Consider the following 72,089-nt stretch of genomic DNA (forward strand, 5'->3'; position numbering starts at 1 on the left):
CCATATTACAAACACACTGACGACAAATTTGCTTATTCCTCATTTAACTATAACAATATGTCTATGAATTCCCCCAAGTAAGTTCTTGAGAAAATTTTGTTGTTTTTCGTGGAGTGATAAGTAGGAGTTTTAGTGAAGGGGAATAAGATAATACTATATTGTTTTAGCAGTTTGTTGTATTATGGTGAGAGTCAGCTCCAGCTCACAACATCCCCATATTTAACACATTAACCTCAACAAATATAACCTGCGTTGATCACCACTTACCTATTGGTCTTATATTCTCTCACCAACGACAACAGCGGCAACTAAACTGACACTTGTAATTCATGACACTGATTCATAAACCATCTAAAAGCAGGTGTTGGAGCTTCATGGGACTAAATGAACCTTCTCATAACTGTAGAAGACTTCGATTGTGTGTCTCTCTCTCTTGTAATTTCATGAGCTTTAGAGATACGAATCATGTATTTCGTAAATTCATTTTTGTTTTTCCAATGAAAGTATTCTATGTACATATGAAACTTTTCCTTTTCTGTTCATGAAGACAATTATCCCATATGAATGAGTTGATGGTAAGGAACACACATCAGGTCATGAACCTCTGAAGCAACACTTCTAAGCTCTGTCGTCATCAGTGTCAATCAATTGTGAAAAAAAATGATATATTTTTTTTAAACTGATAAAAAAAAAGACAAAACTATATAATATTATCCTTATATTTTTGTGATTCACTTCAATGTTGTACTAATATTGTAGCAACTAGCTTAGTACAGGATACATGGAAATACATGAAAACTCAACATTTACACAGAAAATGGTAGTATTGCTAAGCTGTCTTGCACGAGCGACCTTTTACAGTCTTCCTCTAGCCGTCGGTGCCGCCACCAGACAACTCTCACTCACTATACTCTCAACGTCCGTGATTTTCACTCTCTCTCTGTATAATACTTTGCTTCCAGTACTTTATAATACTTTGCTTCCAGTACTTTACACACTTCCATCTCCTCTCTCTCTCTATCTATTTATCTCTCTTTCTCCGCCGTCGTCATCACGTGATCACTTATCGTTCTACTTTGTGCCTTGTTGTCCTGACCTCTCGTCGTACTGCACACGGTGACCGGCCCCTCAACAACTGCTCCTCACCAAGTCGTTGTCGTTCCTGACTTGCTTCTATCACCAAGATGGACAGACTGGTGATGCTGGAGACTCTTCTGCTGCTGAGCTGTCTCTGGGGTGAGTAGACTACTTCCTCCTCTATAGCATTCAGGGCGTCTGGTCTCATAGTAGGAACTAGGAATGTGGTCTAATAGCAGGAACCAGGAATGTGGTCTAATAGCAGGAACCAGGAATGTGGTCTAATAGCAGGAACCAGGAATATGGTCTAATAGTAGGAACGTATAATGGTTGTGTTTATCATATCAGAAAAATACTGTAGAAATACTTTTTCTTCTCTTTTTGAACAACAAATGACACGGAAGAGATCATAAGACAAATGTTACTGACAGATTTATTCACCCAAGGCGTCCCTCTCCTCAGAAGTTAAAGATATTTATAAGAGTGTGTTCTCAACTGTCTTAAATAGTCATACTGTTTTTGTAAGAATTTAACTTATATGGTAACTCCCTCGATCAAGCAGGTGTAGTGAGGAAATACCTGTTATGTTTATAGAGGTGTAGGGATCATTATCTTTCCTGGATAACACGTGTAGTGAAAACATTACCTGCCACGTTTATAGTTAGAGAACTTTAGACTGTCTGTTACTTATGTCGAATTCTGACTCGGGAAACAGTTAGTTTTTTCTTTCTGTGCTAAAGATTACCATCGTGCTTATAGATATTATAGTATCTTTAAGGACAGTAATTTTAGAAGACCTTACCTAACCTGACCTAACCTGACCAAGACTAACCTAATCTAACCTAACCTAACCTGACCAAGCCTAACCTGACCTAATCTACCATAAAGCCTTCCATTACCCTCTTGCCTGAAACATTAGAGAAATACTGTACATAAACCTAACTCTTCCCTGTGTTCACCTTCCACCATTCTATCACATCCATTTAAATATCATATCTTGTTGTTTCTGAGACAAAGGTAAAGATTTTTATGTACCTTCAAGAATTGATAAATAAGACAATCTTTTGGTATTAACTCTTGCCCGAGGAAAAATAATTGAACATGGTTTACCGTATGTGCCCTCATGTTATGAGGACTGTGATGATTATAACTGTGAACATTTTCGAGTAATGAAGTGACCGGGGTATAGTTCTGTCGTTAGCAAAGTAATAGAGACAAACAGGGCACTTGCCTTACCATCAAAACCATTATATCATATTTGGTCAGGAGACAGAAATTACCATTGCAATAATTACAATTATATTTGCCGTCAAGACATAATCCTGACTGTGTGTGTTCTAAAACAACCCATGTTGTATCGCCTATTACATTACTGTATAATCAACTCTAATGTATAAATTAAAAATGTCCATACAAATAAATAAATAAATAAAAAGTGATAATCGTGGTAACATTCTGATATGCTCTTACTAACATTATGTTAGGTGTACTATTCCAGATGATACTAAATGTTATAAATCCTTGAGATAAATGAACAGCACTGTATATATCAGGTGCCACTAAGAGAGCTCAGGCTCTCAAATGACTCCACCATGTCAGTAGTCTTATCAATATCCACTCTGTATCTGTGTTTTCCTGGCTAAAGAAACTGTTTCAATATCAACAACAGGGGAAGGTGGGCAAACGTCTTGAATTCGCAAAGCAGTAAGCGGCCGAGAGACTTAAGCCACGCAGGGAGCTCCCTTATCCGGCTTCTATGTCCAAGTTCGTGGCTTTCAGCTCCCCCGAATCCCTAAAAACAAACCCATGTTAGACCAGCGGCCTCTCTGATGTCTCCAATTTCACGGAGATGGTTTGTAATTGTACCCCAGCGAGAAGCCAGCCTGGGGAGACACTGGGGACTTGAACCCGGAATGTCCTCGGCGGCAGCATACAAAATATAGTAGACCGGTAAAAGAGATCACTGGGTCGAGGTCTACAAACACCATTTTTAATAAGGTTTCTCTTGTTTTTATTTTATTTTTTGCAGTGGCTGAAAGGAGGAGAGGGGGGGGGGGGGACGCTAACACCTTTTTGAAAGAGATGACCTTGAGTGTGTTCCAGCTATTGACATTGAAACAGTTTATTTAGCCAGAAAAATACAGATACAGAGTCGATAATAGTAGCAATATTGACACTGATGGGCTAATTGAGAGCCTAACGCTACACTCACACACTTCGGTTTTAATCAGTTAAAATTCACACGTCCTTGAGCGTAAGGGTTTCTCGGGAGACAAGTTAGTTATACGGTGCCTCAGAGGACACACCCGGGAGTACTGCTTCACGCCTAAGGTCTCTACCCAGCCTCCACTCTCGCCTTACTATCAAGGCACTGTATTACAGCGGAGAGAGAGAGAGTCACCAATTTAACCCCGTTCATCTGGCCCCCTAAACAACTTGGAAGGAATACTCTACTCTACTGCAAATAGAAGCACCGCTTGTGAAAAATACATAGACTATAGGAATGAATAAGAGGAAATACACGACAAGTTATACAAACATACACCACTTGTATAAATGTATTCACACTCAACAACTCTAATATTCAACAGGTTAACACGACACAGAAGCCCTCGTCAGGCAGAATATAAACACAAACAGTAGCAGTCTCTTTAATCCCCTGATGCATTATTTAGTGAGACAAACACACGGCATAATACTGAGAACTGAACCAATGTAGACACGCGGGTAGGCCATCTCTGGCTGGGGTCTGGGCGAGGGATGTTGAAGCTTATTCTTGGTGATGTGAGAACGTCTGTCTTTTCCTAACTGGTTCACTCAACATTCCATAAATAAACATCACTTATAAGATAAATTCAAGTGGATATTTCGTAGCTGAGTGAACGTTACTAATATATATTTTTTAAAGTAACATAGAAAGAAATACAATAGACCGCCCTAAATTCGATACAATTCATTTATGCTCAGACAAAAGGAACTATATTACTAACCTAACCTAACCTTAAATTGGCACAGCAGTAAGCGGCCGAGAGACTTAAGCCACGCAGGGAGCTCCCTTATCCGGCTTCTTTGTCCAAGTTCGTGGCTTTGAGCTCCCCCGAATCCCTAAAAACAAACCCATGTTAGACCAGCGGCCTCTCTGATGTCTCCAATTTCACGGAGATGGTTTGTAATTGTACCCCAGCAAGAAGCCAGCCTGGGGAGACACTGGGGACTTGTCACGCGGTGGAGATCATCTCTGGCTGTTCTCTGGGTGAGGAATGTTAAACCTGGTGATGTGAGAACGTCTGCCCCTAACTGGTTCACTCAACATCACGTTACCAAGACAAAAGGAACTATATTACTAAGATAACATAACACAACAACCAGACCTAACTTAACCTAACCTCAGCTAACAACCTGTAATAGATGATATACAGTAAATAATAGACATAAGAGCTACTTTACTCAGGCTGAAACACTTGTTGTGACGATAATGAACACTTGGGGTGACGCACACGACCACCACCAGTAAATGATGAGGGTAATAAACCAGAGAACTGTGCTGCATTGACCGAGTAATGGCTTGCCTTCCCTCCCTCCTTCTCCTACCTCCTTCCCTATCCTCCTTTCTCATTCACTCCCTCCTTTCCTTCTTCCCTCACTCCCTCCTGCCTCCTGCACCACCTTCGTCCATATCAATGTGTCTCCCTCCCTCACTCCTTTCCTCCCTCCCCCACCACCTTGGCATGTAAACACAACTTGGGAATAGATACTTTACATGAACACAGTAATGTAAACATAGACAGAGAATGTTCACACGCACTGTCGGGGTGAATGAGATCAATATTTACACAAGCGTTCTGTAGACCAAGTAAAAATGTTGTTCTGTTTTCATTTTTTACATAATATTACTCTACGCTTACTGACCTGACCTGACCTGACCTGACCTGACCTGACCTGACCTAACCTAACCTAACCTAACCTAACTTATAAATCAACAATAACTTGAGTGACGGAAAATTACATTATAATTATCCACTCCTTCGTCAGGCTGCTGTTCGTCTGTGCATGTGTACGAGTTCCAGCCAAATGGAGAGCCCACTAACAGTCACCTGATGTACAATGAAGAACTCTCACTGATGCCTCTGGACGCCCTCTCCTTCTGCGTCAGGTTAAGGTTTTACTACCTGTGGGAGGTGTCGGGATTCTTACAAGTCTCCGACAACTCGACAGGTCAACTGGTCCACACTGTACAGGCAGGCGAGTGAACGTGTCTTGTCCGAGTCTGTGTCGAGGTGTATTTAAGAGTGGTAGTTGCTGAAGATGTTAATATTTGTGTGTGACAGTTGTGTAAAAAAGTAAAGGTGTGTGTGTGTGTGTGTGTGTGTGTGTGTGAAAGTACAGGTATATGTGTGAAGGTTGTGTCACCAGACATAAAGGTCCCAATTTTGCGCTAAAAATGTAATACAAAAACACTTTGTTTATTGAATTCCCGTGTATGTGAATCATTTCCCTCATCACTTGTGACTGATATTGTGATGATACTGTCAATGATCTGTCCTGCACCCATGTAACCCTCACCCCGTCCCTCATGTCACCCCGTCCCTCATGTCTCCCCGTCCCTCATGTCTCCCCGTCCCTCATGTCTCCCCGTCCCTCATGTCTCCCCGTCCCTCATGTCCCACCCTCCATCATGCCCCCCCCCTCATGTTCCCACGCCGTCTTTTCTATCACTAAGAGAGTCTGATGCAGAATCTTTCTACACCTTCCTCAGAGATCAACCTAAATTACATCCGTGTCACTCTCTCCAAGTTCCGTCGCTATTATTTCTTCAAGCAAAAGCTACAAGCACTGACGTGGCACCACCTGTGTGTCACCTACGGCCAGGGGGTCACCATAACATATCTGGATGGCGTGGAGCAGGATTCTCACCATGCCGATCTTGGGGGTCCAATCACAGGAACACAAGTTAAGATTGGTGCCTGGGATGCTGGCAATAGCTACAGTGGCCAAATCTCTCAGGTGGGCACTGATACACTGATTGACTAAAATATCTTTGTAGCTTAAGTATAAGACTGCTCGTGTCACCTTCAATAGAACCAGTTCATACATATTTTTTTTTTCAGGCTAATATATGGGGCCACGTGCTGACAACCCAGGAGGTGGCTGCCCTAGCTGACTGCACCAAGGAAGCCGAAGGGGACATAGTATCCTGGCGAGGTCCCTGGACATCCGTAGGAGACATCGTACTTTCACATGGATCCTTAGACGACCTCTGTACGGAAGCTTCAGGCATGGACTATTTTGTCCTCAGTGACTTCACTGCCTCTGCGGCCTACCAGGTGTGTGAAGGTATTGGTGGCTCTGTGCCAACCCCAGAGTCTGCTGCAGAATACCACACTATCATGGAGGCTGTTATTGGTTACCAGATAGCAGACGACCTATCATGTGACACCTTCTGGGTGGGAATATCTGATAAAGAAAAAGAAGGAGTCTGGACGGACATTAAGAGTAAGTCACTATTTCACCCGTCTTGGGCTGTGACTGAACCTGACGGTGACAAGCTAGAAAACTGCGCCGTGGCTGTAGGTCCCCAACAGTTTGCTGATACCCGGTGTGACGAACTCAACTGTGCAGTGTGTGCTGTGCCTCGACGACCAGTCTGGAGGATTTTTGGCGCCTGTGAGATATACCAACGAAATATTCATTTAGTTGCCCTACAGGACCAGTCTGGCAAGGTCTTTTTTCGAGGTTACTCGGATTATCAGATAACACAGAACGAAGTCAAGACTGAGTGGGTTTGGAAAAACTGGCGCAGCAACCAGACAATTGCCACTTTGTCCAAAGCTATAAATGGCGTTCCAGTTGGCCGTCAGAACTGGACCCTCAAGAAGCCGATGTGTGGACAAGCTGAAGGTGAGACCCGTCGTCTGCTGCTGACACACTGTACTACAGGCTACTTCTCCTGCGACGACGCCTCTTGCATCCCTCTCCATCAACGTTGTGATCTCAAGTTTGACTGTCGTGACAGAAGTGACGAGAGTGGATGTCACATGGTGAAGTTTCCCCCAGTATATCGGCAAGACCTGCCCCCAGAAATCAACAACAACAACAACTCACAACCTCTCCCTATTACCCTGTACTTGACCATAGAGAGCGCCGCCGTGCACACCTCCTCCATGCACATGCACGTCAACCTCAATGTGAGCATGACGTGGCAAGAAGCAAGACTCAGTTTTCTCAACCTTAATGAAGACTACACACTAAACAGGTGACCAGACTTAGTCTTTTATCTGCGTCTCTTTAGAGGTACAGTATCTTCAGTACAGTAAAACCTCTAGTTAACGGACATCAGTCTAACGGGTTATGGTCCGTTATATGGAGGTTTCACATCTTATGGATCTCGATATAACGGACTACACTCTCTCGTTACTCATGAACTCTTGTTAGATATTTGACGTTTTTTTATTTGCCGAAAATATATAAATTTATTGAATAATAAAATGAACATTTTAACTTTTTTATGAAATTGCAGAATTTAGTTGTATTATATATTAATAAAACGATTAATTAACACCGTGGTAACGCTATGCTACGTTACGTTGCGTTATGATGGTGACAGTGATAATCAATTCAAGTTGTGTGTAGTTAATTTGTCAAGAGAATTTTTTAACGAATAAAAACTTTATTAAAAACATCGAAAGTTAAAGTTTATTGAGCAGTATTGATGTTAATGATTTACAGTTAATATGCTAGCACTGCCTCTTGTTGTTAAGACTATTGCGTATGTAAACTATTCATATCTTAGACCAGATAATGTAACTCTCTTCCAGGCAGAAAGTGATACGTGATACTGAGAGAAAGATGAAAATATTCTTAGTCTTAATAAATATTGTCTATGGTAGGACTTACCCCTTAGGTGTAGAAGCGCATGTTATATATAGAACAAACAACTATACTCCAACAAGGTATTATTATTTACCATTTTGTTACCTTACTAAGATTTTTTATATGCTATAGTGTGCCTGTCATCTGTGTCATATGTGCCTGTCATCTGTGTCATATGTGCCTGTCATCTGTGTCATATGTGTCTGTCCTCTCAGTGTCATATGTGTCTTCTCATAGTACCACACGCGTCTTCTCAGTGTTATATGTGTCTTTCCACAGAGTGCCATATGAGACAATGCAGAAGGTGTGGGTGCCAGTGATCGACTTTACCAACACCAAGGGAAACCACTTCACCCACACCGACCAACAGACTACCATGGTCGTCAGCATGCAGGGCAAACCCAGCCTGGGAGACGACACCCAACCTGAGGAGTGTGAGGCATACATACTTATCTGATACACTTATGACCCCTGACATACTTATTTATCTGACACACTCATGACCCCTGGCACACTCATAACTTACTCCCCTGTCTGACACACCCATGACCCCTGACACACTCATAACTTACTCCCCTGTCTGACACACTCATGACCCCTGGCACACTCATAACTTACTCCCCTGTCTGACACACTCATGACCCCTGACACACTCATAACTTACTCCCCTGTCTGACACACCCATGACCCCTGACACACTCATAACTTACTCCCCTGTCTGACACACCCATGACCCCTGACACACTCATAACTTACTCCCCTGTCTGACACCCATGACCCCTGACACACTCATAACTTACTCCCCTGTCTGACACACCCATGACCCCTGGCACACTCATAACTTACTCCCCTGTCTGACGCACTCATGACCCCTGACACACTCATAACATACTTCATTGTCCAACACACACTCCTCAACCGCTCACACACGCCATACTTTTGATTGTTATATCATTGCCTGTCTCCAAGTTCTTACGACTCACACTAGAGCAGTGAAGTATTCTTGCTTATGAAATAGTCTTATTGTGTGGCATTCCTGACTTTTGGCGCATCACACATACACACTCGTACACATACAAAAACGTACACGTACACACACACACACGTACACGCACACAATGTCCTCTGTGAACTAAACTCCTGCAGGATGTGATGATAATCCTTGTCTCTGACTCCCCGCAGTGGAGGTGTACTCAGGCCTGGAGAACCCCATCAGTGTGAGGAGGAAGTACAGCGTCACCTTCCAGTGTCAGTTTGATCTCAAGATGTACCCCTTTGATGAGCAGGTGAGGACCTTACTGCCCCCCTTGATGAGCAGGTGAGGGCCTTGATGAGCAGGTGAGGGTCTTACTGTCCCCTTGATGACCAGGTAAGGACCTTGGTGATCAGGTGAGGGTCTTACTGCCCCCTTGATGAGCAGGTGGGGGTCTTACTGTCCCCTATGATGAGCAGGTGAGGGTCTTACTGTCTCCGTCGACCAACAGGTGAGGTATAGTGTGCACCTGAGTATGGTGGGCAACTCAGTAGTTTCCGTGTTGTCTTTGTATTTCAGCTAATAATTTGTGTATACCATTTTAAACTATTTTTTAGAGAAACTAAAACAGTTTACTTCATCCTCTGATCTACTCTTTATATCCACTCCTCTGCCCCACACTCCTTACATGTTTCACCTGCCCCCCCTTTTCCCTCTTCACTCCTTCTTTAACACCTCACTCCTCAGTACCCTCTCCCCTATAGTTACTTTATCTCCCCCATACAGTACTGCCACTTGGAGCTGACGATGCTCTCCGCGTCCTCCCGCCTCCTGGTGTTCAACGAAGCTGCCTCTACAGCCATCTTCCAGGGCAACCCACTACTTGTCGAGTACTTTGTTGGGAATGTTGACATTGTCTTTCAAAACGACAAGGATTTTGCTGTCATGCTTATTAAGTGTGAGTACCTTAAGCCTGGTTTTATTTTTTCGATGACCAATTGATAAAAATTATGTAATCCTTGTGAGGCTCTAAGGTTAAGATTAAAAAATAATCAAATCACCAGTGATCTTAACTAGATTATTCTTGTTGTTATTTACAGTAAAGCTGCTGCGACGGTCAGGCTTCATCATCATGAACGTGTACATTCCGTCATTGTGTCTGCTGGTTATCAGTTACCTCACTCTCTACTTCACGCCAACCAACTTCCAGGTCCGCATTCTGGCCTCCCTCACCTCCCTCCTCGTCGTGGCTACTCTCTACACACAGGTAAGCTCCAGCCAGCTTCCGGAATAGACATTTATTACATGACTAAAGAATATTCTCTCTTGCAAGCCCTCATCTGTTGCAGAGGATGATGACTATTTTTATAGATCAACCAAATATTGAAACTCTTCATTTGTTTATCATTTCTAGGTTGTGTGGTCAGAGATTGTGACAGATGGAATGTTAATGTTATCTTTTTGTCTTTAGACGGAAATATATAGTACCGGATTATTACGTCATACAACACAGTTTTTCCTCTCCCTGTAGGCCTCTTCCTCGCTGCCCAAGACTTCCTACTTCAAGATGGTAGATGTTTGGCTGCTGTCAAGCATTTTTTTCATCTTCATTATCATCATCATTCACACTATTATTGATCGAACAAGAGAATGGGATGCCAGAGTAGGATGCAAGAGGATGAATACATCTCCCACACTGTCTGGCAACATGCCCATGTCCAACTATACCTCCATGACCAGCATGAGAGTTAATAGTCCTGATAATGGGGCGACGGAGCTAGACGAGACAAGAAGAAACTCCGTGGGGACGTCCAGAAGAAACTCTGCTGGAGTCAGCCAGTATGACGCACAGTCAGTCACCTTCGACCTCGCAAGGTTGCGGCCTCTCCACGAGATCGTCATCCTGGCATCTCGAGTCTTCGTCTTGGTGTTGCTCGTTGTCTTCCATATAATTTACTGGACTGTTGTGTTGGCTTAGTTAGAGCAATGTTCAGGAAGCTCTTACCTGTTCAATCACTTCCCCAATGTCTTCCTTGTGTGATGAACAGAAACTGCTGGTTCAGTAATATTGTAGCTAAGTAAAGTTGGGGGCAGTGTGCATACGGATTTTACAAGATACTAAATTTCAGGCCTTCGACACCCAAGGAGGCATTGTAGCCGGCACTGCACTGTACCACCTTCACTTATGTAACTGTAAAGTTAAGAACTCATTCATTGTTCGGTCGAGTGAGGGTGCTTCGAGCGTAGACAGAAACGAGTTTCATATCCACTCGGTCACCGCACACCATAATAGTGTACCTTTGGTACAGAAGAAGACATTTTGGCCGGCACTGCACTAGATCGGGTTCACTTCCCCAACTACAAAGCTGGGTAACTATTAACAGTTGGGTGGACTTTGGGTGCTCTATTCACTTCACCTTATAAGAGTGTAGCATATTACTCTGCACCAGAGATTCACTCACATACAAGACCAAGACTCTCGTTCCAGTACTGACGAGGCATAATTCTTGATTTACTATTGACAGTTTTAATATCGTTCCATTGCCAGTAACACTTGCATCTTGTAAGCAATAACTCACCAGGTGATGTAGAACTGACTCACGTAGCGTCCCTCTCTGTGATCTAAGGAACAACTTCACACCATAAGCATTTATTTTAGTCATGCCCGTAGGTTTTGTCTTCATATAGCATAAAAAAATAACCATGAAATAAACAACAAATCAAACAGATAGATTACGTATCCCACATTATTCCAGCAGCTGATGACGTCACACGAGGCATTATTGGTGTAGTAGTTGCCAAGTTGAACGTCTATCAACCTTTATTCATTTATCTTTTATTAACTCCTGAGTGAGTTAATAAGCGATGCTAAATTTCACGCTTTATGGTAATAATATATATTAATTCCCTCCAGCAACCCCCCACCACTACCTTATCCCTTTCAGCAATCCCCACCCCACCCAACCCCTTCAGTCACCCCACCCAACCCCTTCAGTCACCCCACCCAACCCCTTCAGTCACCCCACCCCAACCCCTTCAGTCACCCCCCCAACCCCTTCAGTCACCCCACCCCAACCCTTCAGTCACCCCACCCCAACCCCTTCAGTCACCCCACTCCAACCCCTACATAATAAAGACGTATCCTACTCTGTATGATATTAGAATTGTCTTGTTAAGTACTATGGCCTAGGTAGTTGTCCAAGAATACCTCATAATTATGATGTAGCAGTTAAACTTCTGGTGGCAAAAGTGTTAAATTCTGCTGTAGTGTTAGGTAATAGTTGTTAAAAAAAGTAAATGCTTTTCTGTTACGTTATTATCATTCACAATCCACAAAAAGCCACATTAAATATTCAGCATTTATGGATAGAATAATGTATGAATCTACTGCTTCGGGTTCACGAGTCTGACAACGATAAAAAAGAATGTTATGAGAGATACTGTATCTCTCTCTGTGTTTGTCTTAGGTATATTGTGATAAGAGGATACAGTATATATATTCTGGCTTCATACTGTGGTAATATGATAACGAACGTGGACATACATTAGTCCTGCACTAGCCTATCCAGTTTTTATTACAATAAATCCAGTATCACAACAATAAATTTGGTCTTCATTTACCTCTGGGTCAGAATTTTTATATAAAAAATAGCAATTATTTCGTAATTATTCGATAAACTTTAGGTTACTTTGGGCAAAACTGTCGTCATTCATCTTGTACAGGAACTCCTCCTCGCCTTGTGACTAACAAAACAAGTAAGTGACAATCAGCAAATAATGACTCCCTGTACCTATACAAGAGTTGACCATCATTAAAATTAGTTTTCTTTTACAGATTAACATTACAAAGCACCAGTATTTAATGGTAAACTACTGTATTAAGGGAGAGAGTTCACGACGACGCTACCACAACACACACTACCTACCACAACACACACTACCTACCACAACACACACCACAACACACACCACCTACCACAACACACACCACCTACCACAACACACACTTCCTACCACAACACACACTACCTACCACAACACACACTACCTACCACAACACACACTTCCACCACAACACACACTACACCACCACACACACACTACCACAACACACACCACCTACCACAACACACACCACCTACCACAACACACACCACCTACCACAACACACACCACCTACCACAACACACACCACCTACCACAGCACACACCAACACACCACAACCACACACCCACCACAACACACACCACCTACCACAACACACACCACCTACCACAACACACACCACCTACCACAACACACACCACCTACCACAACACACACCACCTACCACAGCATACCGATTATCCAGCTCATATTCATGTACCGGAACATACGTATTAAAGAGCATACTCACACCACCACACATACACAAGCACACACGACCCTGCCATCATATTTACACACTCTTTTGGCTGGAAAACACACACACACACACACACACACACACGCGCGTTTGCTTTGCAGACATACACACCGAGACATTCACTGGCTGTGGCCGCAGCTCAGTAGCAGTGATGGCGTGAGTGAGTCAGTCACTGGTCCTCCCTGACAGACAACGGAGGGCGGATGAGCAGTGTGGAGTGACGGCTCCCTGTACAGGCGGTCTTGACACACATCCTCAGATACAGACGCCGGTGTGCTGTCTGGTGGAGTGGAAGATGTCTTAGCGGACTGTGGCTCGATAATTTAGCCCACAATAATCACCGATATATTTTGTTTCTGAAACCAAAGATATCCAGCAAAAATATATTAACTCGGAAATTTATTAATATCTTGCATCAGAAACTTGTTATTATTACTTATATGTAATGTGACATTGAGTGTGTGTCACCAGAGCTTCATCTACTTCTGGACAATAACGAGGAGAAGTATTACTGCTGCTTCTGTAGAGGTAAATATATGGTTCACTTTTACTCAAGCATTAGTTACAGTGCTCAAGTTTATGTACATTATCTTTAACTACTTTTCGTAATCCTAATTTTTTCTCAGTTAATATCATTAGACTTATATTACATTCGATCCCGCCAGTGTTATTAAATGTTCCAAGAGTGTGTTACTTACGGCACAATTAGTTATAACCACACACTCGCACTACCACCCACAATAATCCTTGACCCCATGTGTACGGTGTCGCCTCTGTGCTGAATAAAATCGTCTGGCGTTAGAAAATAAAACCTTAAAGTGGCGTCCCCGGAGTGAAGAGGTTAAACCCAATTATTAGTTGTATATTCAAATAATTTTTTCCTCATCTGAAGATATTCCAAAACTTTAATAGTGAAAGAAACTTATTAAAAAACAAAGTAAGATAAGATGTCTGGTGATAGTATTCCACATATTGTACAAGGCGAGTGTCGACAACAAATAACTGAGGTGTAGATGTAAGCGTCATATAAAACTTACTGAAGCGTAGTTCTTATGGTCGTAGGAGGTACAGTACCGATGAGGCATCGTGTGGATTTAGTGTAATTTACATCAACCTTTATTCGGCATACAGAACAGTACAAGGAAGCAGTATGGCAGACACTGCAATTGATCGCTTTCACTTTCCACAACTGTAACGTTAGTTGTTTATTTACAGCTAAATGGACAATTTATACGCCGTAGGAATGATCACTTAATTCTATAATATTTAAGAGTAATGTTTGACAGTAATTACGCGGAGACATGGTAACTTACGATAAAATTCAACAATGGCGAAACATGTAGTGAAGATTAGTAAATAATTACAACTTTAAGAATGTTTTAAGTACACTTTAAATAATGTGTAGACGAGTTAACATTACCAGACTGTGTGGCAGGTCCTGGGGTCACCGTGTTGACAGTTTATAAGACTAAATGACTCAACTTGGAGGCAGCGGGGACACTAATTACCCCCCTCTCTCTTCATCCCCCTTCCCTCCCCCTCATTAACCTTTACCTTCTCACACACCAGAATAATCTTAAGAGCATCACTGGGCCCGTTAATGATCTTTATTTATTAATCGGCAACTCCAAAACCTAGAGATACCATGTTATCTTTTCACCCCAACACATCTCGTTTAAGAAGGTCTCGTAGGTCTCGTCATAGACACCACGAGACCTGGGGATATTATCATCACCTTCACCACGAGACTTAGGGATATTTTCAACACGAGACCTGGGGATATAATCAACACCTTCAACACCTTCGAAAAGATTGGATACACACTGGGCAGGCCAGGATGTTATTTTTGACCACAGAACCTTGAATATATGTTGTCGAGTCATTAAATCAATCTATGGCGTCGAGTGATGTCAGAGTGATGTCATAGAAGCAGAAGAAGATTTGGACATATTGTACACGTGTATAATTTTCCCTTGTAGTAATTAGTACAGATCTCAGGTAAGGTCTATGGTTAAACTCCCGGTTGGCCAGAACGGTGTGTGGCAACTGAGAGACACACCCTATTCATGGTCTCGTAACCTTTTAATGGTTTAGTTACATCATATAGGTAATGGCCTCTCCTGTAGTTCATAAATGGTCGTTAAATTTTTAGTGAGCGGAAAGCTAAGGGAATTATCCTCAGTTCACTTCATCATGGCTGAAGATATGATAGATATGTACTTAGCGAAGTGAGTTTGTAGAGTACAAGCTCTTCATTCCTTGTAAAATCCGATGATGACGTGGAAGGTTAGGCTGAGGTGAATGGAAAAGAGACATGGTTACTGAAGAGGAGAGAGGAGGAGTTAATGGTGAGAACCGAGATGAGAAATTGTAGTGGATACTCGGATATGCCACTGAGGGACAAGCTGAGAAATAAGCAGCAGTGACGCATATGGGAAGAAATATGAGAGAAGTACAACGAGACAAGGAAACGAGCATGAGAAATGTGTTAAGCCCTGCAGGGGACTTTAGGCCTTCCGTGACACTTTCTTGGACTGTGAATCAAAATATGACAAATATATCTCTTGCTGAAAGGTCGGCGGCATATGACCTAAGCTGTTGCGGTGCCTGGGACGTTATTACTACGATCAATTAATCAGTCTTGCTAAAAGGATACATTTGCTTGCCTTCTTCCATCACGTTACTGAGGATATATTCCTTCACATGTTTAAAATGACAGTGACCTTTTTCCCATAACAAGTACTGAAGACAACAGGTTCGTACATGTCATATCAGCTGTGTCTATCTTCACTCCCACTAGCCTTAAAAATATCCTCTTAAGATCAGGCACTGGTCGCATATTGGACGGCGCGTCTTGTGTAATAAAGACAGTAATCGTGGCTGTGTAACTGCTTATCAGCCTTTACCACACGTCGGGGAGATGTGCATAGTAATCATGTCTTCAAGTCGAAGGATTTCTCGCGGCAGAGGTTTGTGTCGTGGAATATATAACGCTGTATTAACAAACCTATGCTCCCATATCTGTTTTTACTAAGTACATATACCTAACCTAACCCAATGCAGCCGCAGCACCTGTAATGTAGTGTACAATCACGCACAAAAGTCCTTTCACCTGTCCTGTTCTTCCACATACCCTGACATTGAGGCTCGTAACCCGAGGTATAGTAGACACTGATGCACTATTCTGTCCATAAATGCTTCGGATTCACAAGTTCTGAATCTCGGGGTTCGTGGATCAGGAGGAGAGGCGACAAGACTTTAGTGGGTGACTGTACCTCCACAACTTATCTCGGGAGAATGTGTCGGACATAACAATAATAGCACAAACACTGGGAAAGGCTAACATTGGTAGTATTGACATTGACACAGTTTATTTAGCCAGAAAAACACATATACAGAGTGGATAATAATAACAATATTAACACGGCTGAGCCAGTTGAGAGTCTGAGGTATCTTGAATTTGGTTCAGAATATAACAATCATCACGAGAAAATACCAGACAGCAAGAAAATGACAATGGTCATAGTAAAACGACATTGAGTTGTGGTCACTTGACAAGAGACATCGGAACTCGACATTTACGGTGGAAAGTAACGCTGGTGTGTCACTTAACCATGGTAAATAACGGTAATGGTGTCATACTACCAATGTCAGAGAGACCATTACAAGATAAACTGATATTTACTACTTTTGTCAAGGATGACTCGTGTGTGGTGGTGAGAGCGTGGTGAGCGCGTGGTGTGTGGTGGTGAGAGTGTGTGATGGTGAGTGTGTGATGGTGAGTGTGTGGTGGTGAGAGTGTGTGGTGGTGAGTGTGTCGTGGTGAGAGGTTCGCCTTCGCCACGCTCACCTGTACCACAGCCTCCGTCCAGCTCCTAACTGGTCACCAAGCCTTTGGGACACATTTTCACCTCGTCCCCTAAGGTTAAATGTTTACTCTATAACATTAAGGCACCAGTACAGTTCTGGGAGGTCAAAGGTCATACTTTATTGAGCTGTTGACTTCATGACCACTGATACCTAACCTACTATTTCGTTTGGTAACTAATTCATTAGAGAATAATTTTGTCACTTAGTTTGTTAATTATTTAACATGAAATCTCATTATGAAATTATGGGCGTTGGCCTGATCATGTGTGTGTGTGTGTGTGTGTGTGTGTTTATCTGTGGGGAAACTCACTCAAGTAAGTTCAAGGTGACGTCAATGTACGATAATGGTGAAGTCAATGTAATAATAATAATAATAATAATAATAATAATAATAATAATAATAATAATAATAATAATAATAATAATAATAATAATAATAATAATAATAATAATAATAATAATAATAATAATAATAATAATAATAATAATAATAACAATAATAATAATAATAATAATAAAAATAATGATAATAACAACAACAACAACAATAATAATAACAATAACAATAGTCAGTAGAGAGTGTCAGCCACGCCCATATTGACAGTAGCTAGTATACAGTATATTTTACTATACATGTCTTGACAAAAGTGTAACTTAAGGTATATGAACGGACGAAGGAGAACTAGTCTATGATAACGATGAAGTAAGTAACTAGTGTAGGGGGGAGGGAGATGACATTAAAAGAACGGAAGGAGAGGAAGTGTGAGGTATTGTTTGTGGAGCTTGAACAGTGGTGACGGCAGGCGGCGCTGGGTGACCTTGTGAACTAAAGTACCTCAGTCAAATCAAATTCTATACAACTATCAGCTTTTGTATTGTTAATATACTGTAGCTATGAAGATATTATAGATGTATAATTAGAATAGTTTTAAAGATTTATAAATGGTTGTGGAGGTGCTTAGTTATAGAGATGATAGATATTATTTATGAAGTTAACGAGTAAGGTTTACCAGGGTGAGGCTGACACGGACCCTGAGGATTACACCAGCGAGCCACTTAAGAAATCTGAAAGTTGTGTGTTCCCTGAGGCAACGGGAGGGGGGAGGATGTGGAGGGGAAGGAAGTGAGGGGAAGAAGGAGCGGAGTGAGGGATAGAGCAAACAGGGATGTAGGGCAAGGGATGTAAGGCGAGATAGGATGAGGTACAGGGAAGAAGTAAGAGGTGCAGGGAGACTACTGTAGAGGGGGAAGGGCAAGGAGCAAAGGTGGGGGGAGGTGGGGGGGAGAGGAGGGGCGGGAGGTGAGGAAAAGAATGGAGGGTTGTGGAGGTCAAGCCTGGAGGCGACACTTTAATTTTAGTCTTTGCTGGAAAGACATTGTTGCTTAGATGAACACACACACACACACACACAGAGTATCGCCGGCTTCCACAAACATATATTTGCCCGGTGTGGATGTTGTCCTCTTTCACTACAGCAACGGGCCACCTTAATGTAGGCTATTTTCAAGAATCTATCTCCGCCTTGACACTCTACAACCTGTGTGTGTGTGTCATATCAAGAATGCATAGTGCATATAACTCATACCTGGACAAAACAAAACACACATTCACTCAAGTATATACCTACATCACTTTACTTTCAGGCTGTTTACTAAGTAGAAACACTGCTTACATAATATACACATACACAGGCTGTAACCATCATTAGTTCTGAGACTTTCAACCGGTTTCCTTCTACAGATGGCAGAGCGCTCTATAATTGTCAACAGAAACTGAGCACAACCACGGCAGCGACCCCTTCACCCCCAGGTCACGATCCCTCCCTTCACCGTTCTTCACGACCCTATAACCTCTTCTTCCCACTCTCTTGTGAACGTTTACCTAGTGTAGCCCTCACGAGTAATTCTTAAAGGTAGTCCTCAGTGATATTCATAAGTGGTCATCATATGTATATATCGAGAATAACTTTAAAAGATTTCTCGAGGATGATTCTTGGGAACTATCGAGTGTGCTGTGGTGTTTAGTTCATTTAACGTGCAGGTAGTGTGTATGTTGGCGAGAGTCCTGTTGTTCACCAGTCTCCACACTGTCTCGTTGTTCCAGTTCCTCCCCCTACAGTAACCTCCCTGGGGTCTTCTGTCTTTAAGTCCCTCTGTCTCTTCCGCCTTTACTCCCCCCAACATCTTCCTAATGTTTGTCATCTTCTCTGACTGTTTCATAGTTATATAATAATACCGAGGTAGGGTGCGGAGGCTGAGTGAATACAACTGTCACCTCCTGTCTTAAGGGTCGCTGGTTCGCTACCACACTCCACCCAGCAGTGATAATTATCTAATTTTACGGTTGGGGAAGTGAAGGTGGTTGAGGCAGTGCTCGTCTCTACGTGAACCAGGGGCTCATCTTGTATTGTGGTGCATCCAAACTGCCCCTAATGGCACCCACTTTCACTGAAATTTTCGGGTCCGATAATAGTTTGTGTTGACATAATTGTTCACCAGAGTTCCGATACAACAGCGGCTGCCAGACCCAACCTCCTCTTGTGTTGTTGTCTCCTCATCATTGAGTTATAGTTATTGGTGAGTTAATGGGGAGTCTTTACCTCATGCTTCCCTCATACTCAAACTGTTGTTTTATTTTGCTGATCACTGGTTTCTACCCACAAGGTAATGTTATCCGCAAACTCAAGACTGGATATTTTGCAACGACTCCTCGCCGCTTTAACATCCCAGCCATCCATTACTCTGGCCACCGTTAGTTCCAGGAGGATGTGATCCACTGTGAAGCCTCTTAGATACACCCGCCTCGGTCTTACACCACAACCCTTCCGTTCTCCTGATTCTATCTCCCAGGATGATTCCCCCAAATCTCTTACATCTCTGATTCAACAAAAGCTTTGTAACTCCAACAATCGAGTTGGTTTCTTCTCTGTGTAGCGATATAATGACTGTCTTCTGCCAGTCTTCGGGGATATTTTCTGTAATCCAAATTCCATTGTATAACTGTTGCAGCAGCCAGACCCAACAACTACCTGTACCTGTGGTGTATGTCATCACCTGGTATAATTATTATTACCTGTAGCCTGTCCAGGTTTAGTGTTAAATTATAGGTTACCAAATAATAAACAATTAAAACCTATAAGATGACTCTTGAGGATCGGTGTTCAAGGGTTCGGTCATCAGGGAAGAATAAGAGTGAAAGTGGGAGAGAAGAGGAGGTCATGTTGGGTGTGGACACCAGTGAAGCAGACAGGGCGGGACTTATTGCTCAGTGATCCTCTAGACTTTTTCTCCCTTAACCCTAGAAACATTGTAAATTTGCCCCTATACACTTAAAGACCTGGTGTTAGGGCCTAAACCACTTATTATCTAACCTAACCTAACCCAACCCACCCTAACACTCCCAGACCCACCCTCATCTGACAACGTTACCCAACACAAGGCCCCCCAGGATGGCCGCGGTGATGAGGGTGCTAGTGAGTGCTATTAAATATTGATGACTTACGTGTTAGAGGAGGGGAAGGGCGTCGCCGCGGGGAAGAACTTCCTGTAAGAGCCGCAGGAGGAGGTGCGTGGTGGCCTGTGAGTGACGCACACACTGACATTCATACCAATGGGAGAGTTGTGTGTTATTGTTCACGATTGTCGGTATTTGTTATAAACATTACGAATTATATTGAATAATGTATACTCGTGTGAGTATGGGTGTGTACATATATGTGTACCATCCTCTCACACATCATTACAAAACACAAGAGTTCGTGAGAAAATCACTAAATCTTCACCAGGAAATCCATTTCCTTCCGAACAAAATGACAGAAGACATTTCCTCACAGGTGACGACATGACTGGTGCCTCGCGTGACCACAAGAATCACTACACAACAGCGTCTCCAAGATGATCATCACACAACGCCCTGTGACCGATGTTTAAAGAGACTTAGACTACATCATTTTCTCCTGCAATAAGACTGAGTTGCACTGTAATTTCGACATAACTTTGGTGACCATCTTTTTGGTGTAGCTTAAGTGAGGAAGTCATAAGCAGCGTCTCTACTTATTGTAATACTTTGACTCCCTCCCTCACGAACACACTCCAGCACCCAGTTGTGATAGGGTGTACCTCACTTTACAACTGGGGAAGTGAGGGCGGTAGAGTGCAGTTCCGGCCACACTGTTTCTTTTTAATACACAATTGTTTAAGTATTAACTGTTCTGTATCCACTCTGTTCCTAACCCGTCAACATACGAATATATACTTAAATTTTTCTTATCAATGGTGTACTGAGTAAGTCTTACATTAAGATACGTAACTTTCTCATTAATAATGTCACTTAAGAGGCCAGGTACAGTTACGTCTACCTCAAAGTTAATAAAAGTAACAAAATGAAACTTTTCTCATTACTTAGTTAATGATAAAAGTAGCAGCAAGTTATAGGGAGACCATCGTCCCGAGGCTAAGTACTAAAGCAGAGTAGGACAGGAAGTTAGTGAGCGCTTCGGTGGCCAACTCGGTACACTTGAGAAACTCCTATACTCTACATGCTAATTAAAGCACCTTACCTTGACTGTTTTCTCAAGGTAATTTTAAAGCGTCGTCGGTAAGAACAAACTGCCAAAGAATACACTAAATTGACCTATTCATTGTAGGTTTATTTTATTTATTTTATCGATAAATTACTGAGTTATAATCTCAGTCAATATTGTATTATGAAAAATTCATTCCATATCGCTAAAACGTGAATGTTGATGGAAAGAAAGAAATAGTGAAAGAACGAGCGAAAAGAAGGAAGGAGAGGGTGATAACAGAGGATAACCTAGAAATAAGAATGAGAAGGTTAAGAAGAATGTGAGAATGAAGACAACAGAGTGAGAGACAGGGCAGTAGGCCAGGCACTCAGGTGAAGAATGTAGGTAATGTTAAGATGCTGATAATAGTGTTTTTATTGAGCATGAAGCCAAACTGAGATGTACAATATATATTTTCAACTCAAGATATATTACGAAGAACTTAACCTAACCTAACCCTCTTCCCTCCCTCTCACCTAACCTCTCTTTCCTTCCCTCTCTTCCCTCCCTCTCACCACAAAAGACAAGTGGAAGGCTGTGATGTGTAAGTCTGTGTTATCCAGTACCAGAGGCTGTCTGTACCAGTGACGACGGGGGAACAATTGCTTCTTGTCTACCAGAGCCTATGCACAGCCTATACGCAGCCTATGCAGTATAATATTACACCAAACTTCAGCTAAATGTACAGTACTTCACCGTCTCTTTGATCACCACGCACAGGTCGGATACACTCAATAAGTGCCAGTAGTTGTGTAATGGACCAAGATCCTTTAAAATATAAACAAATGGAGCGAAAACAACAAACCTCTCGATCCTATCCGCCAAAACTGTCGCTTTACACACAATAGCCTGGAGCTGCAAGTATTTTAGTAGGTCATAAGGTACAGTCACCCACTAAAGTCCTGTCGCCTCTCCTTCTGCTCCACGAACCTTGAGGTTCAGACTCGTGAATCCGAAGCGTTTATGGACATAATTATGCATCAGTGTCTATACGGGTTCACCAGTCTGAATCTCGGGTTCGTTGTTCAGAAGAAGACGCGACAGGACTTTTGTGGGTGACTGAACATGGCCGAATGTATCTCCAGACTAAACATTCCAGGATAAAAATAGTTCATAAAATCACAGATGTTTATACACCAGAGAAAATAGATCGCGGCCACACAAACAATGAGCCAAGTAGTGGTAGTGGTGGTGGTTCACTGTTGCCCTAGAAAGATGAAAAGTCTCTCCCCAGCACGGGCCCGCGGCTCCTCCGTAGGCAAGGAAACAAGGAGGGAAAGATGGAAAGAAGGAAGAGGGAGGAGTGAACGAGCAGGAGGGAAACTGTGGGGGAAGGTTGATAAGGGTGGGTGGAGGGTGGAAGGTGGGTGGAGGGTGGTTGGGAGGAGGACGAATGAGCCCTTGACTCTCTACTCACAGAAATATTCAGGGCGAGCGATAATTGTTTCTCCCGATGCACCAAATGTTTACTTGTTATAGACGTCAGTAATGGTCTCTTGATTTACGTTTAATGTAGAGTATTATACTTAATGCTGGCGGTAGACTGCCTCGGTATAGCTGGGTGAAGCTAACTGGCAGGTTTTGTCTGGCAGGATATACTCGCATGTTTTCTGTGTATGTGTAAATGTTTGTAATTATGTTTTTATGTATACACCAGACCTTTTTGTGTGTGTGTGTGTGTGTGTGTGTGTGCTCTGTAACGCCAAATGTATAGAAGTTGACTCGGCTGTGAATCAATACCACAAATTTACAACTGAAGAAGGAAAGACAATCTAGTGTAATGTCGCCCGCATTGTTTCCTTGTGTACCGGAGACAATGATTACTCGACAGTGTGCTATATCCACACCTCACTTAACTGGACCACCTCATACCCTCAAAGTATATGATAAAGATTGATAAAATTATATTAGGCCTTAGAGAAAAGTACTAACTATACCATAAACACGAAATAGTTAAATCAAGGCTGTCAAAAATCTCTATCGCGGAAGTTATGTATATATGGGAAGTAGTGGTGGCGGTGTGAATGAGTTATATGCAATAATTGAAGGTATGAGTCAGCGGTGTTGTCCTCATGGGTGGATCGATACGTGAAAGTAAAAATAGACGACTGTGGAATATAACATTATCCTACATTTTACATAGATAATATATAACTTTCACCCCAGCTGCTATATTATGCACATGTTGTAATATAACTTTATCAATTCACTGTTTCTTTACTAAAAACACGGAATAATCCTTCTCTCTCATTTATAGTTGGTTCAGGTTCCTGCTTCCTAATGAGTAATATCATCATTATTTACGGTAAGTTTTATGAATCTATCAACTAAGCGTAAAATTGAATTAAAAGTTTGGTCGTTGTTTCTGTGTGGTGATCACGTATGGTGCTGTCTCCTGTACACTCAACTGCTAAACTCCGTTCGCCTCTCCTCCTGATCCACGAACCCTAAGAGATTCAGATTCGTGAACCCGAAGACAAATACATTAATCTATCACTAAAGGTATCGGATTCATGAGTCTGTATCTCGGGGCTCGTGGTTCAGGTTGCTTCCTGCACTATGGGTAATATGAGTCAGCCCGAGCATGCTCTGTGGTTACGATAATTCTCTACTACTTTCCCCCGTGATAACATCTGTTGTTGTCTATATTGTGTGTCACTTTCTACTCAGATCAGTCATGGTCGAAAAACACGCGTAAGAGAAGGATAAGAAGAGGGCGAAAGAAGAGGAAAATAAAGGAGGAGGAGGGAGAAAGAGAGAAGAGGCTAGATTAGGAAGGAGAGGGAGAATTAAAAAAATATACAGTATATTTATAACCCCCAAACCAACAAGTATTAATACTAGACCCAAACACATTAGGCACGTTACCCCTTGAGAGGAGTAATTAGTCTAACTCTTATTACTTTCACTAACAATCTAATTAAGTTAAATCACATTATATCTTTCACCATAAATAGTCGTAACTACCAAAAAACTAATATTAAAAATTGAACTTTTATGTTATATCAATTATCAATTTTTATTATTATGCTAAACACAAATCAGTTTAGTGTTGTGACTTGTTTTACGTAACATAAGATACTGTTGCTTCTTGACACATATATAACGATACTTGTCTCTATATCGGACACTACCACCTACATCATTCATAAGTGAGGTAAGAGGCATGTCGTGGTGAGAGAAGACGTCACGCATTAAGAAAACTTACTACGCAACCTTGCAAGTCATTCACCTGGACAGTGTCGAGGGTCCACACCTGAATGACTCCTACGATTGTTTCCCCGTAACTAGATATACGTAACACAGGTACCTTATCTTAACCTCGCCTTACTGGCATACGATTTAGCCTCGTAAGCCAATGTTTCCATAATATTAACCCAGTAAATAGTGAAATACATTAACAATTTCCTTATAACACTTACTGAAGGAGAATGGTCTACTATGCTGCTGCCTATCATGGCCGTCACTGTCAGAAGTCGCGGTGTCCTCCCCCACCAGCCACAACACGGGAGCCATTCTTTACACACACCACCTTCAGACATGAGCACCTCCCCTGGGGTATACACACTAGTCACCCAAACCTCGGCCACGACTCCTCAGCGGCACAGACAGGGCTCAGGACGGAGGACTCAGACACCACACCGGCCAGCACAAACACCAGAACGAAAATACTCAAACTAGTTGAACTTGAGATTAGGTCAGAGACATTCTCAAAGTCGTGTGAAGCATCGAACCTTACTCAGAAAAGTATTTTTAACTATTGACATACTGAAACATTACAAAATAAAACAAAATACAAGATTTCACTGATTATGAATTATACAACGAAACCAGAAAGATACAGAATATCTTTATACATGTCAAGTAATGTAAGATTGTCTATATATTAACGAGACAAGGATTACCCCCTGCCCAGGACGCCTCCACCCTGCCTAGTACCCCTCCCTCCACCCTGCCCTACCTCATATCTAACATAATGCCTCTTACTTACAACATGATGCTTCTACCACAACAGAACATGTCCCCCAACCGATAACTCATCTTACTCATTCCTTCTCTAATTATATACATGTCACCTTTTCCCATCGTTTACACTCCGCGGTCACAGTAAAGGGTTGCGAAAATTGTTGCTTCTCAATTCTCGTCTTTTTGGTGTAATTATCTTGAGCAGAGTGAGGTTGTGTGTTGGCTCTGTTTTTCATAAGATATTACAAAGATAATTATTATATATACCTGTACTCCACTCACTCTCAGGCGATCTTGGTGCTTAATGGTGAAATTTTGGCGGAAGATTAAATTTGCTGTTGAATCGAGAAATACAAGTACGGTACTGTATATAAATCACCTTATGGGTGTGACAATAGTACTGTGAGGGAGATATATTGTTGTGACAGTGAGAGAGAAGTAACAACGTGTCAAGAGGATGTGTTGTAACCATTTAGAGAAAGGTAACAGGAGAACAACAGTTTGCGTGTTACCTGAGTGAGTTATTAAGGTTTTGTGTTAAGGTGGTACGGGCAGAAAACAAAGCCCATTTCTTGTCCTGACTCAACACTACTGAGCGGTAGGATGAAATAACAGTAACACGCGACGGACACGACAGTTTAACCCATAATCATCTTTTTATCCCATCTGTCATCTTCGTCATGGTCATCATTATCAAACTGATCTTCGTCATTTTCGTTGTATTCGACGTCTCGGAGGCAGTTCACCCACCCATGTAAATATTTGCCGATGGCATGAAATTATTCAGACATTGAGGTGTATACAAAGATTCAATGATATATTAACAGTAAAGAACCGTACCACATGCTCTAACATAATGAGAGCATCTCTGTTTGTAACTAGGTGTGAGTAAGAGTCTAGAATCTAGATGTTTGTTAATAATCAAACAGGTTTTCGGACCATTGTGAAACGATGAACCTTGATAATACTCGTAGATTAATTAGATTGTTATGAAGATTTAATTCTTACCCATATGGTTCATCCGTAATAAGAATTACAAAGGTGTATTGATACTTCAGCTGGAATACTGCAGTCCAGAACCAGCACTCACAAAAAAAAATTACAAGTGGCAACGAGGATATTGAATGTTTTAAGATTATTTCATTTGTTTAGGCTGTAAAGTGATTGACAGAGTCGTTTTCTGTAAAATTATTTTAGAAGAAAACGTAATTTTTTAATATTTTTAGATTGGTAACTATGATAGATCACTATGGCCTACTGTTCTTTCGTTTCTTCTTTCTTCCTTGTTCTACAGATGGGTCTAGTGCATGCAGAGCAAAAAAAAAAATCTCCTTTCCTTCCATTTATTTCATTTGACTTTTTATATAGGCTTTTTATGGTACAGTGGCATAAAACATATCACACGAAGAATTGAATTATACATCTAAAATATACATCAGCGACTTAAAATAAAAATAAAACATATATAGGGCATTGAGGAGTAATACATAGTAGAATTAACTCAACAACTCACACATATCTACAAATAACACAATATCCTAAGGGTGGATTGATTTGTGCTGTACCGGTATAACTATAAATAAGCTTGTTGTTGTGATCGCTTATAGTCCATATACAGGATAAATTTTGAGAGTAATTCAATGATTCTCTAAGATAAAGAAACGCATTTTCCTACTCCTAGACCTGTTGAGTGAGTACCAGGTTCCTCCGTCAGGTTTGGGCACACGGTCCACCCAGTCTGACCAGTAGTAGACACTGGTTATCACTCGTTCCAGTAATCTCTCTCATTGTAATTGTCTGTGCAGTATTTAATGTAGAGTTTACTTACCAGATGTTATTTTAGTGTTAAATTGTGTTAATTATAGCATTATATTATATTTGTATACATAACAATGAAAGGAACTTCTTATATGAGGTGTACTGAATAACTTTAATTGATATGAGAACTAGACCAACCAGTCTTGGCGGACGAACAACGGGCGAGTATTACTTTAACCAGGACACTGATGCTTCTCCTTGTCTCACTGATGTCTCGTCTTGTCTCACTGATGTCTCGTCTTGTCTCACTGATGTCTCATCTTGTCTCGCTGTTGTCTCGTCTTGTCTCGCTGTTGTCTCGTCTTGTCTCGCTGTTGTGCCTCATGTCTCGTTGTTGTCCATGATCATGAGACTATAATTTATTGTGTGACTATATAGTTATCTTATCTTCACCCATACAATACGTACCGAATATCAGCTTATAATAAACGAAATGTACTTATAGGAACGAGACAAACTCACAAATTAATACCAATTATAGAACAAACTATCAAACGTAATACTATTATAATAAACAGCTTTAAAATGGTTATATAATAATATTAACATAATAATGACGGAATGATATGATCTTAGCTTGACTACAAAACAAACCTAATGTAATATTGTTTAATATTTAACACGTCCTAATTATATTGTTTAATATTGAACACGTCCTGCGCCACAGCTTTGTATAGTAGTAAGACGCAGTAATTCTTTAATGCCGTGGTCGGTTTAAGGAATCTAAACAACAAAGATCTGAACAACGGATTTCAAGGATGTGAACAACAGATTCCTGCAGTAGATCTAAACAACTTCTTTCTGTCTTCTAAAAACTGACTTTAGTTTGCTATTATTAATCTTGGGCTTCCGCTCTGTTGCCCAATGGTGGAAAGGTCACTTGATCCCACACAAAAAAAATGGTCAGGATGGATTGGTGTAGTGACGTCATTCATTACAAAAAGTTAATTCATCCCTCATCTATAGTGAACAGTGGTAAAAGGACCGCCACTTTCTCTATACTGAAATTTGAGAAAGTGTACATCCGGTTCACGTGAATAAGTCATCAGAACAAACAAATATTTTATTCAAAGTGTTCGATGTGAATGAATAAATGTATTAAATTAAGGTGAAATTTCTTAGTAAATGAACGAATGAATTGCAGTGACACGACAGTTTCCTCGTGTGTAAGTAAATGACTAACAGGACAAAAACGGTCTACTCTCTGGCGACGCTTGACAAACACTGTAGGTTTCCACTAAGAACATGTCTTATACACTCGTGCATTATTAATTTTAGTAATTATGTCTCGTATTTTAATTAATGTTTCGTGGTCACATAAATAATAACTGGTTCAGATACGTTGCTGGTACCTTACACTCTAGTGGTCAGCCAGAGTAAAATGTTTGTTGGTAATATTTTTGCTTCTGCGCTCCAGTGTGTTTGGTAGACCATACTAATGTTTATTTTTTAGTGGTTGCACATGATAGCTACTGGGCGTGCACAAGGTGTCTACTGGGCGTGCACATAGTGGCTACTGGGCACATTTTATTTACCCTTATAATCTGGTTTGTCATTCTCACTAATTTCTTTCTCCACATTTCATTCTCACTTCCTAACGACTCTCTCTCTCCACACAGAACATCTACTTGTTTACATCTTAATTTGTTGTTTTATCTCTCGTTGCAGAGTCCAAGACCTTGATCCAACACTCAAGACGACTTCCAGACTCCCACAGTTACCAACAGAGAGGCTGCCTCACCCTCCCAGCACCTGGCACGCGTCTCACACTACCAACCCATTATGTCTTCACGGAATTGTTTCCCAAAGTTACTGGCATAATTTTGAGTCATCCTGATACTCAAAATATATTCAGTCTTAGTTCCTTGCGGTATAATAATAAAAGGACGTCCTATGCCTGCCAGTGATGTTGTTACTGCTGTTTGCGCTACTTCAACTAGAATTGCACATCGTAGAAGCACAATTTAGTCATTGACGATAATGACATGAACTGATGAAACTCATTAAAATAATACAAACGTAACACGAGCGTCAAAATGTCGCACGTGACGGTGGTGGAGGTGCACGAGTCTCACCTTAAGACCTATGACGAGGAGGCACACCTGAGACGTGGCCCCGAGGCTGTCGCTCAACACAGAGTGAGCCAGAGACAAGAGAGACTGGGAACACTTCACCAAGATCATCACATCAGATGTCCGATACCACAGACAAACCACAAACATGAAGCAGTATATGTTAACCTTACAGAATTACAGCAGCAAGGTAAGGGCAACACAGTGGAGGCAAGAGGTCACCCAACTCCTGTTGAAGAATGTGAAATTCCAGAGATTCATATGTCAAGAAGACTCGTCAGGAAGTCAAGCATCATTGACCAGAACGTTGGTGTATCTGGAGCGGTATTTATGGTATCTGATCCAACCTGCCAACAACAAGATTCCTCGGACGATGAATCAGACTCTTCACTCACGTCATCAGTCTCGTCATTATCAGAATCAGACTCTGGGTTGAGCAGCACCATTGAGGTGGGTGTAAGACCTGTGCCACACCACGCCACGACCATCACTATCATAGAGGAGCAGAAACTGAACAACCGAGTTCTGTTACACATTACTGCCGCAGCTGAAGAGAACGGAACCACTATTACACGAGGGACAACAACCCATGAGGATCCCAAAACATTTTCTCTGCTGAATAACACGCCAGGAGAAAATGATAACTCATCTAATAAAGCAGTGACCCTTAAGTGGAGAGTCATTCCTCCACCATCTCTCTTACCCAAACAAGCCACTCTAGAACTGGAGGGCGACAGAGGTTCTACACCAACATCCTTTTCCAGCGCCTACACAGTGACGGAGAACGAGAATGAAAGCACCGGCGAAGATTCAGATGCGTCTCGACATAATTGGTCGAGTCAAGAATCGGACGAAGAAGTACAAGGAATTCTAAGAGCTATTAATCATCACGACCCTGAAAGCACCACATCAGGTGCAAGCGAACCGGACTCATTATCCTGGGTAGGGGAGAGTGAGTGCTTGCCTGATGGTGAAGACAGTACCGCAACTCACGCCAGCTGCACCATCGACCACCAGATTCTTCAACCCATTAGAGAAAATGCGAGAAACATTATATCGTTGGAGACGGGAGGCGCCTCGCGGAGGTGTGAGCTCCGCGAGTTGCTGTGCCGGCTGCGTCACGCCTCAGATAGCAGCAGTAACGGGGAGGAGAGTATTGTCTATAGTTATATCCCTTGTCGCGATCAGAGGGAAAAGGAGGACGAAGAATTGTGGGTAGCCAACGAAGCTGCAGATCCAGGAGGTGTTCAAAGCTTCCTTGGTGTTGCGCCTCCTCTCTTGCCTCCCTCGTGGGGCTGGGGCAGCTCTCTCAGTCACGAGTCTGGCAAGCCGGAGCTTTGCCAGCTTACAATGCGAGGGCCAGTCTGGGCTGAGCAGCTGCGGGCGCCGCACGGCTGTGTGACCAGTCCCTCGTGTGTTTCGTCGCTAATGTGTACCCTGGCGCCCTCTCTCGCTGCCCCCTCCCCGGTGGGCACTAACACCTCTCCTCGTAAACACTACACCAACAGACAGAGAGTGGCTGAATCACAGATCATTAGAATTGTAGATGAAGAACCAAAGTACAAACAGCATTGGAACAAACTAAGCGAAGGTGACACACAAATCTACAATGAAAGCACAAACCTCCAAACGTCAACAACGACCAATATGCCCACCAAGAGATTCTCCTTCCTCATCCGGAGTAACAGCATGAAGCAGGAATCCGTCATAGACACGGACATGGTAACCCCGGCCCATCAGCCAGTGACTCCCAGTGACCAGGCCATCCTCGACAAGATTGCCACCCTCAACATGGAGGCTCCAGAGATAGTGATAAGGCCTCGGCCACGATGCTCACTCTTCGACCCTCCCTGTGTTCGGTGCGGCGAGCCTGTCTACCTCCAGGAGCGGACAGAACCCACCCTTAGACTCGTCTACCATAGTTCCTGCTTCAAATGCCACAAGTGTGGGGTTAGACTCGCTCTCAAGACCTTCTTCAGGAGTCCTATAGACTCTCAGGACACCCGAGTATTCTGTAGGAGTCACGTGCCAGCCCTGGACCCTGGTCGGCTAGACATTGTTAGAACTGACATGTTGTCGTCATTAGGCAAATGTTCACCTGACAGTGTCGGTGTTCACCCTGACGCCACCAGAGTAAGTTCTCCCATTTGTTAAACTTTCTATTCTCTTTAAGTCTTGTAGAAATTATAACACTTTCTATAGTACTTACTTGTATGCCTTATTTTGTGTAATACCCAGAGTTATCTTTTTTAGGGAAAATATAATTAACAGTTATGAAAAACCTGACAAGAGGAGTTTTAAGGTGATAGGTCGCGTGCTGAACCAAACACTTGCTGACTCATGGCGCTCATCCGACCGTTAAATCCATCAAAACAATGATATGAGTCAGACGTGCATTTCCCGGTCACCCCACTGACCTTCCGAGGCAACCTTCTAGCCTTAACATAACTAACATAAGTTACAAGTCGGTCACCACGCCAAGTCCTCCTCAAAATCTTCACTTTCTTCACCATTTCTCTACTTCCTTCCTTCTCTCCTCATTTGTCTAAAACTGAATAAACCTTAAGAGACAGATAAATATTTCACATTAATATGTCGGAGTGAGGAAATTAATTGTGGATTTAAAAGAAAATAATATAACAAAACACGACCCAAAACATTGAATTCCTGAGTGACTTTGTTATTCGTTTTGCTTGATCATGACTTGTAGAGCTGATGACGATCTTCCTTTACCTTAGACTTAATCCCTAACCTTTGTGTCTCTCTACGCTTGTTAAGTAATCCATATATATGTTTTACATAGCTTGCCTTTCTACATAAGATTGTCGAGACTGGTTGAAGTATTTGGCAACTGTCACCTCGTTCGCATGGTGTTCGCCACTCCTAGCTGCTAATTCTACCAAGCGATTCGGACACAGAGAACAGGAATAGCGTCCTCAAGGTCGTCACATCCTGCTGTGTGTTTCAGACTTCCTACACTACTTCAGAGGAAGAAATTTTGTTTATTTATGTAACATTTAATCATCTAAACGTACACGACTACAAGTACAAGATACATTAAGTTATCTACAAGTACGACATTCACTTAATTATCTACAAGTACTGTAAACAATAAAAAAAAAATTCCTACAAGTAATGTGTCGTCATATCCGTGTCCTCCCTACGGGCGAAGGCGTTAGCAAATTAAGGCCCAAACGAATTCACTTGAAACCAGGAAGGGACATTACTTCCCCTAAGACCTAGCTTGGACGTCTTAAATGATAGGCATGATCCGATCGCAGGGATTTATGGCATTAGAAGTCATATCGCAACACCTCATTATGGTATAAAGATTCGGAAGCATGTGTAGGATACTTAAACCCTCGGTTGCTGGAACCTTAAAACACATTGACAGGAATTTGTTGATCACGTAGGAATTATGTGATTAATAATAAACTCCAGACTATACTTGGGATTCTAAACGAACTAGTAGGTTAATAGTATGATGTAATTAAAGTGTCAGGACAACTCGTCAAGTTGTGATTCTTATTTACATATATGACGCATCACCATTTAGGGACGTGACGCAGTGAGAGAACGTTGTCGAGCAGGTACTTGTTCCACCCGAGGCTGTGCACTGGACCGTGATTAAGAAAGGAAAATGCACATACACACATACATACACACATACACACACACGCACTTAGTGACCCTCGTTAACATGCATGACTGTTCACATATAAACATTTTCCTGGTTGAGTGACGTCTATGTTCGTTGTCTCGAGAATAAAATCTTTCCTCTATTCAAAGATGTGATTTAAGTTACATATTTCAATTTATTCTTTTGAAATCTGTCATTTAAAAGTTATATAATGATTATGAGGACTATTTACGCTACCTACAATAGCTTTAATGTTTGTAAATCTTTCCCTAGATGTGTTTGTTGTAAAGTATAATACGTGGACACCTGAATTGACTCAAAGAACATGTTTGTTTTTTGTTTATGATATGAAGAGCTGCTGCACTGGTGTTGTCTAAGGTGAATTACATCAAATAAATTAGTTGTCGATTTGTTAATTTTAATCGGAATGTACATAAGGAAGTTATTGGAGATCTAAGAGAAACCATTATGTTTCAAAAAGTCTATAAATGTCTTCAAGATTACAAGTTTCACGAGCCAACACGGGTCCATAAACTTTCCGCAGTTCATCATTAACGTTTAAATAATATAACTACTATAATACAAATCATAAGGGATATATTCGTGTACTTATATAATATAACAAAGAGACTCATTTGACCCTAGAAGTCCATAACGTGAGGCCAGGATAGTGAGTCATTAGTTGTGTGACCTGGACTGGAGCAAGGATATGTAGCCTGTCAGGTCACGCAGCTCACCTCTCCACTGAAACCTTCAACCAGTCAACATGAACTCCGTATACTTCCCAGTTGGGTGTTGTAATGCTTCCGTGCTTCATCTTGCACAGGATGTAAAGAGTGCACAATGAACTAGTCCCCGAGTTGGTTGGAATAAATCTGAAATCTGATTCCTCAACCAGTAGATTTTTACACACACACACACACACACACACACACACACACACACACACACACACACACACACACACACACACACACCATCATAGTCCAGGTTATTATTACAGTGCTGGTCGACCATATGTTGGCTTTTCACTGTTACACTCTATCAAGCTGTGAAGTTATTTAAAAAGTTCCTCGAGAAGTTACTTAAAAAGGCTGTTTTTTTAACTTAATTACAAGATCGATTTAAAATTTACAAGTTTAATCAAATACAAAGCTGTAATGTTGCAGATTTTTTCCTCCAATAAAAAACTATTGATAATATTTATATTTTTCTTGTGAATCATGAATTTTTTAATTAGTTCAGAAATTTAAAAAAAATCTACACATTACTCTTTTTAGTATACATGAATGATCTTCCGGACATTAAAAAAATCTGAAATTGCCCAAACCCGTATTTTTCGTTTACACGAGAACAAAGACTAATATTCATCGTCTGATTTATTATATACAGTTAAATACAACGTCAAAAGGTAGCGAGTTATATTAGTAGTCATTTGATCACTATTTACTGACGCATTGAAGTTCCTGATTAACAAGCCATTTTTTTTCATCTCTTCCCCATCAACTTAATTTTGTATCTAACCTTCTGTAGTGTCCACTAAGCCTCTTGTAGTCATACCCTAAGCAGTAGACTGATACATTATTCTGTCCATAAATGCTTCGGATTCACGAGTCTGAATCGCTCAGGGGTTCGTGTTTCAGGAGAGGTGAACGGACTGTACTGTACCTCGGTTACACCTATGTTAAATCGCTTCTCATCCAACATAAAGATCCTCTACCGCGCCCGTGTGTGTGTGTGTGTGTCCCTCCCTCAGCTGACGGAGGCACCTCACCACCTGCCACCAAGTCCTCCGCTATTCCCGTCCTCAACCACGACTATCACGAGGCGTGACGACCAGTGCCGTTATCAGCAACTTACAACAAGACAGCTGACTGAACTCTCTGCTTGTTCTTACTTACTTTTGTTTCTACCAACTTGAATTTTGAAGAACATTTACCTATTTATTGCTTATAATTAATAGCTTTATGAAGTCTGTACTTGTTATAATAATATCCCTAAGATCCTTGTATTTACACCATGTACTCACAATTGCCTGCACTCAGATCAATGAGATAGGCTATTTGAGTACAGTTAACCTAAATTAAATGTAATAAAAACCATCCGTACTCTCCCAAACCTGCACTGAGTCTTCCCTGGTCAACACCGTTAGTTATCACCGCTCGTGAGCCCTCAACGCTGCCTGCACCTTGCCTGTTACTTCCCTCCTGCAATACTTCACTTCCATCATTATTGACACACATTGTTACACTTTGCACGTATTTTACACATAAGGAAGCCATAAGTCATGAATCTGAGAGACATACGTTCATGCAGACAGGGAGGGAAGGAGGAAGGGAGAGAGAGGGGTAGGTAGGGAGAGATGGAAGGAGATAGACAGACGGGGGGGGGAAGGGAGAAAAAGCGGTAACGAAAGAGGGACGGAGGGAGGGAGAGAGGGGTAGGTAGGGAGGGAGAGTGAGAGAGGTAGAGAGACATGACCTACATAAGCTGAGGATGAGTGTAGCTTGACTGTGTTATGAGACCATCTGGTGCCTTTCTCCCCAGCGGGTTGTGGAGCCGGTGTGGCGAGCTGAACCTGTCACTGAAGACGACAAGTATATACAGTTGAATTCCCGGTATTATAGTGAAGACGAGACGTGTGATAGTGTATAGTGAAGGTAAGGGTGTATAGTGATGGTAAGGGGTGTATAGTGATGGTAAGGGGTGTTATAGTGATGGTAAGAGGTGTATAGTGAAGGTAGGGGGTGGTATAGTAAAGGTAAGGGGTGCATAGTGAAGGTAAGGGGTGTATAGTGATGGTAAGGGGTGGTATGGTGATGGTAAGGGGTGTTATAGTGATGGTAAGGGGTGGTATGGTGATGATAAGGGGTGTATAGTGATGGTAAGGGGTGGTATGGTGATGGTAAGGGGTGTATGATGTATGGTGATGGTATGGTGATGGTATGGTATGGTGATGATAAGGGTGTATAGTGATGGTAAGGGGTGGTATGGTGATGGTAAGGTGTATAGTGATGGTAGGGGTGGTATGGGTGATAAGGGGTGTATAGTGATGGTAAGGTGGTATGGTGATGGTAAGGGTGTATAGTGATGGTAAGGGGTGGTATGGTGATGGTAAGGGGTGTTATAGTGATGGTAAGGGGTGGTATGGTGATGGTAAGGGGTGGTATGGTGATGGTAAGGGGTGTATAGTGATGGTAAGGGGTGGTATGGTGATGGTAAGGGGTGTATAGTGATGGTAAGGGGTGTTCTGTACAGTGAAACACATACACACACACCGTACGTGCACGCAGAAGCACCACATTATAAGGTTTGTGATACTTGCCTTATAGCCCGCCACCCAACCAACTAGTCAGCTAGACTGTCAGACACCAGGCTATCAGCCAGTTTGTCAGCCAGTGAGACAGTTAGCCAGTATATCAGCGACATAGTCATCAACTAGAAAGTCCGTCAGGCAGTTTGTCACCACCTATAGCCATCAGCCATAAGTGTCTTAGTATGTCTGTTGTGTTGACCTTGTATGTGTTAGTCACGATGATTGCGAAACTATGTGAGCAGAAGGTGTTAATGTGCACTGAGAGAGGGTGGGGAGAGGGTGATGGGGAGTATATTTAACTCCCCATCCTTCAGCACCTCGGCAGGAAGGAGCAGCCGAGGTGGTGATGGTGTATGAGTCAATCAGCAACTTCCAGCACCCGGGGCAGGACCAGGCTGCTTGAATCTAGGCTTTGAGGTCAAGGCAGCAACGCTTCCTGTGCTCTGCCACTCTCAGTACATTCATTGTCCGGAACCCTTATATACGCCGGTATTAAATATATATCATATAACCATATACCGTACCTTACAAATGTTATTGACATAATATTCAAACTTAACCTTGATATCATATAAGGACGCCCCAGTCATTCGTTCATCCGTCTGAGCAGGATTCGTTCCATCCTTCTAACATTATATACACTGTACCTTGAGCCTGAATATATAGATATCACTGCACATTTTTTTTTTTACAGAACAATTTAAAAAACAATAAAGACTCCACACCACTGTCTCTGCAAGATGAACTCGATATTGTTAAATGTGACACAATTGGCCTCCGTTACTTCTGATGTCTACCTCCGCCTGTACCTGCTTTGCCTAGTGTACAGTATTCCAGATTTATTGGTCAGTTCACTCCCAAAATATTTGTAAACGTCCCATAATTGAAGGAATATTTTCTTAGTGTCAAAAAATTAATTACTGGACTAAGCATTTCTTACCATCTATACTAATACTTGAAGTATTTACCATCTGCACTATATCTGTGAATGATGAATTTTATGTAAATTATCCAAAAGAAGTACCGACAGGTAAGACTTAAATAATAGATGTCATATCTTCCTTTATTAACACTGGTTTATTTTTCAGACATGACGCTGGGAGACACATCAGTGTATGAAGCAGATGAACAATTAAAGTGTTGGAGAGTTTGTCTGTCGGTCTCGTGATTCATATATAAATTTAGATATATATGAATATAGTTAACTTCAGAGATTTGGCCTCCATTAGTATACACTATATGCATGTATTACTAATATATTAATTGTATAAGTATCTTACTTTGTTTATGGAAGGACAATAATCTGACTCAATTATATAGTTTAGCATTATGTATGAGATTTTTATTACGAAATTATAAGTATTTATTCTAATCAAATTAGCATCAATTGGAATTTCTTGCCAATATATATATATATATATATATATATATATATATATATATATATATATATATATATATATATATATATATATATATATATATATATATATATATATATATATACTATTCGACGTAGAGTTTGTCATAAGCTATGTGTAAACAATTATTTTTAATTAACAATTGAGAAAATAATGCATTTAAAAATCTAATCATACCGTAGAATGGATAAAACTGTTACACTTTAGTCATGGTAAACTAGCACTATTTGTCGATTTACCAAAGGTTGTGATTTGACTTCCTGTAATGATTGTCTGAAAAACTGATGAACTTGTTATACAGTATCAACTTCAAATTAAACAACTAACCTTCCTCTCTGTATTGAAAGTTCACATAAGTTGTTCTCCGTACGTCTTCGTATTCTGTTCACAGCCTATCTTCACTACGTTCAGTTAAAGACAAAATAGAACCTAACTTTCTCCGTTGGATGTGAAACATCCATTTAACGAGCTATATAGAGATGAAATTCCATTATAACAAGGGTCCGTTTGATGTGAAACCATCTAATGAAGTCTATAAAGATGAAAGTCCATTATATCGAGGGTTTGTGAGATATGAAACCCCATCACACGATTATATGGAGAGAACTTCAGACAATTCTGTTATATGTAGGCTTAACATCAGCTTTGAGATCAAACATTCTATGTTCCTGTTATAAGAAATATCAGAAGTTTTTAGAAATAAACTATATAAAGGATATTAACCATGTTGCAAGATTATGAATGCTAATAAATGTTGATTAGATGAAAAGTGGTTTGATTTAATAATTTAACATTTTACATTATTCAAGATTTTCTGTGAAAGAAAATCATAAAGGCATCTTTTCTTTATTTTAGGTGTTGCTTATTTTGAACAATATTTATGATCTTGAGCACAATGGCAGTCCTTAGCGAGCTGCCAAGTGTTATATGAAACTCTTCTCATCCTTTATTATAAATAGGAAAAATTCACCACTCTTACTGCGCAAAACCACCACCTACTGTACACTTACCTGCCTGAGAGGCAAGCACCTGTGTTCATCAGACTATCAAATAAACTTTTACTAATACTCCTGTGGAAATAAACACCTAACAGCTTTGTCGGGATCCTTGCTCAAGTAGCCTTACTGTTTGCCATTGTTGTATACCTGCACTGTCTCGGCACACAGGATCTGTAATGTATACTCCCATAGCCTATACCTGCACCTTATGCCTACATTGTCTATATTCATGCTGAACTGTATAACCATGGGTGTCCGCTGGATTTTTTCCAGGGGGTACAAGATAGTATGACAAGACCTGATATTTCAGTTTATTCAAAAAGTGTGATCAAGTATAATCGAGTTACTTTCGCGTAATATATGATCAGCAATATCATTTATCATTGTTATCACCAAATTAATAAGCACTAAAATTATTACAGGGATGACCTTAAACATTAAAATCTAACGATAATTATTTTATATTAGTAATCATAATAATCTAGGGATGGTGACTGCCAATGCTAGCTGTCACGATGGCGATTTTCTCAGAACAGCAACGTAATTTCGATGATTAAGAAATACTACAGGCTGCGCTTATCAGCTCCAAAACGATCAATCACGTCTTCGATGATGGCTTTCTTTCTAACACCTTCTGGCGATACACACCGAGCATGTACAATCCAGACCGAATCTCGAAAATGTTCTCTTTACAATCACTAGTTTTCACAATTCTGAGCCACTTTTCTCCTAGGTCGCTTCCCTCACAAATGCCCTATATCAATATTTAATTAAAGTGATACTCTTTTGGTCTCTTTAATACTACGATAACACCTATAAATTCATTCAAAGTCATTTAATTCCGGCCTTTAATCTCATTCAAAATCATTTAATCCCAGTTTTGATCTCACAAAAAAAATTTAAGTCCCTCATTTAAATTCCTTCACTGAACTGTTTATTTATATCCGTTTTCTTTTTTATAATCAAAGAAAATGAATTTTTTATGGGATAAATTCTTTAATTTTTTATTATGCTTGTAGGATAGAGCAATTGTTTTACTTTGATGTGCTTTATTTTACCCTCTTCGCCACTGATCGGCCTGTATGAAATCTTTACTAAATTATTATTGTTATAATTATTATTGGTAATAGTGGACCAGATGGCTAACACCAGAAGGAACTGTGCAATTGCGTTACTTTTTTTCCCCCACAGGTGTTCTTTGGATGATAGTAAATAACATAAACTATACAGCAACTCTCTATTCTATTTATTTATTTAAGAAGAATTTAAAAGTAAAAGTCACCTGGGTGGGATAGTCATGAAGGATAAGGGAAATAGCTGGGTAAAACACGGCAAAAAAAAAAATTGGTCATACGACACTGAAATTATGCCCGTGCTTTGTACGCGACGAAATTAATTGTCTTAAAATATTCAGTCGAATAGCCTGCCGTGTCTGCACGTTTAGCCAGCCGCTCTTTTCTTTGTGTTTCCGTGCAACACCCCGAAGCTGCTCCGACATGTTCATAAAAAAAAATAAAATACACCATGTCGCCTTAAGAAAATTGCTTTCAGTCGTACCAGATATCAAATTACTGGAAGGTCTTTCTGATTAATATGCCGCGGCTAGGAATTTACATAAGGTTTGATATTAGCCAAAAGTATTAAGAAATTACTGCCTAGAATAACACTTGATATATTCTTAAAACATCGTATTTGTTTAAACTGCAAGGTGGATATCACAAGCCTGACAGCCCAGTGAAATTTGGGGTACGACCTAACGAGGTAAAGAGAACTGCTCCAACAACCGGCCGGCAACTATTTACTTATATCAGCTCTTATAACGTCGTAATTAATTATACTAAGTACTATTATTTAATTATATCCAATTAATAACTATTTCACTTGGTCACTGCATAAACAAGTCCGGAGAAAAAATTACACGTACAGTATATAAAGGAGACGGAAGGTGCCGGGTGTGGAGTCTTACCTGCCTATCAGCTCCAGTCAGTCAATGGTGAATGTTGAGCGAAGAATGACATAACGAATAGTGTTAGTCGTGGCATTATGTACCAAGGTTCAGAGTGACGTCACTGAATCGTCTTTGAAGCTTCATTGAAACATTTGAAGCTTCGAAACGCGAATATTATAAGTGTACCCGGGTCGTTTATATCCATATTTTAAAGGAATATCTTACGTGAATGAGCACTTAAGGCACCTATAGTGAAGAATTACGGTATATCAACGCCTCTCATGGTCTAGTAGCGTTTCTACGTGGTATTTGGGGTCATATAAGAGACGTATAACCGACTAAATCAGTATATACATTAAAATAGATCAAATTTATACTTCAGTTTCACTTCAAATTAACTTTAAGGGATTAATATAGCGAAATATAAAAGCAAACACCAAAGAGCCGGTTATCGAACTTGGACCACTTAGAAGAACAGGCAACTTATCCACTACATCACGATGGTTATAGAAAAATCAGACCTTAATGAAAGTGTTATAGTTCATGGTTCCTGCCTACTCGGTGTTAGCCGAAGGATTGACTGCAGCTAGCACACAACCCAGAAAAATAGAAATACAGAGTGGACAGTAATAACAATATTGACATGACTAAGCCAATTGAGAGTAACCGAGGTTGCAGATAGGTTTTCAATCGAGTTCCCTCAAGGTATTGGATAATTGGACCCATATTCTGGAATGGGATGGTAATATCGACAATGTACACCTAGATTTTGCCAAGGTACACTGTTGAGAGCCTGAAAATCAAACTGGAAGGATACGGAATTCGGGAAATGTCCTAGCATGGATAGAAGACTTTCTACATGACCGTAAGCAGTGTGTGTGGTGATTAAAAGCATGAAATCATCTGTACCTGTCACAAGCGGGGTACCACAGGGAAGTGTATTGGGCCCGCTGTTGTTTCTTTGTTTCATAAATGACATGCCTGACCTTGTACACTCCTCCGTACAAATGTTTGCTGATGACGCCAAATTATTTCAGGAAATCAAGAACCAAGCAGACTGTGAAGAGCTGCAGAAGGAGCTCTGTGAGCTCCAAGAATGGTCGAAGAAATGGCTGCTGAAATTCAATGTCACGAAGTGTAAGAGGATGCACCTGGGGCACACCAACAGCAAGGAGGCATATCATATGTCCCAACGGGATGAAGAAACTGCACTATTTGAGACGGAATGTGAGAAGGACTTAGGTGTGTATGCTGACAATGAGCTAAAGTTCTCGGGCCATTGCGAGAAGAAGGTAAATCAGGCAAATAAATTATTGGGTCTTATAAAAAGGTAGTTCAGATAACTCGACGGTACGTCCCTCGTAATGATCTTCAAGAGTGAAGTGCTTCCCCATCTGGAGTACTGTCACCCCGTCTGGTCCCCGAGATATGCTAGGGACTGTCAGTTGTTTGAAAATGTTCAAAGGAGGGCCACCAGACTGGTGCCTGCACTTCGGCACCTCAACTACCCTGAGAGATTGGAGCGCCTGAACTTGCCGAGCTTATACTACAGACGGGCAAGGGGCGACCTTATTGAGGTGTATAAGCATCTCAAGGGGCACTACTCAGTCGAGTGTCCTTACTTGGAGCTGGCGGACGCTCGCCCCACAAGTGGTCACAGCTCAAGATTGAAGAAGCCGCAAGTTCAGACAACTGTGAGGGCAAACTTTTTCGGAGTGAGAGTTGTGAACTCTTGGAACAATCTACCAGAGTGTGTTGTGACGGCACCGAGTGTGAACTGTGAACTCTTGGAGCAATCTACCGGAAAGTATTGTGACGGTACCAAGTGTGAGCTCTTTCAAGATCAGACTTGACCAACAGTGGAGCAGGTTCAGGTACATTCAGGAGCCGGTACATGCCCAGTACTTGCCAACAGTGCGTAAGAGAGACGTGACCGATCACCCAAGCAGCTAACGAGCCGATCAGTGGTGAAGAGGATAAAGGATAAGAATGTTGTTAAGGTATTATTTCTTTAATCCCTTTGTGGTGCAGTGGATGGGGCTCTTTCCTACCATTCTTGGTGGTCCAGGTACAATACCCAGTACTCTTAGTTGATTATTTTATAATAATTTTGGCCACTTATCAGCCATTCAGCGGTCGGTGTATCCAGTGTTAATACAGGAGGAAACCTGCCATGTTTGATAGTGAGGGTCACACACAATTTTTATTATAAAGGATTGATAAAAACAGCCCAAGAACATTTAGACTGTGGTCGCCAACCATTAGATATGAGGACAGTATTGTGATTGATTGATTATAAAGGAAACAGCAACATTGGGATAATAAAACAGAAGACGTAATTGATTGATATAATGATTATTTAATGGGTTTTATTATCTATATCCTGAGTTTTATTTATTAATACCTCTTAGTACATACTGCAGGTATATAGGTTTGGGTAAAACTCTAGGCCACTGTCTCTTACCAGCCATTTTACTAAACTTTTTCTGTGACAGGAACATATTTACTCAACAAAAATATGGAAAATTACAGTATTAAAGAAAGTTGGAATATGTCCAACTGGTTTTGCTTATTCTTGTGGTAAGACACAAGTTTTTTCTATAGAAAAGTATTGTAAAGATACTGGTTATTGGGGGACATTGTTCTAGAGTACCTAGTAGAGTACGGTACTAATTAAACACAAAAGACAATGTCTCTGTTTACATTGAAGGTAGCCTGAATGTCTTCCCTTTATATGCTTTTTAAATATCTAGAGCTACAGTTATCTTCATATCCGTGTTTGAATCTTCCGATGATAACACCTCGGAGGAAGTCCTCATCCTTCCTGGGGATATGACATACACTACTGCCAAATATTAATATAAAAACAAAACAGGTTCTTATGACAGGAACAATAAAGCCTCTTTTTCTTTTTACTGGAGGTGTAGTAAGTGTAGTTATTATGTTTATACATTTACTAAGTAATACAGTATTCACAACTTATCAAAAGAAGACGTAGAATATGTTGAGATTTTTCCAGGTATGTTTTCTTAAATAAATATGTGTAGGTACAAGCTTAATGTTATTTTTTTTACTTGTTTATGTTAATTTGAGCTCATGTGTACATCTTTGTGTGTGTGTGAATGCATGTATAATAGTAAAGTATTTGTGTATAACTGTATGTAAATATGAATACCTAATTTTATTTCACCTTTCCTGCATGGCTTACCTTTTTTGTCATTTATTCACTATTTGCTGTACAAAATGTGACATGAATTAGTCACAAGCTTCCCTTTAGTCCACCTACCATGTTGTATAATGTAGCATCATTCATCAGCAGCAAGCCCTTCCTCATAAAACTCTTGAGTCAATACCATGTTCTCCTTATGTACATGCACACTACTACTAATACTTCCAGGATTTCAATACCCCTTCTATCCAGTACAGTACCTCCATCACCCCCCCTCCATCCATCTGAAATAAACACTTCTTTTACCAATTTTTCATTCTCATATTCATTTGGTATGTTCAGTTTACCTGGTCTCTATCTCTCCACCAGATTATGTCTTCATATGCTTCTAGAACTCTCATCCGCCAGACCCTGAGGACACACTCCAATCTACTCGCACAGTGAGAGAATGAAGTGCAGTATCTTTTCGGGTTTTGACAAATACATCACAGAAGGGTTGAACCATTTGATACACACATGTAGTCTCTGTAACGCTTGCAGTATAATCCATCAGGTTTGATTATATTTTGACCAAAGCTGGGAAGATACTCTATTCTCTCACTGTACCTTGTCTAAAAAAAAACATCATCATTACACACAATGAACTACAGTATTTACATGATACAACACACCAAACTGGTCATTATTTAAACCTGTATTGGATTGATAAAGTCTTTTGTTTAAACTGAAGAACACAGAAATTAGTTGGGCCTTTGCCCAGAAAATTCAGAAATAGGAAAAATATCAAAACTCAAGGTAAATGTGTGTCAGTTTATTAATTTGATTTGATTGTGCTGAACTGTACTGTACTCTTTCTTTAAAAAATATACCTTCAGGGATAACAAATACTAGACTGTGTTTTAGCAGTTGTTCAGGTCAAAGTCGTCTCTCTGGAAAGAAAAAGAAAATAAGACATACAGTACTTTAGGTGTGATGCACTTAACCCCTTCACTACAGGGACGCCACTTTTAATATTTTATTAAACTAACTCCAGACGACTTTATTCAGCTCAGAGGCTATCCTGTACACAATGGGTTAGTACACTACCTCCACTAACCCCTTCACTACAGGGATGCCTCCTTTAATATTTTATAAGTATTTGACTCGTGCCAAACGATTTTTTACGCTCACAGACGACCCCACACAAGGGATTTAGACAAATATCAGTTTCATTCCAGCAAGAACATGAAAGTATTTGTTGTATAATAAGAACACAATGGTCGTTGACTCATCTATTGTTTTATTTTATTTACTCATGGTTTTCCTCTTTTTTGTGTGTTACTGGTTGAATGAGTGAACTTTTATTAATGTTTGGTGTTTTAAAGCATTTGCATTTTGACCATTTTATATAAAATTTTAGTGTAAACTCTGTAGTATTTATAATTTGTGGTCGATAAAATATCTATCTATCTATATACACCACCTAATATACAGCTGATAACTTATTTCTCCACACAAGGGTAAAGGTGATGCACTTGAATACTAGAACTACAGAGACCTGATGCTGTTAGATAAGGTTATGAAAGTTAAGGAAAGAGTGATTAACAAATTGATAAGGGAGAGAGATTAGACGTTAATGAAATACAGTTTGGATTCATGCCAGATAAGGGGACAACAGAGGTACAGGTTGGACCCCACTAATACAGGACCCGATAGTCTGGCAGCTTCGATGGTTCGGGACGATGTCATAGCTCACTTCTAGAGGCTGTTGCCACTATTTCACCTTTAAATACTTATAATTTACCCCTAAATATGCCTCCAGAGAGACCAACAGGCAGTGGAAGTGGTTGTAATGTGGTGAAACGTAAGCCTGTGACATTAACTATTTTAGAAAAGATGTCTATACTGAACTGAGGAAATTAGACAGTAATAGTACTTTTTATGCATTATTTTGCCTTTTTTAACCTCGACTTCGATGGTTCGGAATTTTCGCTAATCCGGAACCGGTCTGGTCCCAAGCTTCCCGGATTAATGAGGTCCAACCTGTAATTATTTATGGCCAGGGGACTACAGAGGTAAATTACTTATGGCCAAAGGACTACAGAGGTACAGCGATATCTCCGTTAGCCGGAACAATTGGTGTGGAGCGCTTCCGGGAATGAGAGATTTCCAGGTAACGAGACGACTCTCTTAAAGCCGGAAAAACACTCCCCCATCCCCGGAATTTTCTGGGTACCAGGAAAATTTTCTCTGAATTTTCTGGAAAATGTGCCCTTCAGATAATCGTTCCCAAAGCCGTAATTTTCAAGAAAATTCTGGCTATGAGAACGATTTTTCCGATAAAATTTCAATTCCGGCTATCAGAGAGTTCCGGGTTCGAGAGATTCCGGCTTACGGAGATATTACTAATTCTTTATGGCCTGGGGACTTCAAGTGAAATACCCAAGAAAGGATAAATAGTTGTCAGTTGTATTTGTACTTAGAGAAGACATTCAAGAAGAGTCTCAAATGAAGTACTAAAGTAAGCAATGACAAAGCTAGGGGTGGAGAAATGTCTTGTTTGAGAGGTCATGGTATTATCTGAGGACTAAGAAGTCACTGTTATAGTAAATGGGACTTTAGGACTAGTTTGGCCTGAGAGTTTTTATATGATAATGATTTAGTGCTGATAGCAGATATAGTGAAACCTCTATTTAACGGACCATATGGAGAAGAAAGTTCGTTATAGTATCAAGGAACCGATAGATATGAAACCTCTATCTAATGAACTATATAGAGGTGAAAGTCTGTTATACCGAGGGTCTGTCAAGTGAGACCCCCCAGCTTACGGGTTGTATGGAGAGAGATAAGTCTGTTAATGGAGGTCTCACTGTAGTAATGGAGAGGTAACGGAGAAATGTAAGACGATACAGAGTTCAAGTGCTTGTGAGTGAATATGGACAAAACAAAAGTACAGTATCCTACTTCTATATGTATTTGTATTCCATTTATAAATTTGTCTTACTGTATTTATTAAACTATACTCCTTTCTCAAATATCCCATGACTTTAAAATGATAAAGTTGTACACAAATTCATCAGGCATTACTTTACTCTTTCTTACCAAACAAACAGTCACACTCATAAAAACTATTTCATTAAATCGTACCTTCTCCCAAACCCTTCTTGTTTATGCATTTTTTCTTTAAGATGCAAAATAAGCCAAGTTTAAGCTATTGTCATGCGCTTATCCCTCTTACCACCTTCAGAGTGAAAGAAAGAAAGTATGGTACTATGTTAGACAAATGGTTTACTCACCTCTTCATTGTACTGTTTGACATGTTTCCTGATGGCTGAGGTGTTAACCCAAGTCACATAGTCCTCCAGGGGCCTGAAACACAAGACAATATAAGAGTGTGTCCTGTGAGATGCAATTACCAGGTAGTTCTCATGTGTTTAGTACCACCATACACCATCTGGGTATACAAGAAACTGTATACAGGTTGTACCTCTCTAGTCCGGCAACCTCGGGACCTGACCGGTGCCGGACCATGGAAATTGCCGGACCATGGAAATTCACCCTTTTCCTGGATAGATAGTGACTCGTGCTTATGCCTGGAAGCACTAGCACCACTTTCTCTGCGTCATGGTCTCTTTGAAGACATATTGAAGGGTTAAATGTCGTATAGTAGTTTCCCAAAATTCGCGAGTTTTTAATTCTTAACGTATTTTATTGGAACACACATAAAAATAAATAAATAAAAATTTTGAAGGCGGAAACTTGAATTTCGACGGGTTTGAACGGCCCGCCAACGTGCAGACGACGTGCATAATCGTGTAAACAGCGTCATTTCTCTTATGTACAAAAGATTCATTATTGTTTATTACTGAATGTCTTTTTTATTGAATTAATGTTTATGTGTGCAAAATGAGCAATACAATTCATTAATAATACGTAGAATATTAAAACACACGAGGAAATGACACAGCATTGTTTTCGTTGATTACAAAACCAGTGACTGACTGGTTCTACGTATAAAACTGAAGAAAATAAGAGCTTTGTTGTAGCTGTAGTAAAATTAATATGGTTGTTTTAAGTAATGTTATTTAATGTTAATAAATGGAACAATAGAAGTAGCTAACGATAATGGTAAAGAAAAAGAGAGATCGCATATGTAAGTGCGCATGCACACATGTGAAAACATATCATCATTACTTTACATAAGAATATGAAAGCAACACTTATTTACTGTTCATATATATTTTAATTAATGTTTCTGAATTTGGTTTTTTTGAATTAATGTACGTGTGTGCAAAATTAACAATACAATTTATTAATAATACGTGGAATATTAGAGGAGACGAGACGGCTGCCGGCATTGTTTATGTTAAAGCTTACGAAACCAGTGATTGATTGGTTCTGCATATAAAACTGAAGAAAATAAGACCCTGAGTTTAGCTGTAGTAAAATTAATGTAAAAAATGAATATGGTTGCTTGAAGTACCTGTAATGTTATTTAATGTTAATAAATGGAACAATATAAGTAGCTAACCATCAATGGTAAAAAAAAAAGTGAGACTGCTCGTATGTAAGTGCGCACATGTGAAAATATATCGTCATTACTCTACATAAGAATATGAAAGCAACACTTACTTACTGCTCATATATATTGAAGGGTTAAATGTTGTACTCTGTATAGACAAGCAGAGAGAGAGAGAGAGAGAGCAGCCGAACTGCTGGATGTAAACAAACCTTAATTTCCCGCGGCTTTTTTTTTTTAAGGGGATTAGCCCACCCGGGAATAGGTCACTGACCCACATTAGGGCCTGAGGGGCAAAAATTTAATACTCCTGTAATAATAATAATAATTCAGATAAAAAAAAAAAAAAAAACGCCTATCTACCTATTGGACAAACTAAAATCGTTCCGGACCACGGGAGTTTCCGGACCACGGAATGCCGGACTAGAGAGGTACAACCTGTAGTATAATCCCATGGCTTATGTGTACTGTATACTGTACCTACATTGTCTATATTCATGCTGAACTGTATAAGTGCGTATCCAATTGTAAACCTGTATGACAACTTTGCTGAATAAATATTATTATTATTATAATTATTGTTATTATTATTATTACTATTATTTTCATTAATACATTATGCAGCAACACAGTTTCTTTAAGGTACAAAGTCTAGACGTCTGTAGGTGCAATCTAATGGCTAGCAGAGTGCGACATGAATGCTAGGTACCAATGTTTGTCACCTAAATACACATCTTGACATTATTATTAAATGTGTGAATTCAGTGAGAGCTTAAAATATATCTTCAGCTATCTTAGTTTTTCTTTTCAATATATACAAGAAACAGCCCACAAAAGATCAATGACAGTCCAGTAAACTATATGTAAAGTAAAAACTAATCAAAAGAAATTCATTTAAATAAAATTCCATGAAAATAAAAATAAAAAAGTATACTGTCAAGTCATGAACACACACAAGTACAGTAGATACTCACCTTGTAACAAGAAAAGCCGGGTCCTTCACTACTTCTGCCCCAACACGAATATGACCTTGCTCGATGAACGTGACAGCTGAGCGTAAATCTGGAGTCATTTTGTTACGCACCATAAGACACGGCAGACGTCGGCGACAGAAGGATGCGGCCGTCACGCCATCACATAATTGGAGATTCCACTTGGTAGGAATGAGTCCCATTGTATATCTGAAATGTTTGATGTATCTGAGGACATTGACGGATAAGATCGATCTATGACAACTAGAGCCAAGATGGGTCCTGTGTAGCCCGAAAGATTGAATAAACTTAGCTCTTCCTTGTGTTTCCCTCCCACCTATTAAAAGTATTCAGGGATAAAACAATAATATACTACTTATATCATTAAATTGTCCTTAAAAATAATGGTTCTTTCCCAATTAGAAATAAATCCTAAAATAATAATTATGGTAGACAACAGGGAATTTAAACAAGTGAAAAATGTTGTGTATTTGGGAAGTAATATTGAATTGAAACAGTTTATTTACCCAGAAAAACACAGATACAGAGTAGATAATAATGACAATATTAACATGGCTGAGCCAGTTGAGAACCTGAGCTCTCTTTTAGACAAATGTATGGAACAAATCAAAACAAGAATAGGGCAAGCAAAAACAGCCTTAAATAATCTTAAAGACCTAATGAAAAGGAACATTAATTTCAATTTCGGAAAAAGGCTGCTGAAAGGCTTTATCTGGCAAGGACTGATGCATGGGTCAGAAGCGTGGACACTTTCACCAGACACCAGAAAAAGGTTTGAGGCCTTTGAAATGTGGTGTTATAGGCAAATGCTAAGAATAAGCAACAGTGACAGGAAAACAAATGAAATAGTACTAAGATTAGCAAAAACTTGAAGAGAAATATCTAACAAGGAGCAAACATAAAGTACTGGTTTTAAATAAGACAAATTTAGATTTCGGTGTGAGATAGGAAAAAATTGGTTAGGCATTAGAGTTGTAGATGAGTGGAACATAATACTGTACCAAACATCATCATTAATTCAAACATGCTGGGAAGCTTCAAATATATATTGCACAGATATATGAGCGATAAGGATTGGGTGTAAACAGGGCTGCATAATATGGGTCAATAGTCCTGCCGCAGTTTCCTCCATTCTTTTTTTGGTTAAAAGAATATCTTCCAGTACCTGCAACACACATATAAATGACACTTACAGTTTTTCGAGGAGTTTACCGCTAGCTTCTGCTCTAAAGGGGTCTTTGGGGTCCATAGCTTTTATTTTATTGGCCAGCTCTTTTGTCTCTCGGGCCATCTTGTTGTATCTGTAATTTACACCATTCATGTTACACTTAGCTACTAATAGATATCAATATAATGAATTAATTATTAGAAATACTATCTTAGCACTGCAACAGCCAAGGTTACATGGTGCCAAAGATAATTAATGCTACAAGGTTAAACTAAAAACAAAATGACAAAAACAAAACAAAACTTGGATGGAAAAATTATCCAAAAGGAGACGAAATGAATAAATAAATCTATAAAAGAGAGAGGCAGCCAGCCTCATCCAAAAACATTAGTCCAACCCTCAGACAGCAAGATTCCTCCCCCAGCACTGCAGAGAGAAAATAAGAACCATTTTCAATTCAGCCTTAACAGCTACCTGATGAAATTTCTCCATAGAATATAAAGGCTTTTTTACCTCCACAAACAAACAAAAAATTAAAAAGAAAGAAAAAAGTTCAAGGAATGAATTTTACTTCACTTTACTTTTACGATTTTTAACACATGACATTTGAGGGTTTTACACCCTCGTGAGGTAATAAAGCTTTTATTACCTATGGTAATTTTGGGATCAAAAGCTAAGCTAACCTAACCTTATTCTGAGGGGTAATCCTCCCACAGTTCAAGCTTATCAGTAATGTTTTTATTGAACACTCTGAACATTTTCAGCACGACACACAGGGTCACTCTCATCAAATACTACAGTAAATTCAGTTAAAGTATTTTGCCTCACTGGACATACATATTAGGAAGTGGATATTTATCTGTGCCCCGTTTAGCGAGAATCAACGTCAGCAACCTGTAAGAATCTCAGAATCGAACGACGAACAAGGACCAGGCCAATAAGGAAAGAAATAGGTAATTCCATCGTATGGTGAGAGTCAGTTAGGTTAGGTTTGGTTTTTGTTTTTCTAGTGGTTTTTGGTATAATTTTCATTCGCTCAGGCAATATGTTTTTTTTTTCGGAAAACGTCCCACGAAAAAAAAATCGATAAAAAAACCGGCCAACCCAGCTTTAAATCCCTAAGATCCCTAAAGAGGGGGTCCGACTAATTACCCAAATGTACCCAAATGTAGCCGGAATGAAGTCAAATAATGGTCCTAGATGAATAAATCGGACTGCCAATCACTTCTCGACTAGTATTTGGTGTCACAGTCACAAAAAATTGGTAAACTTAATTTAATCTGAGTTAATAGATCGAGTGCATGTACCTAACCTAACCTAACCTAACCTCGACTAGTATTTGGTGTCACGAAGTCACAAAAAATTGGTAAACTTAATTTAATCTGAGTTAATAGATCAAGTGCATGTACCTAACCTAATCTAATCTAACCTAACCTAAGCTAACCTAACACAACACAACTCAGATTAAATTAAGTTTACCAATTTTTTTTTACTTTATGACACCAAATAATAATCGAGAAGTGATTGGCAGCCCGATTTATTCATGTAGGACCATTATTTGACTTCATTCCGGCTATATTTGGGTAATTAGTCGGACCGCTATAAAGGTCCCATTACGTACTCTTAAGGTGCAGCCTTCCTGTTATACAAAAAGCACAAAAACAGCAAACCTTCACCTTTCAATTATAGTCTAATAAAATCCAGAATTACCTTCAAAATCTCCCTTTAATCTCTAAAAAGTATAAAAAGGTCCCGTAATGTACTCACAAGGTGTAGTCTTCTCGTCTCTGTATCAGAAATTTCTTCATAATTTTAACTTCCTTTAGATTATTATCAACTTCCCACTTAAAGAAGTCTGTGTGCTTAAGGAGCTTCTTCTCTGCATATTTTAACTGCCTCATATCTGTTCACTTGAGGACGAGAAGGACCTTGAGGACGAGAAGGAACTTAAGGAAGAGAAGGACCTTGAGGACGAGTCTCCCTGCCACAGTTTTGTTTACTATATGACGTCACAGCCAGTGTTGCCAAATAGGTGAAAATTAGCTAACTTGACCTATAGGATCCGCTAGAAATCCGCTAAGCACAATATTATGCACTTATCCTCAACAATATGCAGATGTTAAGTAAATATATAAATGTTAAGTACTCACCACTTAGGTCAGCGAAAAAATTATGCCGTCCTCTTCTTCTTTAGTATCTATAGACATGGGTATTAGAAGAAGGGCTTGGACCAGTTTTTGGTGCTTTTGATGTCGATGAACTCTATGCTACTTTTGTACCTATTTGCTTTAGCACTTGTTTTGGCAGTTCATACTAATGGAAACATTATCCAACTCTTCTGAGTCCACTTTTCACTGCAACAATCGCACAGACTGAACTTGTATTCAACCGATTACTGAGCTTTGATTTAACGTGTAGCTGGCTAAATAGAGTCTCGACTTCAGCATTAGAGTGAGGGAGGGAGAGTACACTGAGGAGCTAATTCACAGAGGTCACGAAAATGATTTATTCCAGCAGCATCTTGGTAATCTTGTACCTCAACCCAAACTGTTACTGTTGACGTGGTCTCGTGCCATTTAACAATGTTAAGTTGCACCACTGATTGTCAATTCGGTCAATTTGTTCTGGATGGTACCCAAAAATTTCAGCTATCTCTACAGTACTATTGGTTACTTCACAACTCTGGGACATTCCACTACTGAAAACAGATATATTTTCCTCAAGATTTTGAGGTTATCAGGAAGTCTGTTTTTCAAATCCTTACAGAGACTGGTAACACAAGATATGCAGCGATGGCGGAGATCACGCTGTAGGGGTATCGAGATATTAATGTTGTCTAGCACTCAGGATGGAAGGAAACTCTAATGTGGTTTTCTTGTATAATATAAGTTATATGATAGACAGTCTGGTGCTGGAGGTGCCGTGTGGTGAGGGGCTGCTTGGTAGAGACGTTCGGTGAGTAGCTTGTTGAAGGAGGTAGATGTGCAGGAGCTGCGTTAGAGAAGATGTTGCCTGTTGGTGGCCTCCTGGTTGAAATAAATGTTAACAGCTTGGAGCTTGCTGGAGGAGGTGTTGCTTGTTCAGGAAGATGGGCAAAATGAGAGTTGGTTGGTGAGGAAGCTCAGAGAAGGACAGCTGGTGGGTCGCCATGCTCGCTGGCGGGAGCGAGGGCCGCCAGGCAGGCGAGGAGGAGCGAAGGCAGCCAGGCAGCGACAGAGGAGGAGGTGTTGCTTGTTCAGGAAAATGGGCAGAATGAGAGTTGGTTGGTGAGGAAGCTCAGAGGACAGCTGGTGGGTCGCCATGCTCGCTGGCGGGAGCGAGGACCGCCAGGCAGGCGAGGAGATGCGAAGGGCAGCCAGGCAGTGGCGGAGGAGGAGGTGTTGCTTGTTCAAGAAGAATGTTCAGAATGAATCTCAATGGAGAGACAGAGCTTATATACCCAGCAGCCGCTATGAGTCATGTTGGGAAAACCCGAGAAGTCGCCGGCCTTTTGGCTCGGTTGCTAGGATACGGCGGGCATTGGAATGCGGATACGCTTGGTTGCTAGGGAAGACGGTAGCAGGTGGTGTGCAGCTACGCAGTTTGTAGGGGAGACGTCCACTACAACGCTCTGCTTTTTTTGATAACTTTGAGTGGGTCCAAGTCTTTTCAAATTCGTATCCTCAATAGGCCCTGGGGTCAATGTGAGAGGTTCAATTGGTGATTACTCTGTATTCTATTTACTTTGAATTTCCCTTTTTTGTCATTTCAGAGGGAGGGCAGAATAGGTTTTAATTACTAATAATCATCAAGAATACGAAATTAGCTAGAACTTCCGTCAAATCTAGTGAAAATGCGCTATCCGCAATTGGGCTAAGCAATCCACATTTTGATTTGCTAGATTTAGCGAATCTTTTGCTACGTTGGCAACATTGGCTACTGCCATATGACGTTCGGGATGCGTCTGGTGTTTTATTCGTTCTGCATCAGATAGATAGATAAGATACCTATAGATTGTTAGGGAGATAGATAGATTGGCAGGTTGATAGATACATAGATATTTTCGTATACAAAGATACATAAGTAATAGATGCATAGGTAGGTAGATACATATTTAAGTAGATACACAGGTAGATACATGTATATGTAGATAGATATATAGATAGATAGACAGAGCCCTAATAATGTCTAACTATTCTATGCAGGTACCAGCCAGTCATAGATGTAAAGGATGCCGAGCAGTTGTGAGACGATGGGGAAGCGACGACCTTACACTTGCGGTCTCCTTGATAGAGGTGACTTTGACGCAGACAAAAACAAAAGAAAAAATACACAAGGCCACATTCTGTAAACTCTATAGTGATATTACCACAGGACTATTTTATAGCTGTCATGGGGCAATGTTAGTTAACGTAGGCCGACGGGGACGATCTCTCATCTAACTGGGGTTATTTTCCATTGTTTTTTTATCAAATTCGTTCATGTTGTCTGTGTGGCACTTATTCGGACCCATCGGCACTCTTACACACCCGTAGTTACGATCTGCAAGTTGGTCATCAGTCTTACGAAAGAAATGTTATTGTATTTTCGATGTTATTATTAAATTTCTGCCGTTTTGAGATCGATGTCGACGCCACCTCCCCCTCCTCCCTCTACAACTCAGGACTCGTGTATGTGTTTGTCTTTTGTCCCTCGATGTTTACAGTCTCTCCCCCTCCCCTTCTCTCTCTCAGCAAGGTTGTCTGTCTGCTTCTGTCTCATGCCGCTTATAGTTTAATATTTATGTACTTTATGTCTCGTCTGTGTCCAGCGCGTTCATGGGGCTCTCTCTCTCTCTCTCTTCTTGTAGACGTTATTTCCTTGGTATTAGCCAGAGTGATCTCAATGAAGGACTCTCTCGTCTCTGATAAAATAAAAAACTTAATAACAGAATATCTCTTTTTGGAATTGGCAATTTCTCACCAATTCAAGGAAGGGGAGGTGGGGTGTTGAGGGAGGTGTAAAGGGAGGTGAGGAGGAGTAGAAGGGGATGTGGGGGTGTAGAGGTGTTGAGGTGTAGAGGGAGGTCTGGGGTGTAGAGGGAGGTGAGGAGGAGTAGAGGGAGGTGAGGAGGGAGGTGTAGAGAGAGAGAGAGAGAGAGCTATCTCTTTCTACTAGCTTCAGGCCTGTATTAATATCTAGCATACTTGGTGCAGTCTGAGGATGGATACATTTAATTAACAATATTAATTCCAGGTTACTAAACATAACGTGGTATGTGGTAATTTGGGTGATGTAGGCTGGCAGGGGCGAGATGCTGCCACCCTTACTTATAATTCTTGTATACATACACATTTAAGATCTTGCAGTATACATACATTTACGTCGCTCCGAGTTCACACGAGCGTCTCTATGTCTCAACCCTTGTCATTATATAACCACGTCTTCACATCCCGAACTCATCCTTTGTCCTTGCGTAATTCACATCTTTAACCTAACCTAACTTAACCTAGTCTAACCTAACCTAACCTAACCTAACCTAACCATTTTACTTTCGCTCTCGTCCAACTTTCCTGTCCTCATCCTATTCCTATTCATCCCTTATCCTCACCCATATCGTATTCTCACCCATACCTCCACACCCACGACCTACCCATGACCACCCACGTTCATTAACTAGAGTAGAAGGATGTCAGCCCGCGGGTGTTGTTACAGTGGACCAATATCTAGTGGTGGTGCTCAAACACTATAGCAACCCCCTCCCCCTCCCCTCTCACCCCTCCCCACTCACCTCTCGACCCCTCCCCACTCTTCTCTTGACCCTCCCCACTCACCTATCGACTCCTCCCTACTCTTCTCTTGACCCTCCCCACCCTCCCCACTCTTCTCTTGACCCCTCCCCACTCACCTATCGACCTCCATAATCACCTATCGACTCCTCCCTACTCTTCTCTTGACCCTCCCCTCACCTCTCGACCCCCTCCCCTCTCACCCCTCGACCCCCTCACCCTCCTTACATAAGACATATACATTTCTTCCCTTTCCTTCTAGTTACTCCTTCTCATCATCTCACCCTACTCTCCCTACTCACCCTACTCACCCTACTCACCCTACTCACCCTACTCTCTTTCTCTCTGTTCCTCCCACCTCACCCAACTCCATCTCCTTAGCCTCGTCCTCTTCGTCACCCTTATACCACTCACCCTTCCCTCCCGCGCCCCCTTATTCTTCTTCATAGTTGTGGGGGACGGTGGGAGAGAGGAAGGGGGAAGGGAAAGAGTCGATAAAGACTAGGAGAGGAGTGGAGAATGGGAGAGAGGAAGAAAGGAGTGGGGTGAAGAGGGGAGAAGATCAAGTAGAAGGTTACACAGGAAGTCCTCGATACATTAGGGATGGGTGTAGAGTCTTGGGGCTTAAATCAGTGGTGTAGATGGTGGGTGTGGGGGTGTGGGGGTGTGGGGGTGTGGTGGGTGTGGGGGTGTGGGGGTGTGGTGGGTGTGGTGGGTGTGGATACAAGCCTGATAGGATTTTTGGGCTCGGAAACACCTTTTATCTCAGAATTGAAATTTAATGTGTCTGACTACTTACAGCCAGAATAATACATAAACATCAATAAGTGTCCTTGGAAAACAATAGGTGGTGACTGGCGAGAAATTAGCGTTACAAAAATGAATTAAAATTGTTGAGATGTCACTTGCACAAGTGATTATACAGATCAAAAACTGTTCTTTAATAACTCACGTCCTGTATCTTAGCAGGATGGTCGTCATACTCGATTATGAGTGGTAGCAATGTAGTAGTAGTAGTAGTGTGTGTGTGTGTGAATTAGTGAGTGTAACAGCCAGCATGACTGTTAAAGCACAGAGAGGAACAAGCACTTGCGTTAAATACAGGTGACCTTGACACACAAAAACCTGATCCTTATTTGTTGCTGACTCACGAAGGTTGTAATCTGGTCAACAACGACTCGAGGTTGATAGCGCCGTCCTGCCGTCCAGCCGTCCTGCCGTCCAGCCGTTCTGCCGTCCAGCCGTCCTGCCGTCCAGCCGTCCTGCCGTCCAGCCGTCCTGCCGTCCAGCCGTTCTGCCGTCCAGCCGTCCTGTCGTCCAGCCGTCCTGCCGTCCTGCCGTCCAGCCGTCCTGCCGTCCAGTTGTCCAGTCGTCCTGCCGCCCTGTCGTCCAGCCGTCCTGCCGTCCTGCCGTCCTGCCGTCCTGCCGTCCAGCCGTCCTACCGTCCAGTCGTCCTGCCGTCCAGCCGTCCTGCCGTCCAGCCGTCCTGTCGTCCAGCCGTCCTGCCGTCCTGCCGTCCAGCCGTCCTGCCGTCCAGCCAGTCGTCCTGCCGTCCGTCCAGCCGTCCTGCCGTCCAGCCGTCCTGCCGTCCTGCCGTCCAGCCGTCCCCGTCCAGCCGTCCTGCCGTCCTGCCGTCCAGCCGTCCTGCCGTCCAGTTGTCCAGTCGTCCTGCCGCCCTGTCGTCCAGCCGTCCTGCCGTCCTGCCGTCCTGCCGTCCTGCCGTCCAGCCGTCCTACCGTCCAGTCGTCCTGCCGTCCAGCCGTCCTGCCGTCCAGCCGTCCTGCCGTCCAGCCGTCCTACCGTCCAGTCGTCCTGCCGTCCAGCCGTCCTGCCGTCCAGCCGTCCTGCCGTCCAGCCCTTTATCAGTCCTGACTCCGTCACTACCTCGACCCGGCCATAACTCCACCCGTTGATTGTCATGTTTCTGTGATTGTGAAAACATTTTTTCGTGGAAAAATAAAACTTGGTTAACATGGTTTAAACATATTTTTCACATCATCATCGATTTTTATTTATTTTTTATCGTGGTTGACCTTAAATGACCTCTAAAATCACACTGGTGACCTTATTTGAGGTCAGATTCCTTATTAACCTTCGGATTTGTGTTCCTTGGGTCAAAAATTTCACACTGAATAATTTCTTTCCACAGCCAGTGTGACGAACTATTGTGCTGCCAACTACGTGTGTTCTGTAAGTTGCCTGACACACAGTTTATAAAGAAACATCAACACTCTCCAGAATGTAATATTACGACCTTCATCACAGCTGCCATCGTCGGTAGTAGCATGTATTGCGTCGTGAGGAGAAGGAGGAGAGGGTAGGCAGGTCTATCTGTCACAGTCAATACGAAGTGACTCTCAAAACCCGCAGAAAGAGGGAGAGGGAAGTGAAGTAGTCTGGGAGGCTCTGGAAGCTTGAAAAGGTGATGTTACTCTCCTGAGTTAACACATGTGAGGCAAAGTATAAAGGAACGGAGACTAAGTTGTTCCTAGGAGATACTGAGAGAGAAAGAGAGAGAAAGAGAGAGAGAGATACTTGCTTACTACTACTACTACTACTACTACTACTACTACTAATAATAATAATAATAATAATAATAATAATAATAATAATAATAATAATAAACAGAAAGACACTCAATAAGACCAGATCGAAAACAATAACAGAAGCAAAATAATAATAATAATATTTCTTAGTTAACTTCCCCGACTATAAGTGACGTTACGCATAATTATTCTATACTGTTGGTAAATAAATTTGCCCGGGGAAAAAGTTCCTTAAAACGGTGACCTAATTATTGAACTTTATTTAATTACGTCGCATCACTAGCCACTCCTTTACAGTTATTCGGTAATTACTGTAATTTACCATGAAGTAGACTGTCCTTAATCGCTGTAATTACGGTGGAAACGGTGGAATCGATAGTAATTATGTTAATTAAGTCATTAAGGGGTTTACTGTAGAGAGGAGTCAGTTATATAAGCGAAAAGAATATTATAATTGTAACGGAAGAAAATGTAATAAATGAAGGTTAAGAACAAGAGAGGAATGATAACTGGCAATAATTATAACTGGAGTGAATAGTAACCTAACCTAACGAATTCATTTCCATCTACTTATCGAAATGAAAACAAAAAGTTATCCCAATTCAGTAAAAATTCCAATTTCGTTTTTGTAAAGTTTAAATGCGTGTAAATGTGTGTCTGGTAACTGGTAGAGGCGAGGGAGGTAGCAGCTCACAGTCGACCATAATGTTTGTGTTCTCTGTGATCTGTTTTGCCCAGTACCTCCTCAGTGTCTCAGAGCTCACGTAGGAGAATTACTTAACGTCAATACTACACTATCTCCCTTTATCTCAGTACCCTGCCACTCAAATATTACGCTGTCCCATTATTCCAATACCTGCCAGTACCCTGTCACTCAAACACCAATTGAAATGAGAAAATGGAAAATAAGTAAATAATATAATGTGCTGTTAACTTCACTGGTTCATCACGGTACAGTTACACCCCCCCACCCCCCACCCCCCCCCCCCCCGCTCTCTTCGTGACAAATACAGTCTTTTGTTTGACATAAGTCGATAAGTTTTCTGCTACAGTCTGTCCAACCATTTCCACACCAGAAGTTCCCAGAGTTCTTGGCTGAGACATTATTGAGGTCAAGCCAATTAAGGTCAGGAAGAATGGGGTCAAAACCTAGTGCTTTAAGACACTGATTTTAGATGAAGACGTCGCCTCCACACACACACACACACGTGTATAGGAGCCATGTATGAGTGTATATTTGTCTTAAGGGAGACAGACAGACAGAGAGAGACAGAGAGAGAAAGACAGAGACGATAATCAAGAAACCAACGAGTGCAGTGTTCCCAGACACTCGTGAACACTCAGACTCGTTTAGAGAGCCTCGTCTTCCTCCCGAAAAAAAAAAGATTTAGGACAGGTTAGTTTTTGTCCTGCCTCTATTTTTCGTCTAGAGGAGTCACCCCTGGTTCAAGATCGACTTTACCAACGACAAAGAGCGGTGTGTTGAAGTCAAAGCTCCCGTCATCACTGTTGTTGATTTATTCTCAAACTAACGACACGGTGCAAACTGTACAGGACGGGGAAAAAGGAGGATATACAGCCTGTCTCATAAGTCTTGCACCGCAGGAATCATAACAGGTCAAAGAAAATGAAAGAAATATTAACATAAAAGCGAAAAGATTCAGTTTACTTGTGGTGTACAAAGCCAGATGCTATACACCATTTAGTTCGCCCAAAATATAAGCAACAAAACCTAGAATATCCAAGTGGTGTGAAAATACCTGTGCGTCTTCCTTCATTGGGAAAATATAGACATTTATAACTAACATAAGATATGCCACCTAACCAGTCACTCGTTCACCCCCCGCCCCACACAAACCTAACCTCCCACTCGACCACCACGCCCACACGCCCACTCTCCCCACATACTGTTGTGTTGGTGTAATGGCGTAAAAACAAAAGAAGTTCTTGACGCACACTGGATGAGAAGAAATCCAACACAGGGGGCGGGGTTAATGTTCCATGCTCTCTCTCTCTCTCTCTCTCCCCTGTCCACCATTCCTTCTGTGTTTTCCCTCTCCCTTTCTCTCCAGCTCCTGTTTTCCTTCACCTTTCCCTCACTATACGTAAACACACCCTAGAATGCCAGGTAACTCGTAAACCCCCCCCTCCTCCCCTCCCAGTGATGACGTCAAAGGGTTAGTGTGGCGCGTGGGGGGGCAAACATCACAGAGCTTAGGGCTGCCCACACCCAGGCGACGTTCACGAGGGAAGAATGCGTCTGGTAATGACAGTTTAATCCAGACACACAGATAGATAACTTAATGTAAATATGGCGTATTGTTATTATTATTATTATTATTATTATTATTATTATTATTATTATTATTGTTGTTGTTGTTGTTGTTGTGTTACATTTTGACTTAGGCTCGTTACCTCTGTCAGGCGAGTCACCTCAGGAGCGACGCTGTGCAGTACTGAGGTATCTGTTGGGTGTCGTATAAATCAAATAAGTGATAACTGTCGAATGAAACCTTGTGAAGCATAGACTGTCCTCCACTCACATTACTTCTGTGTTCTCTAAGTTCATTTTCAATCCATGTTCTCGAAAATATCCAACAGCTCTCCACTGGTGTTCTCTATAAACTCTTTCCTGTTCTCTGTAGCGACTGTCAGCCAAGTCATCTACATACAATATTGTCATCATCTTAGTCTGTCTGTCACCTTACTCTTGATTAATTTGATTACCATTATAAATAGGAGTGAATGTCTTGCAACCTCACCTCTACCCCCCCTCCCCATCCTCCCTCACTTACCTCTACCTCTACCTCCCAACCTCACCTCTACCCCCCCTCCCCAACCTGCCTCACTTACCTCTACCTCTACCTCCCAACCTCACCTCTACCCCCCCTCCCCAACCTGCCTCACTTACCTCTACCTCTACCTCCCAACCTCACCTCTACCCCCCCCCTCCCCATCCTCCCTCACTTACCCAGACTTAATCAATTTAGGTTAGGGTAGGTCAGAGGTCGGTTAGGGCAGGTTAGAGGTAGGTCAGGGATAGTTAGGGTAGGTCAGAGGTAAGATAGGGTAGATGAGAGGTAGGTTAGTAAGTCAGTAAGTCAGAAAATGAGTGAGTCGGTGAATCAGTGAGTCAGTGAGTCAGTAAGTCAATGAGTCAGTGAGGAAAAGACGAAGATGAATTACTTACCATGGTGGTGATCTGTAGCTAACGTTGGCGGGCGACTAGTTGTCATGTTTGCAAGTCAGATGTTCACTTAATGTCGTCTCCCAGTGTGACGAGTGGCCCGGTGTTAGTAGCAGGCGGAGTAATGTCTTTAGCCAGTAGCTGAGACACGTGTTCTGGTAGTGTAGATGGTGTTGGTAACTCATTCATTTGTGTGTAGGTGTTGGTGATAGTGGTGGTGGGTATTGGTGGTAGTGGGTGGTGTTGGTGGTGGGGGTAAAACGTGGGTGGCAGTGATGATGGTAGTGGTAGCAGTGGTGGTGGTGGTAGTGGTGGTGGGAGTAGTGATGATAATTATAACAGGTGCTGGAGAAGATAATTACAGCAGTAAGTCATAGTGAGGATAATTATAGACAGTGTTAAGAATAAGGTCAGTCCCCCAACTAATTTCTTACACCCAGTATAATGAACTTAGTTAAATGGATCAACCTTAATACCTAATCTAATCTAACTTAACCTAACCTAACCTAACCTGACCTGACCTGACCTGACCTGACCTGACTCCCAAAAGACAGGTACAATTGTGTTAGGTATTTTTACATGCGTCCTTGGAGACCAAATGAAATTGTCTACTTTCAAGAGAGAGAGAGAGAGAGAGAGAGAGAGAGAGAGAGCCATCATTTGTTGGTTCAGTGAGGGCTGTTTGTTTACTTCTGCAGGTCTTAAGTTTGAGCAGGTGTTAATAAGCCAGATGGTATTAGTATAGGTTAAGAACACACGTCTTACTGTTGTAGGTGATCTAGCCTCTGTCCTCCGGCCTTGACCTCTACCCAGGCCTGACCTCCACCACCTAAGCCTTAAGCACTTACTTAAACAATTGCTTAAGCACTAACTTATACAATAACCTGATCTAACCTAACCTAACACCAACCTAACCTAAGAAAACTAACCTAACCTTGACCTACATCTTACTATACCTAACAAAACCTAACCCTGACCCACATATTGCAATACCTAACCTAACCTAAACTAACCTAGACACACATTTAACAAAACCAAAACAAACTATGTAAGAAAAAACAAACCATATCGTTAAACTTGACACACAGGGAAAACACAACATCATAACTATTAAACCAGACTCTGCGATATTTCCCGAGGGTGTAGTGAGGGACCTTACCACCCTGGCCGGCCCGCTTGGTCCCACACTAGGTCAGTCTTTCTTAAATATTCCCAAGTTAAATAACAGTTCCTCTCTTACTCTGAGACCCGAGAACTCGTCAAACTGGTGTACGTCTTAGAGAGATAGTGGGCTCAAAATGGCGTTAGACGTATGCTGAGACTATACTCTGAGAAGAAATGGAATAGAAATCGAGTCTTTAGCTTTTTAGAGTTCCAGAATTATCTCATTAGCCTCATAATCGTAATGAGACTCTACTTTCATAGATGATTTCACTTAACCCTGATCAGACTGACAGGAGGCCCTCAAGAGCTCCCCAGTATTGTTTCTTTTAATGGTCACTCAACAGTGCCCCTTGAGAGTGTTATCCAGTGACTGTTTAGGTGTTTACGCCCTTGAGTGTGTAGTCGGTGTAGTGAGTGAGTTGTTGAGTATCTTGGGCTTTTACTTTGATTGTCTGTCTGTCTGTCTGTCTGTCTGTCTGTGTTGATATATACAGAATCTCTTTATCTATGAGACGGGGAAAACCGACTTTCATTATACAAATCCTAGCAGCCAGTCACACACACACACACACACACACACACACACACACACACACACACACACACACACACACACCTCACCATGGGGGTCATCTTACTTGGCGCGGAAAAAGAGTTTGACAAATCGGTTTAAGAAAGAAAGATCCATTTATGTCTGACAGAACGAGGTGATGGTGGCTGTCCTCAGCACCTGACGCCACCGTAGTGTTACCAGGAGAGAGAGAGAAAGAGAGAGAGAGATAGAAGTAGATTGATTACTTGAAAAAAAGAATCACTTTTCAAAATGTTTGGAAAGACATGATAGAAGTTAAGCACATCAGCCATAGCTTCCATTTATATACGTATTTACCTTTTAATCACTAAAATATCTGAGATCGTCCACTTATCATAATCACCATATCAATATTAAATAAGCGTTGTTTAGCATGAAATTAATGGAAAACTCATAAGGGTTACCTAAGTTTAACCTAACCGTGGATTCATCGCTTCCAAAACAAAGGCATTATCTAAATTCAATAGATCAGTGTCGTAACGTCCACCCACTCACCTCGTGACTTATCTGTAAGCACTACAATCTATGTGTCACCAAACATTATCTGACAGGTCTCAAGGTTCCCAAATGCTCGCAGGAAATTTTAAAGTCAGATCAGCAGACTAAAGTATCCTTAAGTTATAAGTGGATGTTTTTACTACGATAACACCAAGACGTGACGCAGAGCTCACACGTCAACACCAACCGTACGTAAGAAACTTCTCCTCGCTAGATGATTCAAGGCGACTTTTCGTTAAATATTATCGCATTAATCTTTGAAGGTTGTATATCTGAAGGTCTGATCTATTAGTAAAACAAAAAATCAACAGTCAACGAGTTAGGTTAGCGAAAGTGAAGGTAAACACAAAGAAAATTAATTGTGGTGTCAACTGAGACTGTAAATTACTTTAGTTACTGTAGCGTGTACTCCGTTTTCTTCGCTTTAATTAAGGATCATAGAACACGTACTTTAAGTTCCCTCAGTAACGACAATTCTTCCTTTTGTCCTTTCTGCCTTCCTTGGACTCTAGGTTTTGCAGGCCAGCTGAAGGCCCCTCACTAAAGTAAAAACCTTCCACAATCCGGGCCTACCCCGAGCTGCCCAGGTAACGGGGCGCGGCGGTGAAGCTTTACTGTTAGTTGTCATATTACTGTGCTGGAGCATGTTTAGGAATATTTATGTGTGTTTTTGAAGGGAGGAGCTCGCATTGGTGTTGTTTTCAGCCTCTCTCTCTCTCTCTCTCATCGTCGTCACACAAGCCACAATCAGCCATGCAGTATCACCCAAGGTTAAATAGTACACGCACTATCGCCCCGGTCCAGCCTAGCTGCCCTACTATGCATGTGACCACCACCATGTCTTCACGTGTCCAACTCCGTATCAGCGTCACAGCTATACTGAGTGTCATTTCAACCTCTGTGACACATAAAACATGACATACGGTTAACATGTGTCTTATTTCATGACGTGTATCGCTTAGGGTGTGTCACATGTGAGATATAACCTTACGCATCATAATCAGGATATGTGCCGTGATTTTTACCAAGTGACACCCAACAGGATATAATGGCGTGATATACGAACCATTGGCCAATAACACATATCGTAGAGTAACGTAATTAATGGTTGTTGTTTTTTATCGCAAAACACTCAGGGTGGCGATATATTTCCACCAAGCAGGTGTTAATCAAATGACGAAAATACCAGGCCTACCATTACTTCCCTCCCCTGTTTATACACATAATATATAGACTAATAGAGTTGTGGAGAGATATAAGATAGCGTACGGCCATTCCCTAGGACACCCGCACCTCCCTACCGAAAATGTCAGCTATCTTCAAAACTGTGGAAATGTGTGTGTGTGTGTGTGTGGTAAAAGGAGGGAGGGACAGAGAGGGGGAGGAAGCAAGCGAAGGAGGGTAGGTGACTGGAGACTATCATAGGATACGGAGTATTCTGTCAACGTCAGATCAAGTTCTCTCTCTCTCTCTCTCTCTTTGCCTGCCCGACACAGTATGTCACATTCGCCTCCCTAAAGTATGAACAATCTCGTCAGAACACTTAAGGTGCAAATCATTCTTGTAGGGACAGTGTAGAGGTTAAACGTTGCTGGCTCTCACTAGCTACGTCGCCAGAACCAAGTGAGACCCGAATCCGATTTTGTTGACCGGGAAGTGACTGAAAATCTCCCCCGCTGGTCACCGTCTGCTGGCTGCGCTGTGCTGTGCCTCCTGTCCGAGCACTTAAACCAGTACTCTATTAGCAGCTGGTGACTGTTTTGGTTACGTACAGCTCTAAGTTTTTTTTTTTTTACTTATGACGATAATAATCTTAAAACATCATTGTATAGTAAAGAAATAAGATGTTTAAGGTTGTTTAGCGGTGTAAGTCACGTGGACCAGAGGCACGTGTCACTTATAAACTCGTATAGCAACGATAACTAAACCTACCCCCACACAGCAACAACTACATTCACCACCTCCCAGTGACCACAGCCTGGGGGCGGGGCCTCTCTCTCCTGGTGAAGGAGGAACAGTCCCCAGCCAAAGTGACAACTCCACAGTATTTCCTCGCCCTTCAGGTTGTCCCGAGTGACCCTGACATCACTGTTCTCTCAATACAGGAAATTTTAATCGTTCTGGGAAATAATATGTGAGAGTCGCGTTGGTGGCGGAGGAGCCGTAACTAGAACAGTCAGCCTGTCGCCGGGCCACCCGCTTTGTGACGTCAGGCGGGAAATGTACCGCGTCCTCCAGCAAAACAAAAACAAATGCCGAATGATTTCACCTGTCTGCTGCCACCGCCCACCCGCCCCTCTCACCAGCAGGTCATAGGCTTACGTACCCTCCTCCTGACGCACACGACGAGCCAGGTGTAAATATCAAAGTATGAGCCATTATCTCAAACACCTTTTTACCATCCATTCATGGGTCTTCCAGCAAAAAAAAAAAAATGGAGGTTGTCGTGAAAACTGGCCCCTCATCTGTATTCATGGTCATCCACGTCCACCTGACTTTCTGGTGACCTCTGCTGCAGGCGTACAGGTGGTTACTGACGGCTGTTCCACTAGTGAGGAAGAATAGGCGATGGGAGGGGTCGACGATGGTGGTGTTGTTACCATAGATACACAAATAAATATATCGTTTGGGTAGAACTGAGTGACTCCTCGTCAATTGTACTTGAGGAATATCACAAATCGCAGAGATAAGCATGGAGATACAAGCTGAGTACTGTCAGGGAAAAAGGGTAGTGATCTTCTCCCTGATTCTCTCCACTTGTGTCCTAAAGACTCAAGTTCTTCCTCTTTCTCTTAATGATAACATACAAACGTTATCCTGTGATGTCACCTCAGTGGCTATGACTCACAACAATACCCGTCTGATTTCCCCCTGTGTTTTCTATGTTACAAAAACCAGATCAACATGTAAGTTTTCTATTATGTGGGAACTCTGTTATAAATATACACTAACATATTTCCTGATCTTGGCAGTAAACATCGTATTTCTTGTTACGTGAATCACTTTTAAATGAAACCTTTGTCTTGATAATATTTCTTGTGCTTGTTTTATAGTTTTGATGCCATTTTCTGTCCACGATGTCGCATTGGTGATTTCTGCTCAAGATACTATCTGCACACTACCCTCTCTTATCACTACCTGTACTGCACACTCCACTCATTACCTGTACACCTACCACCTGTTCTCATTACCATCTACACCTGTACTTTCGATTCAATACATCAGTGACGTCCTTTAGATTCCACTTACAAGGTTCCTTCTGTCTAAATATCACTTTTCCGTCTACCTCTCTGTCCAAGACTACATCTACACATCTACCTAAGGTTATCTACTTTTTTGTGCAATGTAGACAAATTATATAACACATTGGGTAAACAAGAGTATATTCTTGGTACGTTTTACACCAAACAATGACTAAATAGAAAATAAGATAACAAATTGATAAAAATAACCAGATAAAAACACAAGATAACGCAGATAAGATACAAATAAAAATAAATCATAAAGACAAATGAGAATAAAGTAAATAAGACGATTTACCAAGAAATTAAAATTACTTAAATACATCATAAAATTTAATATGAAAAGAACAACAAAAATCTCATTAAATTGTCAAGAAAACAGAGATTAAAAAATATTGTGAGAAAAGTCGTAATTTGTTGAGAGTTGAGGGACCAATCACAGCCCACTCAGTTGTCTAGTTTGTCGCCTCTCCCTCTCTCACCTCCCTCCCTCTCCCTTTCTCTCTCACCTCTCTTCCCTCTCACTCTCTCCTTCACTGCTTTGCCTTCTTCCCTTCCTCACCTTCCTCACCCTCTCTCTCTCCCTCACAGTTTTGCTCTCCTACCTCCACCTCTTCTTCACCTCCCTCCTCTTCCTCCATCTCTCATCCATTAACTCACTCACAGATTAAATTCCCCGCTGCTGTAGGAAGGCTGTGTGTGTGTGTGTGTGTGTGTGTGTGTGTGTGTGTGTGTGTGTGTGTGTGTGTGTGTGTGTGTGTGTGTGTGTGTGTGTGTGTGTGTGTGTGTGTGTGTGTAATGAACAGGTAGGTAAGTGTTTTGTTATCCTGTGTCTTTCCAACAGAAACACTTAAGGAAACAAGTTCTCTCGTCCTTTACTCACTAACGATTAAACCAAGAATGAAAAAGATAAGTGCAGTTTGTTCCACCCACGTCAGTCACCCCACACGTAAACACACGTCACACCCCAGCACACGTCACCCCAGCACACGTCACCCCAGCACACGTCACCCCAGCACACCCCCAGCACACGTCACCCCAGCACGTCACAGCACACGTCACCCCAGCACACGTCACCCCATCACACGTCACCAACACACGTCACCCCAGCACACGTCACCCCAGCACACGTCACCCCAGCACACGTCACCCCCAGCACGTCACCCCAGCACACGTCACCCTAACACACGTCACCCCAGCACACGTCACCCCAGCACACGTCACCCCAGCACACGTCACCCCATCAACCCAGCTAAGATGTTATTGTAAACCTTGCTAGTTTAACGGATTATCAAGGTTAACTAGAGAGAGAGAGAGAGAGAGAATAAAAAATAATGAAAGGAAAATGATCAAGAATGAGAGAGAGGAATAGAGAAAGGAAGAAAAAGAAAGGGAAAAAGCTAGAGAGCAGAAGGTAGAAACTCATGTGTCTCTGATGTATAAACACAATCTTTGTCTTTCTGTAATATTTTCAACGTGATCCAAGACCTGAGATTCACACAAGTAAAAAAATATAGAGTTAAGAACATTTTTGAAGTCTTAAGAGGATGTATACACTCCAGAAAGTATCTTTGTGGAGGCTACGATGTATTCCAAAATGAACAGTAGCTCCTCTTGTCTCGGTAAGGTTATCAAAATTCTTCCACCATTGTATTGTTTCACACTAAAATCGTACACATACTTTTTGGAGAGTATGTTTAATAGAATAATACCAGCGAAAAAGACACACACATGTATCCATTATATGAATAACGTTTACTCAGCTCAGTTTCTACAATAACTAATGAGGGATAGTTATTTTTGTTCACTAGGGATATCATTCTTCAAGTGTAGTTTATCGTAAGGATCCCTGCTTGACTCCAGCTATTGTTTACAAGTCGTGGACGGCAGCTCGGTGATGACAACTAGTCCTCAAATTCATTGCTCTCATTTCTCCTACTGTAAATGTGGGTTGTTAACGTCACCATAGCAACCGCTCAGGGTTTAATAAAGACTTTGGTAAAGTTTTATGATGATTATATTGGGTAGAAAGGTCAGGAGGGCTGGCATCGTTAAGGTAAAGGGGGGAGGTGTGTTATGTGACCCACTTGTGACGCCAAAACCCTAGAAAGAGACCTCTGGCATCTCTCCCCCGTGTTCGCTAGTTCCAGGTCACGGATAAGATAACACAATCTCCCCGTGTTCGCTAGTTCCAGGTCACGGATAAGATAACACAATCTCCCCGTGTTCGCTAGTTCCAGGTCACGGATAAGACAACACAATCTCCCCTTGTGTTCGCTAGTTCCTGGTCATAGAGAGGATAACACAATCTCCCCCGTGTATGCTGGTTCCAGATTACGCCTGTTTGCATACATAAGTACTTCTGGGGAATGATTCTTCACTACTAGGACACCAACTTTAATATTTTGGTTAACGGCAGACGATTATATTCAGCTCAGAGGAGATCACGTACACAAAGGGTTAGTAGTGTGTGTGTGTGTGTGACAGACAGACAGACAGATAGACAGACAGACAGTTCTATTTAAAATTATTCCACTCATTAAGGTGTTTTTACCTGTCCATAGACTCACATTACAATAAACTTACTCCTTCAAGGCCAATCTAATGCTCATTTCATTTCTCTCTGGGAATAATATTTTGAAACTCAGATAATTATGAACTTAACCTTTGGTATTTGTTGACCTAACTTATACCTGTAGATGAACACATTAATTGTTACGAAAGACTTGGGTTGGGTTGGGTTGGGTTGGGTTGGGTTGGGTTGGGTTGGGTTGGGTTGGGTTGGGGTGGGTTGGGTTGGGTTGACATAAGAGATAGTCTTTAACCCACCATTGCTACCATAACTACCATATCTACCATGATACATCAAGTACAAATAGGCCTAACCAACTCTCAACTTGTCATATCTACTGTAACACTTTCACCCTTGACCAGACCTCTTGTTATTTAGACCCACACGTAACTTCATTTCTCATTTAACAAGGTCTCTTCCGTCTCCCAATAGGCCTAGGTGGGTCTTATAGGCCTAACATGATAATATCGTCCTTGGCTTAGATAGAATATGGGATCAGAAGGTTATATTAATATTACATTGGGTGACTGTGATTTGAGTCATCGTCTCTCAGGGGTAAGTCATCGTCATCCTCTTGTCTCTTTTCTAAGGGGCTGAGTTATCGTTATTAAGGGGTTGAGTTCTTGTTTTTAAGGGGTTATGTCATCGTTTCTAAGGGGTTAAGTTATCGTCATTAAGGGGTTAAGTTATTGTTTTTAAGGGGTTATGTCATTGTTTTTAAGGGGTTGAGTTCTTGTTTTAAGGGGTTAAGTCAGACAGAGAGAGAGACAGAAACGAGGGGAATTAACAGATGACAACACGAGACAGAAAGAAAGGGAGAAACTGAGAGAATTATTAAGAGGATTCAGTTCAGGGTGAGAGGAGTAGAGTAGACAGGTAGAGAGACGGGAGACAGAGGGACTCGTGAGGTAAAGGGGAAGAGGGCAGACTACGTAGGAGAAAATAGGTCAAGGAGGAAGGGGAGATGGTGGAGATGAGAGATGGGAGTAAAGGGAAGACGAAGAGAAATTCTGGTAATGTTAGTGGTGTCTCTCTCTCTCTCTCTCTCTCTCTCTCTCTCTCTCTCTCTCTCTCTCTCTCTCTCTCTCTCTCTCTCCACGTGACAAGAGGCAGGGACATATGAGCTCCCTAAGTGGCATCTTGTCACCGCTATCACCGCTACCACTACCGTCACTACCAACACAACTACCACCATCACCACCAATACCACTACTATCACTGCCATTACTACTACCACCACCACCAGAGAGGAAAGGAGGGGACGTATATAGGAAGGGAGGGAGGGAGGACCTTGCCACACTACTACCTACTTCCTGTTGTTGACGCCTCTCTGGTGCCTACTTCCTACATCTACTGTTCGCCCTGGTGTATCTACTATCTATGAGGACTGACAAGTATGACACCATCACTATAACATCTTTAAGATCTGTAGTTGATGACGTCACTGCCATGGCATCTTTACGACCTTCAGTTGATTACGTCACTGCCATGGCATCTTTATGACCTTCAGTTGATGACGTCACATGGCTCTCGTCACGTCTTGACCGAATATGATGTAACTTTATCCACTCTTTCAGACATCTTTAGCAGCGACGACTATGACAATAAGCACTCCACTCACGTCAAACAAATAAATCTATCTATATCAGTAAGGTGAAAACTATACCAATCACGGGCTTTGATAGTCAAGTGACGTCATAACTGGCTTTTACAGTAAAAATACGTGTATATGTAAAATATCCATAGAATTAATGTTTAGAGAAGACGACCGCTG

At 41.4% G+C, this 72,089-nt stretch overlaps 4 protein-coding genes across 5 annotated transcripts; 2 read left to right on the top strand and 2 right to left on the bottom strand.

The window, feature by feature from the left end:
- Nucleotides 1–5,849: 5,849 nt before the first annotated feature.
- LOC121858436 (gamma-aminobutyric acid receptor subunit delta-like) lies at nucleotides 5,850–11,860 on the top strand. The gene is made up of 7 exons (XM_042354879.1): nucleotides 5,850–6,081; nucleotides 6,186–7,330; nucleotides 8,227–8,381; nucleotides 9,130–9,233; nucleotides 9,707–9,878; nucleotides 10,021–10,187; nucleotides 10,452–11,860. Exons 2-7 carry the CDS (start codon nucleotides 6,354–6,356, stop codon nucleotides 10,896–10,898), a joined length of 2,022 nt encoding a protein of 673 aa, XP_042210813.1. The 5' UTR covers nucleotides 5,850–6,081; nucleotides 6,186–6,353; the 3' UTR covers nucleotides 10,899–11,860.
- Nucleotides 11,861–13,472: 1,612 nt separating this feature from the next.
- On the top strand, nucleotides 13,473–37,992 carry LOC121858203. Of its 2 annotated transcripts, XM_042354420.1 has the most exons (4): nucleotides 13,473–13,854; nucleotides 29,214–31,750; nucleotides 37,268–37,418; nucleotides 37,662–37,992. In XM_042354420.1, the coding sequence occupies exons 2-3, from the start codon at nucleotides 29,582–29,584 to the stop codon at nucleotides 37,361–37,363; spliced, it is 2,265 nt and encodes a 754-aa protein (XP_042210354.1). In that variant the 5' UTR covers nucleotides 13,473–13,854; nucleotides 29,214–29,581; the 3' UTR covers nucleotides 37,364–37,418; nucleotides 37,662–37,992. The 2 variants fall into 2 exon arrangements, with proteins under 2 accessions (XP_042210354.1, XP_042210355.1); XM_042354421.1 differs by lacking the exon at nucleotides 37,268–37,418.
- Nucleotides 37,993–44,905: 6,913 nt separating this feature from the next.
- LOC121858204 (U3 small nucleolar ribonucleoprotein protein IMP3-like) lies at nucleotides 44,906–52,776 on the bottom strand. The gene is made up of 5 exons (XM_042354422.1): nucleotides 52,535–52,776; nucleotides 50,793–50,900; nucleotides 49,582–49,788; nucleotides 47,385–47,457; nucleotides 44,906–45,038 (listed from the first exon to the last, which is right to left on the bottom strand). The coding sequence occupies exons 1-5, from the start codon at nucleotides 52,666–52,668 to the stop codon at nucleotides 45,009–45,011; spliced, it is 552 nt and encodes a 183-aa protein (XP_042210356.1). The 5' UTR covers nucleotides 52,669–52,776; the 3' UTR covers nucleotides 44,906–45,008.
- Nucleotides 52,777–57,681: 4,905 nt separating this feature from the next.
- On the bottom strand, nucleotides 57,682–58,434 carry LOC121858457 (S-antigen protein-like). The gene has a single exon (XM_042354903.1). It carries the CDS (start codon nucleotides 58,432–58,434, stop codon nucleotides 57,682–57,684), a length of 753 nt encoding a protein of 250 aa, XP_042210837.1.
- Nucleotides 58,435–72,089: the final 13,655 nt, after the last annotated feature.

The sequence above is a fragment of the Homarus americanus genome, unplaced genomic scaffold, assembly GCF_018991925.1.
Source record: "Homarus americanus isolate GMGI-L3 unplaced genomic scaffold, GMGI_Hamer_2.0 scaffold57980, whole genome shotgun sequence".
Lineage (NCBI taxonomy): Eukaryota > Metazoa > Arthropoda > Malacostraca > Decapoda > Nephropidae > Homarus > Homarus americanus.

What these genes read in the sequence shown, in the direction of transcription:
- LOC121858203 (XM_042354420.1), top strand. Translation starts at nt 29,582, where the DNA reads ATGTCGCACGTGACGGTGGTGGAGGTGCACGAGTCTCACCTTAAGACC. An exon ending in TTCACCCTGACGCCACCAGA is followed by an intron (nt 31,751 to 37,267) that starts GTAAGTTCTCCC and finishes TTTTTTTTACAG; the next exon opens with AACAATTTAAAAAACAATAA.
- LOC121858204 (XM_042354422.1), bottom strand. Translation starts at nt 52,668, where the DNA reads ATGAGGCAGTTAAAATATGCAGAGAAGAAGCTCCTTAAGCACACAGAC. An exon ending in GGTAAACTCCTCGAAAAACT is followed by an intron (nt 49,789 to 50,792) that starts GTAAGTGTCATT and finishes CAAACATTTCAG; the next exon opens with ATATACAATGGGACTCATTC. An exon ending in TCAAACAGTACAATGAAGAG is followed by an intron (nt 45,039 to 47,384) that starts GTGAGTAAACCA and finishes TTTTCTTTCCAG; the next exon opens with AGAGACGACTTTGACCTGAA.
- LOC121858436 (XM_042354879.1), top strand. Translation starts at nt 6,354, where the DNA reads ATGGACTATTTTGTCCTCAGTGACTTCACTGCCTCTGCGGCCTACCAG. An exon ending in TGTACCCCTTTGATGAGCAG is followed by an intron (nt 9,234 to 9,706) that starts GTGAGGACCTTA and finishes TCCCCCATACAG; the next exon opens with TACTGCCACTTGGAGCTGAC. An exon ending in TGGCTACTCTCTACACACAG is followed by an intron (nt 10,188 to 10,451) that starts GTAAGCTCCAGC and finishes CTCTCCCTGTAG; the next exon opens with GCCTCTTCCTCGCTGCCCAA.
- LOC121858457 (XM_042354903.1), bottom strand. Translation starts at nt 58,434, where the DNA reads ATGACAATCAACGGGTGGAGTTATGGCCGGGTCGAGGTAGTGACGGAG.